This window comes from Lithobates pipiens, unplaced genomic scaffold (genome assembly GCF_037356315.1).
Source record: "Lithobates pipiens isolate NorthernLeopardFrog02 unplaced genomic scaffold, aLitPip1_a1.2 Scaffold_22, whole genome shotgun sequence".
Classification (NCBI taxonomy): domain Eukaryota; kingdom Metazoa; phylum Chordata; class Amphibia; order Anura; family Ranidae; genus Lithobates; species Lithobates pipiens.
The window spans coordinates 314,281,016-314,353,104 of record NW_027507784.1 but is presented as its reverse complement, the minus strand read 5'-3'; the positions used below and the strand labels follow the sequence as shown (position 1 = coordinate 314,353,104).

The 72,089-nt window shown below is 43.7% G+C and overlaps 1 protein-coding gene across 1 annotated transcript; it reads right to left on the bottom strand.

The window, feature by feature from the left end:
• Positions 1 to 16,732: 16,732 nt before the first annotated feature.
• Positions 16,733 to 67,736, bottom strand: SSTR5 (somatostatin receptor 5). The gene is made up of 2 exons (XM_077449407.1): positions 67,263 to 67,736; positions 16,733 to 19,002 (listed from the first exon to the last, which is right to left on the bottom strand). Exon 2 carries the CDS (start codon positions 18,936 to 18,938, stop codon positions 17,829 to 17,831), a length of 1,110 nt encoding a protein of 369 aa, XP_077305533.1. The 5' UTR covers positions 18,939 to 19,002; positions 67,263 to 67,736; the 3' UTR covers positions 16,733 to 17,828.
• Between the last annotated feature and the right edge of the window lie 4,353 nt (positions 67,737 to 72,089).

The following is a 72,089-nucleotide window of genomic DNA, read 5'->3' as shown; positions in this document are numbered from 1 at the left end:
GTCGACCAAAGAAGTTGAGTGGACGTGCTCAGCGTCATATCCAGAGGATGTTTTTGGAAAATAGACATATTAGTGCTGCCAGCATTGCAGCAGAGGTTGAAGGGGTGGAGGGGTCAGCCTGTCAGTGCTCAGCCCATATGCCGCACACTGCATCAAATTGGTCTCCGTGACTGTCATCCCAGAAGGAAGCCTTTTGTAAAGATGATGAACAAGAAAACCTGCAAACAATTATACAAGCTGTACACTCACTACTTTATATTTTAGCAAAGTGTAATTTCTTCAGTGTAGTCACATGAAAAGATAGAATAAAATATTTTAAATATTTACAAAAATGTGAGTGGTGTACTCACATTTGTTAGATACTATATATATATATATATATATATATATATATATATATATATATATATATATATATATATATATATATACACACACACATTAATATTCTAAATGAGAACCATTGTTGCACAGATATCCATGATCAGTAAAGCGATATGCAGAGCGGGGATTGTCACATGACCCGGCCGAGCACAGATTGTGTGATAAGAAGCGGTGTGTATTCCACAAAGGAAATCCCAGTGGAAGAGGAAGTATGTGGAAAGCAAAGGGCATCGTAAACCAGTCTATTATACAGGAAGATATAAAAAAAAATGAATCCCGTCTCTTTGTCATGCTTTATTACTGATCCCATCCATTAGAGGCAATGGAGCGGGACCTGTGGTGGGAAAACCACGTGAAGCATGAACAGGAACCGGTCAGGCGTTGTTCTGGTACAAGAATACAAAAAGTGAATATATTTCCATAAAACCATAAAAATGTTCTTATGGGAAAATAAACTGAACAAATGCAAAACAAAAGTTTGATGAAATTCAGTTGACATCCATTATATAACTTGTTCTTGAGGATTACAACGGGGAAGAAGTTATTAAGCTGAATGTTTTGTGACCTTAAAATGCAAATTTGACTATGTAAGAAAAGCATTTTTTATTCATTGTTAGAGTTGGAAGCTGGGAAACAAATATACAAGCACAATCCTGTTAAGATTGAAAAGAAAATATATGTAAACCCAACCACTTAGTGCCCGTTCACACAGGGGCGACGCGACTTGCAGCGCGACTCACAGACGCGACCTGCACACGACTTCAGCGGCGACTTGCAAAATGACTTCTGTATAGAAGTCAATGCAAGTCGCCTGAAGTCGCCCCGAAAATAGTACAGGAACCTTTTTCTAAGTCGGAGCGACTTGAGTCGCTCCTATTAGAACGGTTCCATAGTACAGAACGGAGCGCGACTTGTCAGGCGGCTAAGTCGCCTGACAAGTCGCGGTAGTGTGAACGGGCACTTACTGTAAATCTCAACTCCAGACAGATACAAAGACACCAATTAATGCAGCAATGTATTCATTAATACATCAGTATTGATTTTTTTTTTCTGTATGTTAGAAATGCAAGCTGTGTACATCATTGTGGCACTGGATCAGCTTCTTGGAGTTCCTTTACATTGGAGTGTGAGAGGAAGAAGAAGCACAAGGAGCAAAACAGTTTATGTGCTGACAAGAAGCATATTGATAGGAGCAGAGGGCAAAGTGACATGGAGATGAACTCATCAGTGTGCTGCTTCTCCTATCACTGTCCAGTTAGTGGTTGACGTAGGTCCAGGATGACCTAGGCTCAGAGGAACTGGGAAAAATTATGTTGACCATCAGACTTATGACATCTAGTGGTGAAAATGATGTGCTGCTGGAGACAGCTCTGAACCCTTCTGACAGCTCTTTTAACTTTTTAACTTATGGCATACGTCAGCAGCAGTGTGGGGTGGTTTACACACTTTCCAGGCTGCTAAAAATCTGACAAGTTGGTGGAAGGAATTGGGTAGCTGTACAGCATAGACATATGCACACTGAAATATTTTGTTTCGGAATTTAGTTTTCGTCCGAAAAATGAATTTATTTAGTTACTCCCGCAATTTGTTTTTATTTATTTTGTTTCGTAAAGAAAAATGCATTCGTCTGAAAATCCGAAATAATTAAGGTCTAATCTGTCATTGAAGGCTTATGGTGTCTGAATGTTCTAAGAAAATCTGATGGAGCAGCTGAACTGTACAACGCCGCGATCGTACATTTCCGGTCGAATGTTCCGCCTACAAGCTATAGTAGAATTCTAATGTTGTATGACACTAGTAATAATTATATTTATTAATTATTATTACTATACAACCAACATTAGAATTCTTCTATAGCCTATGGGTGGAGCATTTGACCATAAATATTCACTCCCAGTTACTGCTTCGTCAAATCTTCATGTCGAATCTTTTCTCTCTATGTCGAAAAATCTTGGACTAATAGAGTTAGGTTAGGCACATTCAACCTTTTTTTGCTATTGTCTCTATAATGTCGAATCTTTTCTCTCTATGTCGAATCTTTTCTCTCTATGTCGAATCTTTTCTCTCTATGTCGAATAATCTTGGACTAATAGAGCTAAGGCTAGGCACATTCGACCACAGGTTCGATGGGCACAGATCGCTATTGTCAGCATCATATCAAATCTCCTATCTATATCGAACTGTTGTCACAACGAAAACGAAAATAAAGCATTTGTTTATGTCGGATCTTTCGGTTTTCAGATGCGGACAAAAACAAATGCACATGTCTAGTACAGCATGCTTCCTTGTACCCCCGGAGAATTCACCCTACACACACCCTCACCACCTTACACATACCCTCACCACCCTACACATAGCCTCACCACCCTACACACACGCTTAGCACCCTACACATACCCTCACCACCCTACACACACCCTCACCACCCTACACATACCCTCACCACCCTACACATACCCTCACCACCCTACACACACCCTCACCACCCTACACATACCCTCACCACCCTACACACACCCTCACCACCCTACACATACCCTCACCACCCTACACACACGCTCAGCACCCTACACATACCCTCACCACCCTACACACACCCTCACCACCCTACACATACCCTCACCACCCTATACATACCCTCACCACCTTACACACACCCTCACCATGTGTTCCCACTTTAAAGTGTCGACTATGAAACATTTTAGTTCCCGAAGTTCATCATTGTTTTGCAGCGCACGCAATTTTTAAGACTTGACGTGTTTGGTATCTATTTACTCTACACAAGTTTATCCTTTATATTTTACCGAAACTACAAGTATGTATTGTGTTTGTGTGCCCTAAAATGAACTTTAACTGAAAACTTGTGTTTGATTAACCGTTACATTAATATTGTGCAACTTAAAAATCGAAAAACTACCACCAATTTATTTTTCAGGGAAAATTTACACTGTTTGGGGGTTTAGGGTCGGCTCACGCCAAAACACAGTGCAGGAAAGGTGTGCTCCATGTTTGTTTCCCGCACTGTGTTAAAAACGCACTGCCTTTGCCACCTGCTGTAGGTGCCAAAACATTGTTAATGGCATACCAACCACAGATCACAATCGCACAGTGTTTGCGGATGCCAGATCGAAAAGGTACCATGTGATTTGGTGGGTTCCAGTGCAAAGTGCAGCCCTTCCAAATGAATGGGCTGCAAATCACACTGCAGGGAAACAAATCGCACCAGAAGTAGACTGTGTTGCTGTGTGATTCTGTTGTGAACCGGCCCATAGGTTGGGTTCACACTTGTGGGTTTCCCTGCATCCAATTAGCATGACAGGAGACTGTGGCCAACTCTCAATGGAGACGGTTCACACAGCTTCGGGTGGCCGCGGTCCGCATTTGGAAAGGGTCCTGTGCATCCTTGGCTGCATTTCAGGTGCAAATTCAGGTGAAATTCAGACCTGATTCACACCTGAATCGGTGTACAGGGATGCACGGGACCTCCACTGGGACCCACAGCGGCTTCAGAATGAACCCCGCCTTAAAAAAATCTTTAGACCTACAATCAGTTTTTAATCACTTCCAAACCGGCCTATTGTAAAATGATGCTCTACTGCTCTGGTGAGAATATGTAAAAAAAAATTGTGAAAAGGACCCCAATTTTATTTAAATTCCTTTATTTTGCAAAAAAATTGTGCCAAAAAATTATAACTTCAAAATACTCACCATGCCTCTTACTAAATACCTTGGATTGTCTACTATCCAAAAAGGGGTCATTTGGGGGGTATCTGTGCTGTCCTTACATTTTTGGGTCTCAATAAATGAGAGGCGACAGTAAATCAGGATTGATCAATTTTCAAATAGATATACCGGGCTTTCGCTGCCTTTTTTTTAACCCCAGAGTAACCCTAAAATAATTTTCAGGTCTCAGAAATCTTGTACTAAATGTAATTCTTGGGTAGTTAGTGGCCAAAATGTCACTTACATTGGTGGTCAGTATGAATAATGTCCTCTGCCAGTGGTGGTCAGAAAGCCACCCTAAAGCCTTGTACACACGATCGGATTTTCCGCAGACAAAACCTCTGAGTTTTGTCCGCAGGCACGTGACTGGATTTTGTCTTGCATACAAATGGCAAGGAATTGTCAGTCAACAAATGCAAATGTAGTGACGTACTATGTGTTTTTTCAGCTCTTTAGCGCCATCCTTTGGGCTCCTCCTGCTAATTTCGTGTTAGTAGAAGTTTGGTGAGTGTTGATTCGCGCTTTTCATTTAGCATTTTTCATTTAGCACTTTTCAGTTTGTTTCTGAATGGCCGTTCGTCAACCAGACATGTTGCGGTATCGGAGGAAATAATGTGTTATTTATTATTGGCCTTGGAGTTATTGCTTTGACCCAAGTCCAGTCCAGGAACAGGAGGACGAGGAGTTCTTGGACCAAAAATTGGTTGCTTTATTAATTGTGACCAATTATGTCATATGCCTTTGCTGTGGGAGCTCCAGGAGAATAATCCAGATGATTTTCGGAATTATCTCCGGATGACGGACCCCTGCTTTCACCAACTCTTGGCATTGTTGACCCCTTATATTATGAAGCAGGACACATGCATGAGGCTTTTAATTTTTGGTTGAATAATGATTTGATTTGTTATATTTTCTATATTTTTGGATGCATAGAATATACTTTTTGGTTAAGTTCTATTTGCAGATAGCATGTCTAATTTTTTTTTTTATTTTTTTTTTTAATGCACAATAAAACAATTGTGGAGAATAATACTTGGCTATGTGTTTTACTTCAAATGACAGTTTGGGAGTAGCAGTTACATTTAAAAAAATACAATGTAAAATTGACAAGGGACACCAACATAGTTGTATCTTTGATCTTAAAAACGACGGGATAATGGTGTTGTGGTAACTTGCCCAAAAAAAAAAAAAAAAAAAAGCCTTTGAAAATTCGTTTGCAATAACTCCATCAGTATCACCAGCAAAGCAGCTTCATTATTATCCCATTAAAGAAGAAGAGAATGTGTGCTATATTTTGAGATTTCATAATTTGCCACGTCACGAATGTGAATTCTCCATTACGATCGCTAGTTTACAAGACCAACCGATTCAGGCTCATCCTTGCTTCCGAGCATGCGTGTTTGTACGTTGGAATTTTCTCCGATGGACTTGTGTACACACGCTCAGCAAATCTGACAACAGACATTTGTCTGCGTAAAATTTTAAAGCCTGCCATCCAACATTTGTCCACGGAAGATCCGACAACAATTGTCCGATGGAGCGTGCAAAAAGTCAGATTTTCCACCAACACAATTCCCGTCGGAAAATCTGAGGCTTTACAGAGAGCTAAAAAGATAATTGGTACCATATTGCTGGCATTTCCAAGTGGCTTTGTCATGGCAGACACCATTAAATGGGAGATCGATCAGCCAGAGCTTAAGGTACCCCTAGAAATCTCTGGAGAAACCCTGGTTAAGACTATCTGATATATACCATAGGTCAATTTTTTTGTTCTTTTTGATATATACCCTAATTTGTAGACTCCATAATTTTCACATAGGCTAAATAATATGCACAGATTTGGGTTATTTTTACCAAAGTAATGTTGCAAAATAGTGACTTAAATTTATGAAGATATATATATATATATATATATATATATATATATATATATATATATATATTGCAACATTTTATATCAGAAACTAAAACTAACTAACTTGTTTGTTTGCAAATTTTAACCTCTGGCCGACCGCCTACTGGCAGGCTGGCTCTATTGCGTGGAATGCAATAGACAGCCGTAACACGTGCGCCGATTAGACAGAGGGAGAGCCAATCACCCGGCCACCCTCGATCGTTCTCTAGAGAGACAGAACAGCGATCTGCCTATGTAAATAAGGCAGTTTGCTGTTCTGACAGGGGAGAAAATAGAGATCTTGCAGATCTCTGTATTCACCCACTCAGACTATCCCCCACACAGTTAGCAAGCACCCCCCTTGGGACCCACTTAAGCCTTTGATTGCCCTTGATGTTAACCCCTTCCATGCCAGTGTCATTAGTACAGTGGCAGTGCATATTTTACTGTTTACTCACTGGTTCCCAAAAAAAGTGTCAAAAGTGGCAGTTAGGTGTTCGATTTGTCCGCTGCAATGTCGCAGTCCCGCTATAAGTGGCTGATCGCTGCCATTACTAGTAAAAAAAAAAGGCAAAAAAAAAAGGCAAAAAAAAAAATCCCATAGTTTGTAGACGCTATAACTTTTGCAGAAACCAATCACTATGCGCTTATTGTGATTTTTTTATTTTTTTTTACCAAAAATATGTAGCTGAATACATATTGGCCTAAACTTATCAAGAAACTTATTTTTTTATTTTTTTTATTTTTTTTATTTTATTTCTTTTATAGCAAAATAGTTTTATTGGTGTACAACATCGCATGACCACGCAATTGTCAGTTAAAATAGCAATTCCTTACACCATAAGAACAATCATAGTGGCTGTTCCACCGCTTGATCGTTCTTATGGGCGTCGAGAGGGGATGTCCCCCTCCCCCTCCCCCCTCTGTTGCTTCTACGGACTCATCGCTTCCATCGGTGAGTTGGAGAACAGATTGCCAGCCCCGGATGCTTACCATAGAGATTTCTGCGCGGACCAGATAGTCACCGGAGTCTCTATGATCGTTCGGAAGCCGGGCACGGGCATGTTATGACATCACGCCCGGCCTCTGCATTTAAACAAATGGCACCGCCATGGGTTGTTTATTTTTATTTTTTTATTTCAAGCATCCCAGCCTAGAGGTGAGATGTGGGGTCTTATTGATCACATATCTCACTGTAAAGAGGACCGATCATGCCATATTTATAATACAAGGGATATTTACATTCCTTGTGATAGGAATAAAAGTGATCACATTTTATTTGTATTTTTTTTTAAAGTGTCAAACTAAAAAAAGAAAAGTAAAATTAACAATAAAAAAATAAAACTAAAAATTTTAAGCGCCCCTGTCCTCGTGTGTTCGCACGCAGAACCGAACACACACGTAAGTCCCTCCCACACATGAAAACAGTGTTCAAACCCCACATGTGAGGTATCGCCGCAAACGTTAGAATGAGAGCAATAATTCTAGCCCTAGACCTCCTCTGTAACTCAAAACATGTAACCATTAAAAAATTCTAAAGCGTCGCCTATGGGGATTTTTAAGTACTAATAAAACCACTGTGCAGACTCTTCAAAGTTAGAGTTAGGGTCTGCAGGATACAGGGTGCCTTGCCGTGGCCTGCAGCTTATGCATGCATTTGCAAATGTGTGCAACTAAACCCCTGTTTTTAACGCATACTGTTATGCCTTGTACACACGGTCGGAAATTCCAACGGAAAAGGACCGATCGGATTATATTGTCGGAAAATCCGATTGTGTGTGGGCTCTATCGGACTTTTTCCGTTGGAAGTTCAGACGGAAAAAATTTGAGAGCAGGATCTCAAATTTTCAGACAAAAAAATCTGATCAGACTTTTTCCGATCGTTTATTGTAGAGAATTACAATCGGACAAAGTGCCACGCATGCTCAGACCAAATTATGAGACCAAAGCTATTGGCTAGTAGCCTCTATGTAGTCCCGTCGTAATGAACGAACGTCATCACGTTCCGAACGATCAGATTTTCCAACAAATTTGTCCGACCGTGTGTATACAACACCAGTTTATGACAAAATCCGACGGATGTTGTTGTCGGAATGTCCGACCGTGTACAGGGCATTAGACAGGTTAATTCGGTTGGTCGCAGGCTGGTTGGTAAGTTGAGCTTGGAAATTCTTTGTTTTTATTTTACATGCTTTTCTTAAGCCGCGTACACACGGGCGGACTGTCTGGCCAACTAAGTCCGTCAGACAATCCGACGGACAGTCCGTCCTACTTTTGAATGAACGGACTTGACCACACACAATGAACAAACAGTCCGTTGAAAGCTTGCGCGATGACGTGTACAGCACGTACGACGGGATTAGAAATAGGACGTCCAATACACAACAATGCAACACCGTGTAAATCCTTTCTGAGCATGCGCCATACTTAGTCCGTCCAACTAGCCTACTCACGAGCGGACTGTCCGCTGAAACCAAAGTTGGACGGACAATATTACGGAAATTCCGAAATACTTAGTCCGCCAGACTGCACGCTGAAAAAGTCAGCTGAAGCCCACACACGAGGGGACTGTCCGCTGAAATGTGTTTCGGCGGACTAAGTTGGACAGACAGTCCGCCCGTGTGTACGCGGCTTTAGGTGTCTATTTACTCGGCGTAACTTCATCTTTCACATTATGCAAAAAAATTGGGCTAACTTTAAAGTTTTTTTGTTTTTTTTTAAGCATGAAAATTTTTTCAAAAAGAAAGTGTTTGAAAAATTGCTGTGCAAATACCGTGCAACGCCCGGCATTGTATTCTCTACTGTCTTTGCTAAAAAAGCATATATAATGTTTGGGGGCTCTAGGTAATTTTTTTAGCAAAAAATTATGAATTTTACACGTAGGAGAGAAATGTCAGAATTGGCCTGGGTGGCAAGTGGTTAATCATAGTCCATGATTAACCACTTAAGACCCGGACCAATTTGCAGCCAAAGGACCAAGCCCCTTTTTGCTATTCGGCACTTAACTGACAATTGCGCGTTCGTGCGACGTGGCTCCCAAACAAAATTTTTTTTTCCTACAAATAGAGCTTTCTTTTGGTGGTATTTGATCACTTCTGCGGTTTTTATTTTTTGCGCTATAAACAAAAATAGAGCGACAATTTAGAAAAAAATTCAATATTTTTTACTTTTTGCTATAATAAATATCCCCAAAACATATATAAAAAAACATTTTTTCCCTCAGTTTAGGCCAATACGTATTCTTCTACATACTTCTGGTAAAAGAAATCTTAATTAGCGATTATTGATTGGTTTGCGCAAAAGTTATAGCGTTTACAAAATAGGGGATAGTTTTATAGCATTTTTATTAATATTTTTTTTTTACTAGTAATGGCGGCGATCAGCGATTTTTATTGTGACTGCGACAATATGGCTGACACATCGGACATTTTTGACACATTTTTGGGACCATTGTAATTTATACAGCAATCAGTGCTATTTAAATGCACGGATTCCTGTGTAAAGGACACTGGCAGTGCAGGAGTTAAACACTAGGGGGCGAGGAGGGGTTATGTATGACGTTATGTGTTTTTTTATTGTAGGGGGTCGTGGCCTGGCATGTGACGTCACTGATCGTCTTTCCCTATATCAGGGAACAGACGATCGGTGACAGCCACAGTAGGAAGCACGGTGAGAGGTTTGTTTACACAGACCTCTCCTCGTTCTTCAGCTCTATGACCCCAACGCGGCACACCAGCGGCGATCGGGTCCGCGGGTCCCGCGGCCACGGTCATGGAGCTCAGGACCAGGTCGGGAGCGCACCGCCGGTGGCGTGCTCCTGACCCATGGCTGGGCACTTAAAGAGCAACGTACAGGTACATGTTTGTGCCCAGCTGTGCCATTCTGCCAACGTACATCGGCGTGAGGCGGTCCTTAAGTGGTTAAGCACCAGTAATAGTGGTGTGAAACGAGTCAGATGATTTTTATCCAATGTTTATATGTATTATGTTTTCAATAAAGGTATTTGTTTGGAGTGTGGCCAACTGGACATTTTTTGCTCTCATGTACTGATGGATTGCACATCCCAACCACGAGCAGCGGTTTTCAGCCTTGGATAGCAACACCAGCATTAGCCCACATACACACAGTCGGAGATTTCGGCAACCAAATCCGTCGGATTTTGCCCGTCGGATTTAGTCCGACGGATTGTGCCCGAAACTGTTGCATACACACGGTCGGGCCAAGTTGGCGAAAAATCCGATCTTTCAGAACGTCATGACGTAATTTCGTTACGATGGGACTACATTCAGGCTAGTAGCCAATAGCTTTGATGTAGGAATTTGATCTGAGCATGCGTGGCACTTGGTCCGATGAAAATGCTCTACACATGATCGGATTAGGTCCGTCTGGCCCAGTTGGTCGGGAAATCTTTCCAACATGTTGGAAATTTGGATCGGACGGAGATTCGGACGGAATCAGTCCGATGCATACCACACACAGTTGGATTATCTGACGACGCGGTCCGATAAGACTCATTCCGACAGATTCTCCGACCGTGTGTACAAGGGCTTAGAGCTTGGGTATTGTATTCAGTGAGCCAATACTTTTAACTGTTTCCTTTGCTAGACAGCTTGGCCTGCATGGAATTGTGCAGAGAAATAAAAAGGCATGTGATATAAAAAAAAAGGAATTAATATGCTGAAAACTATAATTTGAGCATTATCCAGAATACAATATAACGGTCCTTTAATGGATACACACAGCATGCAGTGAACACAGTACGATGATATCAGCCAGTGACTGTCCCCTTTAAGAACAGCTACACGCACAATTCAACAGCCATCATGCACTCAAAATGTGAACATAATGAACACCGCAGGGGTAATAAAATACAAAAACAACTTCAGCTTTATTGAGATGCTTGAAATTATGCATTCACGTTTGCCTTTCCACACCAATAAATAATATATACATTACGCCTCATTTCACAAGTGAAATTCTTTGTAATGGTTGCTGTATATACAGACATTCAGATCAATAGTTTCCTGTTTACTCAATACCAGACAATAAAAGTGCCCCAGTGACATTACACAGTTTAACCTTTCCTTTTTATGAGTTACTCGGATACAAAGCGCAACAGCTAACCACTTCACCACTTCGATGCCAGAGGGACAATAGCACTGTGGGGTGCTTTGTAATAATGCTGTTCTTAGATGGACCAATACATTTTTTTTTAACCATCAATTGAAAATGATAAACTTTTATCTTTACACAAACTAATTATTTTTTCATATTAAATTGTGTAGTTTTTAAAAAAAAATCACATAGCTGTTCATCTATTGAAACTGCATGTAAAACCGTTCTTTGTGGATAGGGCAAAACGGAATGTTCTCAGGCTATATGCTGTGCAATGTGAATGCAGAAAATACTATGGTATGGCCACTAGATGGTGCTGGCTGCCATAGGAAATAAGTATGCCCCTCTATGCCCCCTAGTGGCCCCAATGCACTATTTTCTGTGTTTTATCTAGTTTCATACTTCCAAGGAACTAAAGATGAAACCTGATTGGGTAATACTGGTAACAATGGTACTATTATTCCTATTTTAATTTCTTTGGTTTTAAAGATAGGCCCTTGTTAATATGGGATATAGAGATGGTCCCCTGACAGTCCGGCTCAGACATTAAGCTAAATAAATGGAAAATGGTAACATTTCAAACACAAGCCAGTACATTTCCAATAGTCAAAGATTTCACATTCTCGTATAAGCTCAACCATGGGGTGGTTCTTTTTAATGTCCTACTCTATTCTTGTGTGTATCCATAAAATTAGCATACTACACAAATTAAGCTGAGGGTTAGCTGTGATAGCAACAACTCAAATTCTGTATCCTAGATCTGTGGGCCTCCAAACTTTCTAAACAGAGGGCCAGTTTACTATCCTTCAGACTTTAGAGGGTCCAGACTGTAGCCAGTAGGAGTAGAAAATGTCCTGACGTTGGTAAGAAAGCCTCATCATTGGTGTTAGTGGGAGGAATAGTATGCTATCATTGGTGTCATTGGTGAGAGGAATAGTATCCCGTTATTGGTGTCAGTGGGATGAATAGTGTCCCATTATTGGAGTCAGTGGGAGGAATAGTGCCCTATCATTGGTATTAGTAGGAGGAATAGTGTCCCATCACTGGTGTCAGTGGGACTGGGAGGAATAGTCCCCTATCGTTTGTGTCAGTGGAAGAGATAGTGTTTTATCGCCAGTGTCAGTGGGAGGCATAGTGCCCCACTGTTGTTGTCAGTGCTAGGAATTATGCCCCATTGTTAATGTCAGTGGGAGGAATAGTGCTCCAAGGGCAGGATAAAGGCAAGCAAAGGGCCACAGTTTGGAGACCACCGTCCTAGACCATACAAATCTCAACATTTCAAAAAGAAAAAAGTTAAACCTGGCAAATGGAAGCCAATACAAACCTTCCTCATAATTAAACTGACCCAATGTCCCTTATATAAAGGGTCTAAATTGATGCCTAAGGTAAAAAAAAAAAAAAATTATGATATTATTTACAAATGAAAGAATAACTTTTAAAACATTTATGTAATTTAAAAAATATAAAAAAGTGCTTATTTATAGGTAATATTAAACAGTGAGCCCTCTGGAAAACTATTCAAAAAACTCTTATTTCTACAAGCCTGGTGACGTTTCTCAACTTTTTTCAACTAGAGGAGCTTTGGAAACTTGTTTCAGGTCTCTTGGAACCCCTGCTAAAACCAATTCATTGGGGGTCAGTGGGGAAAATGCTCTTTATATTGGTGGTCAATGGGAAGAATTCCCCCCTCTTACAATGGTCATCAGAATGTCACCCTTACAGGCATATTAAAAGATCATTGGTACTATTGGTGGCATTGAGCCTGAAATATGCAGACACCATTAAGCAAAGGTCAAGATTAAGGGATCTCCAGCAGTCTCTGGAGGAATCCTAGAGTTCCAGAGAACCCTTGTTGAGAATGATTGGTCCAATCCTAGAATGTTGTAAACTGTGGGTCACAGTTTAAGGAACCTCCTGCATCTTTTGGAGAAAGCCTAGAGTTCCAGAGAACCCTTGTTGGGAATGATTGGTCCAACCCTAGAATGTTGTAAACTGTGGGTCACAGTTTAAGGAACATCCTGTATCTTCAGGAAAAAGCCTAGAGTTCCAGAGAACCCTTGTTGAGAATGACTGGTTCAACCCTAGAATGTTTTAAACCACAGATCACAGTTTTAGGGACCTCCAGCAGCCTCTGGGGGAACCCCAGACTTCCAGAGAACCCTAGTTGAAAGTGTCTGCTCCAACCCTAGAATGTTTTGAACTGTACATCACAGTTTAAGGGACCTCCAGCAGCCTCTGGAGGTTCCCTAGAGTACCAGAGAACCTTTGTTGTGAATGACTGGTTCAACCCTAGAATATTTTAAATCGTGGCTCACAGTTTAATGAATCTCCAGCAGCCTGTGGAGGAACCCTAGAGTTCCAGAGAACCCTTGTTGAGAACTACTGGTCCAACCCTAGAATGTTTTAAACTACGGATCACAGTTTATGGGATCTCCAGAAGCCTCTGGAGGTACCTTAGAGTTCCAGAGAACTCTCATTGAGAATGACTGGTCCCACCCTAGAATGTTTTAAACCCTGAATCCTGCATACTACATGTAAGCAAAAGCAAAAATAGGATTAGGAATCTGGTTGGCTGCTATGGGCAACACCAACAGCTCTGCTTTTGAACACTTTCATTGTCAATGCATTCACCCTATCATGAACTGTAGCCTCCTCGCTTCAGGCTACAACCTTTTGTTCTGCTAAAAAAATCTACTATTGGCTGCCACTAGAGGGAGCTATCAGAAGACAGGAGGCAGGCTGGGCGTTAGGCTGAAAAAAGCCCAGTGGTGGAAAAAGGAGATGCATTGATCTCTTTAAGTAAAGTACACTTTTTTTTTTTTTTAGTTGAGTAACCTTATGCCTGCTAGGGGATGTGCACTGATGCGCTAGTAATCCTTTAAATTGGGCATTGGCTTTTCACGGTTTAGTTGTCAGGGATGTGATTTTTCTGCAAGAGGTCATAAATGGACTTCAGATTATGCTCCTGACTAGAGAAGAGGTTTGGTATATTTCTATAACCCCAGCCTTCCTTTTCTTAATTTACTGTCACATCATGTTGAGAAAAGGCCCAAAGGCCATACAAGTGGTTTTTAGAAACATCTTTTTAGAATTTTCTTACTTGGACACACTCCGTTGCTGCAGGAATAGCTTAACCTGCACATCAAGAAGTCCAGGGCTTTCATTAATTGTATAATTTTCTGGGGTCACTTGCAAATAAGTAAATCCACAAAACTTTCCAGTGCATTATGCACAATGACCAAACTTTTCTTTTTTAGAAAACTGAGACCTCTAGTGGCTCAAAAAGAGACAGCACAAACTTATTTTTTTTGCTCTTGGGCTATTTAAACAAAGGAGCGTTCCTGAGATAAAACAGTGGTCTGAGAAACACAAATTCTTTTTAACCCATGTGTTCCTAAACCACATAGATATTTAATAAGGCAAATAAAAAATGTGCAGTAGGCTATGGCAATACATGAGAGGTCATCATTAGCCAACTGCTTTTAGAAAACCTAAAGGGTAAGTTCACCTTTTCACGAAAAATGAAAAAGGTGAACTATAAATATCCTGACCAGCCCTCTGGACCCCACTGGACATAACAGACGTAATGCCTCAAGTGAATCGTACAGTGCAATAGGCAGCCCCTTAGTGGGTATCCTTGCACTGGCCATCGCTCATTGGTCAGTGCAGCCATGTGCCATGCTGATCAATGAAAAGTGCAACTGAATCATCTCCTTCCAGTAAGGTGTCCCAGAAGAAAAAAATGACTGACCAATGAGCATTTGCCATTACAAGCATTATGAGGGGCGCTACAACGGCAGCACAGGACATCACTGCCGCTATGTGCAGCGGGGTGGCCAGAATATTTGGGGTTATTTCACATTTTCATTTTTCATAAAAGGTGAACATACCCTTTAAATGTGACTGGTTCTTGTGGACTATTTCAGCAAATCATGACCATCTCAAAAGACAAGACATAGGTTCTGTGCACAGCGTAAACAATAATATTAATACAGCTATTTATATAGCGCCAAAAATGTAAGCAGCGCTTTACATACTATACATTCACATCAGTTCCCGACCTCCACATTTTTAACACACACATAGTACAAAAAAGTTCCTTTATTATTACCCACAAGACAAGAGTATAAAAATCCAGAGTTTTTATATGGAAAATACAGGACCAATAGAAAGCAAGTATATGTAATTGGAAAATATAGGCTTATATAGTTCCATAGCCGGTAAGGTTCAATAAAGACACCAGTCCATTCAGTTCAACCTATGTGAGCGTGCGCATGCATTTATGTCTCTACCACTTACCATATCCCTTGATATTGTGTTCGCTAAGATGCCCATCTAAAAGTTTTTTTAAATTATCCAGCCACTGACACCACCGATTGTGGAAGGGAGTTATACACCCTTACCATTCTAACTGTAAAGAACCCCCTATGCAGTTTACATGTCAATCAAAATTCATCATTCTTTGCGCCTTCTCTTGTGATCTCCATTATCTTACACAGTCATCTGAAAATGTTAAAAATTCCAGCAGCTAGTAATATTTTCGTTGACTGGTTAAAAATGTTTTTCTAAAATAACAGGTTTATGAGGAAGCTATGATAACAAAGAAAACTCTTTTATCGAGCAGTGAAAACCTACCTATATTACTAAGGCCCCTTTCACACTGGGGTGGTGAAGGCGTCAGCGGTAAAGCGGCGCTATTTTTAGCGCCGTTTTACCGTCGTTTTAGCAGCAGTATGCACCTGCTTGGATCGGTTTAAGAGCGGTGAATACACCACTCCTTCACCGCTCCAAAGATACCGCTAGCAGGAATTTTTTCACCATCTTGCCAGCGCACCGCTCCAGTATGAAAGCCCTCCGGCTTTCACACTGGAGTGAAAGGGGCCATTTTTTTTCAGGCGCTACCTGAAAACCACCTCTGTGTGAAAGGGGCCTAAACAGGAGTGGCCTTAGGCTGAAGAATGTGACTTTATAGGGGGTCTATTTATATAACATTTAGACAAATTTGTTGCAAGTTGAACAACATTTTACCATATGTTTTCTAATAGTTTAATTCCTACATCATCAGCTCTAACTAGTAACCAAACTGCCATATAGTTTTCTGAAATTCCACATTGAGAAAATATACCATACTTTGTCGACTAGATGGAGTTGATGATACAGGAGTTACGTTACCCCAACATTGCACATGGTTGATATGTGCCTGATTTACCATGTACTTGCATTAAAAAGTTTTCTGTTCTCTTTGTATTACTTCTTTCGTGTGAAATACTTGGTGACCCTGGCAGTGCTCCTGCTCTCCTATTTCAAACTGACCACATAAGGCATGAGAGCACATGCATCCCACTGTGGTCAGTTTGGAAAAATAGCCTGCCTGCCCTCACAGCCATTCAAAGGAAAGATCACTGTACTGCTGTCTCTCCACCTCAAGAAATCTAAGTCCCTTATGCAGCTGAGTACAGAGATTATGTGATTAAAAAAAAAAAAGAAAGAAAAAAAAAAGTATAAATACATTTTTGCAATAAATAGTACATGCAATAAATGTTAGTGCATTTACGCCACTGTGTTTGGGGGGGGGGGGATATATATATATATATATATCTATCCATATATCTCTATCTATCTATCTATCATATATATATATATATATATATATATATATATATATATATACAGTAACTCTTAGTGACTTGACTCCACAGTATCTCTTTTCAGACTTAGATAGCTCTAAAGAGAATGGCCTGCCACTTGCAAGAGGCACATGGTGGTCCACTTGGGGAGGTGGAGCTGTAAACATGAGAGACAAAATATGACCCCCGAAGCTACAAGAGGATCAGCAATCTGATACAACTAATCCATGCAATGCAGGATTTATTACCCTTGTGTATGTAACTACATTTTGTTTTGTTTTTTCACAATAAAATTGTCCATTAAGGCTTTGCAATGCCATTTTGCTCTCTTGTACTGTTTTGAAGGTTCACTAACTATCCAAAAATAGGAAAACAAGGCTACAATGAGCTTAGAATCAGTAAAATATTTAAATTTGACATAAAAATAATTTTACATTGTATTTTTTATTTAATTTTATAATCCAAAGGAAAAAATATATAAAAATTAAATTATACATATTTCAGTGGCTTATTTTTGGTAATGGTGTACCCTGGAGAAAGCTCATTTGAAAAGAGAGTAATGACAGCTTACAATATTTCACTACATAACATTCTTCATTGTGTATTACCTGTCCCTCTGGCATGAATAGTGATTTAGTACCCAACACGATATAGACATACGTAGCGCACACATTAGTATGGAAATGCAAAGTGTATTTACATCACGATGCAGCATCCACTGCACAGATGTTTAAATCTGACCATGAGCCAGATACTTTGTGTTTCAGTGGTAATTGCCCTCAGAAATAGCTAGAAGTGAATTGACTGTCAAGTGGTTCTCAATGAACCTCTGTGGGCACATTGTTCTGGGATGGGGGTGGGGTGGGATGGTTGGATAATGCATAGAACATGAGAGATGAACGTCATTATCGAATGATGGAACCAGAAGTTACATTTTTATAAATACAATATAATCCTTCAAAGGCTGCTGAGCTCATCCAGTTTTAAGCAGACCTCATCAAGAATCCAATGCCCAATCCATGAATAGGTGAACGGATTTGCCTCAAGTTCTCTGTGGCTGTTACACACCAAAAGAAGGATAACATTCAGACCTTGCTGGTTTGCATATGCCCATTGAACTCTGAGTTACGAGATGTAAGCATGGTCTCCTGTATTCTACTGCTCTTTTCTTGTCGGTTCTCTGTCTGGTCTGCATCCTTAATGCCATTGCTCTTGCGAAGGCAGAGGACCTTCTGAAAGCTCTGCTTGAAATTGTCCGAAAGAAAACCATAGAGGATTGGGTTGGCGCAGCTGTTGGCATAGGACAACACGACCACAAAGAAATACACCCCAACATACGCTGGCTCCTCCGGCACTATAAAAGTTAAGTTGACGATGTTGAGGATGTAAAATGGAAGCCAGCAAAAGACAAACACAGCCACAATTATGACCACCATTCTTGTTACTTTGCGCTCTGATCTTCTACGCCTGGTGGAGCCTACGCGAAGTCCAGTAGACTTCACCTTAATGACGATTAGAAGGTAGCAAAGGCAAATCACCAGCAGAGGTCCAAAAAAGCCCAGCACCGATGTGTAGATAATAAATGCAGTAGACCAAATGTTTACTGGTTCTGGCCAGTTTATGTTGCAGGTGTTCAAATATTGCTGGACATCCGAGAAGATGATGACTGGTAGGACCACCAAAAAGGAAACAGTCCAAACAGTGACACTAATGAGTTTCGCCACTCGTGGTCTCCTCCATTTGGTAGACCTAATGGGGTGAACTACAGCCAAGTAACGGTCAATGCTCATGACGGTTAGGCAAAAGATGCTGGTGAATTGGTTTATACCGTCCACAGTCATCACCAGTCTGCAGAGGAAAGTACCAAAGGGCCAGTAGGAGATGGCATTTTGTGTTGCGAGAAAAGGCAGTCCCAACATAAACAGGACATCAGCCACTGCCAGGTTCAAGATGTAGATGTTGGTCACAGTCTTCATCTTGGCATAACGGAGAACAACATAAATGACTAAGGTGTTACCACTGAGCCCAATGGCACAAACAAGCAAATAAATAATCGAGATAAGGACAGAGCTCATCCGTGAAACTGAAGGCTCCACCAGTGTTGCATTATCAGTGAAATTTCGATATGAAGTTAGATTGGGCTCCTGTGTCCCAGGCTCCAGGACAGAAGCAATTGGAAGAGAAATAGGGTCCATTTTCAGGCTGTAACTAGCGTTTCTCAGGACAGGAAAATGATTACATCCACTGATGTATTTTGCTCTGAAAGACAAAAACACAAGTAGTTAGTACTAAAGCCATCCACTGCTAGTACACTAACTAGTAAAGGAAATGTTAAAACATGTCAAATGAAAGTGGAACAAAACCCATCAATTTAACAATAAAAAAAAAAAATTGTTAAATTCCCGGAACATGATGAGAATAAAAACAGTCACATTGGTTGTGCTTTTTACCAAACTGTCAAACCATCAAATGGCTGGTGTCATAACTGATCACATGTGCAGCATCATGGCAGCTGAAGATCAAACAGAGGCCAAGATGGCAGCTTCCTTGGCTGAAACCAATAGGAGAATTTAGTTCCACTTTAACAGATAAAGCAAATCAAATAGGTGGACAGGTGATCTTGTTGGCCAAGTCAAAGTGTTAAAAATGTTGCTGCTCTTAACATAGATATTGAATAAATAAGTGTCCATTAAGTGGGAACAACTGGTGCTGTTCTAAATAGTGCAGGTGAATACCTTAGCGAGTGTAATTGATGTACGTTTTGATCACCCAAGTGCATCTCCACCAAAATTGATATAAAATGCCTCCTTTCCAGAGGTCTAGACTCCAAATTATAAGAGCCTAGACAGGCGTGATATGCAAGTATAGAAGATCCAATCAGCTTCCTCTATTATAGTGCAGGTGGTGGTGCTGTCATGGCTGATGGCAAAGTTTGCTCCATAGCAGGGCCAGAAATCTAATATAAAACCAAGGGGTCCATTTTCTACACCACGCGAATATATACTGTCCAAAAGTTGGCCTAATTTTGGACAGTATATATTTGCGAGGTGTAGGACATGGAGTCCATGTCCGTGAGGTACCATGCACGCCAACCCTGTATACCAGTCAATCAACTTGTAGGATGTGTTGGCTCTATTAATGCTCATTTTGTACCGGATTTCTGCCCTACTATGGAGTAAATTTTGCCATCAGCCATGACAGTACCACCACCTGCAATGTAATAGTGGAAGTTGATTGGATCTTCTATATGTGCATATCAGCATATCACGCCCGTCTAGACTCTTATAATTTGGACTCTAGACCTCTGGTAAAGAGGTGCAATTGGGAAATCAAAACGCACATCAATTACATTCGCTGTTATTGGATGTTTATCAAGGAATTCAGCTGCACTATTTATAAAAGTACTAGGTGTTCACACTTTAATTCATTTAATATCTATGGGGGTTATTTACGAAAGGCAAATCCACTTTGCACTGCAAGTGCACTTGGGAGTGCAGTCGCTCTAAATCTAAGGGGTAGATCTGAAATGAGGGGAAGCTCTGCTGATTTTATCATCCAATCACGTGGAAGCTAAAATGCTATTTTTTGTTTTCCTTGCATGTCCCCCTCGGATCTACAGTGACTTTACTCCCAAGTGCACTTTTAGTCCACTTTACAGTGCACTTGCAGTGCCAAGTGGATTTTCCTTTAGTAAATAAATAACCCCCTATGTTTAGTGCAGCAACATTTTTAATTGTTTCACGTTGGTCATGATTGATCCTGTTGTTGTTGCCAGCAGTTTGCACTTTTATTTGTCTGTAAACCTGCACAATATTTATTTACATTTTTTGAATAAAATAAGAACAAAGGTAAAATATTTATACAAATATGACATATTGCAAATCATATTATGCAACCTTTTATTCAGCCAGTAGATGGAGCATTAGTCTCCTTTTCACATATTCAGCTATTTCAGTTTCAGCTTTGCATAAAAGCTGTTGTTAATAGAACGCAAATGAGTTATGAGAGCAATGACTCCTCCTTTACCAGACATCTTAGTTCCAGATTTCAATCAGACAAAAAGCTAAAAAATTAGGTGATCTGCTGTTCCATCTCTTCGGGTGACCCAAAGTGCTCTGGGTATCCTTTGCCATTTAATAAATATTTAAATAGATAGGGATAAAGAAGATAAATAATAACAGGTTTAATATGCCATCTTTAGTTGCTTGTTAGGTTAAACATAGATGTTTTTTTCTGAATAACAATCTACCACCCTGCTTTTTTATTTCTCCATGATTATGTGTCATGGACACAGTTCTCCAATAAAATCACAAATCTCACATTACATTACAACTGCCGCCTAGTAAGAGTGACTTTAGTATTCCAGAAAAAATGGCACCAAGCTAAGAATGTCTGATTAGCTCAAATTTATTTCACTCGCATCCACTGCACAATGCACATGACGCCTGATTTTACTCCAGCCTGGCTCAATATCAATTCTGGCAAATAAATCCATACATGATCCTAGCGAGTTATATTGTTATGAGTGACATCTTGGAAAGAGGACATGCTAGAAAACATAATTACACCAATAGACTTTGATTTGTCAAGGGCACCTTGGGAGGCTCCTGCCCCGCGCCTTCAGCGAGCAAATTTCCCAATTTGTATGCGTGGTTTATTGCATAAGCCAACACCTGATTGCTGAACTCTCTATGGACAGAATAATAGCATGTGTCGTGTCTTGTATCAACTGTAAAAATGATTAGACAACTTTTCTGACTATTGTTTACTGGGAAATGTCACTTGGAGATTTTCCTTCTTTATTTTTTCTTGGCTGCCTTTATCCACAGAAAATGTGCCTATCTTCTACAGAGAGTTTGGTCTATATTGTATATTTTAAGACACATCTCACCCTGAATAATTATCAATATATAATGTTGTGCTGTGTAAAAAATAAAATTCTCCAGGTACAATTTTCCACATTTTCTGTGCATTGGCAGCCTGTTCATTATGAATGGACTGTCTTAACACAATGTTATATTAACACGTCAGATGTCTCAAGTTATCACACATGTAGTGCTGCACTCCCAGCACCGTGGGGCCAGGTCTATGACACCCTGTACTCACAGTAAGGCTTCAGGCTTCCTTGTTGAATGAAGCCCAGCACAATCACAGTGTGGAAGACTGAGGACATCTAGTGGTGGAACTGAAATAATGCATGAGCAAGTGCCAGAAAGGAGGGGACTAAAGTAGATAAAGCTGTTTTAAAAAAAAAATAATGTTGGGTATCCATTCATTAAAAAAAATAGCCCTAAATTTTAAGAAAGCGTGTAGACAGATATAACATCAGGGCCGTTTTTAAGGCAGGGCAAAAGGGGCAGCTGCCCTGGGCCCTGTCATTGTTGTGGGGCCCAAAGCAGCTGCTTCATACTTGCCAACTATGCTGGTTTAAATTCCCTCGCCCCTTGAGGTTTTAGTCCTGTGCTGTGTCCCAGATGACTCACCTGCAGACCTTGTGTTTACATGTAAATTACTGCCATTCATATGTAAATAGAGGTGGCCGGCAGCATTGATGTGTATACCCTGAGATCATATCTATTTATTGTATGTCTCAGAGCAGGTGGAGAGCGAAACTGTATGGGAAGAGGGCCCCCAAGAAACGTTTTGCCCAGGGTCCAATCAATATTAAAGACGGCCCTGTATAACATACTAGCACTCACCCCAGTTTTGAATTAAATAACAATATTCCTAAGGGCTCTTTTATACTTGCTTAGGCTTCAACACACATTAAAGCATCTAACGCTTCAACGTGCTTTTATGATGTGTTGTTGATGCTTCGGGGGTGCTTCGATGATGCTTCAGTGATGCTTTCGTAAGGGCTCATTTACACTTGCTTCGGCTTCAACACACATTAAAGTGCCTACCACTTCAACATGCTTTTTTGATGTGTTTTTGATGCTTCTGTGATGCTTTTTTAAAGCTTTAAAAAGCTTAGCAAATGCCCTGTTTGTTGATTTTCTATTTGTTTTAAAGGGGTCCAACAGATCCCCAGCTCAGTTCTGCCCCCACTCAGCAGATCCCCAGCTTATTAGTACCCCTGGTTCAGCAGAGCCCCAGCTTATTAGTACCCTCATTCAGCAGAACCCCAGCTTATTGGTACCCTCATTCTGTAGATCCCCAGCTTATTGGTACCCTCATTCAGCAAATCCCCAGCTTATTAGTACCCTCGTTCAGCAGAGCCCCAGCTTATTGGTACCCTCATTCAGCAGATCCCCAGCTTATTAGTACACTCATTCAGCAAATCCCCAGATTATTAGTACCCTCATTCAGCAGAACCCCAGCTTATGGGTACTCTCATTCAGCAGAACCCCAGCTTATTGGTACTCTCATTCAGCAGATTCTCAGCTCAGTAGTAACCTCCAGCTCTGCTGATGCCCCATTCAGTAGTAACCTTCAGCTCTGCTGATCCTCCAGCTCAATGGTAACCCCCAGCTCTGCTGACCCCCAGTTAGTAGTAGCCCCCAGCTCTGTTGATCCTCCTCTTTCTCTGGACCCAGCTCAGCTCCAGCTATATTGCTCTCACCCTGTGTACCATGTGTGACATGCTAGTTTTTGCTGCTCTGGGCCCCCAGCTCTGCTGATCCTCTGTTGCTCAGTCCTCTCTCTCTATGTTGCACACCACGTGTGCCATTTGCTAGTTGAAGTCCAGACTTTTCTGCTGCCCCAAGCTGCACACCAGATGTGACATCTGCACCAGACACTCCCAGAATATATACACATGAACCGGAAGTGACTTCTGATGATGATGCATATCCTGGTTTACTTGTTGGTTTCCCAGTGCATCCTGGGATATCTCATGCCTGCAATACCTACAAAACAAAGTGAATCTTACTCTGAATAAAAGCCTTACAAAAGCTGCAGGTGTTGTTAGGGAGCATTGAGATAGACTTCTATGGAGGTTTTGGACATGCTTTGAATCACCAAGAAAGTTACATAGGGTGCATTTTTTGAAGCGAAGCAAACATAACATGTGAACAGGACTGTACAGTAACCATTTTATTTAGTGACAGGAGCTTTGATTCAGTGCGTTTTAAAAAAGCACGTCCAATGCCACATTTTGAAGCAAGTGTAACCGGGCCCTAAATGTATTTTCAAATAGCCTCCCTTTATCTTCATCTCCTGTAAGGATTATACACAGCACTATGGGCCATTCAAAATGTATTGCTTCTGACAGTGCTGTCTGATAGGACAGAAGAGAACTCAGGGCTGACCTCATCAGTGTCTTGCTTTCCTTTCACTATCCAATCAAAGGCTGAGGCGGCCCTTGACTAAACTGCTTTACTTTAACTGCAACAGACAACTGTGAAGTCAGATCTTGGCAGTGCTGTCTGCATTAGAAAGCTGGAGTGAGACATTTCACACTCAGGGGTATATTTAAAAAATATTTCAGAGTTGTGTGTTCAATGAAGGCCTTTGTAAAAAAAAAAATTTGTGTGAATGGGGGCAAATTGAATGTCATTAGCCTATTTTCTCTCCAAGTTTATTGTGCAATTAGGAAAATACTGCTTTATGGCCAATAGATGGAGCAGACAACCATAACACATAGTACACAAGTATTTATTCCCTATTTCCTATGATCGGCTTCATCTAGTGGCCATTATGGCTACTAGATAGAGCAGACGCCCATAACACATAGTACTATAGTATTTATTCCCTAATTCCTATGATCGGCTCCATCTAGTGGCCATAATTCGGTATTTCCCTGATTTACATGTAGCACCCTGATGTTTAGGCAGGGTACTCTTAAATGTATCTGCCAATTGATAGTTGCCTTGGCCAATTGCTAGGTCAATTGATTTCACTCTAGTTCTATAATTGCTGCAATTCTCTCTTCTGTCGCTAGATGGCCGGGTATCTGATGACATTAGATAAGACAACGGCATTGTGAGGACAGATTTGGAATGAATGTGTCCCAGCCAATGGGTAGGGATTTTCTTGGGTCCCTTGGCCTGCTGGCCTTGGTTGGAGTCAGGTGATCGGGGTTCTGTGCCACCTGGATGGCTGTCTGGTGGATGTGTGTCGTATTCCCCCAGGCTACTAGGCCAGAGACCTGAGGCCTATCCTGGGGACATCTGGCTGCTAGGCTATCTGAGGGCCTATGTAGAAGCAAGAGAGCAGCGCAGGGTTGGGATTGCGGCTTGCAGTCCAATCAGAAGTGAGAGTTCTGCCAGCCGGGAAACCTGTCATGGTCGGAGGTAGTGGAGAAGCGGTTTCCACTAAGGGACCAACCACCTTAATACCAGGGACCACAGTGTGTAGCTGAAGCAAGTGCCAGGGCAGTATTCTCACCAACCGGGGATGGTGAAGAATTGGAAAACTTCAGCAGATGTCAAGCCAGGGACCCAACCATTGGAGGTGATGCTTGCAGAGCATTATTGTGTGCCAAGCCAGGGACTGAGCAGGTCAGTGGGGTGAAGCTTGAAGAGTGTCTGTGAGTGCCAAGCTAGGGACCCAGCAGGGACACGGGGGTGACGCTTGAGGAAGATACTCAGTGAGAAGATTGGAAGAGCTCAGGAGATCCATTGGCAGTGGATCAGCGGGTCTAAGTGATAGACTGGGAGCTCAGTTGAGTGAAGATCTAAGCCCTTGTACACACGGTCGGAAAATCTGTCGGAATGTGTCCTATTGGACCGTGTCGTCGGATAATCCGACTGTGTGTGTTATGCATCGGACTGATTCCGTTGGAATATCCGTCGGACCCAATTTTCCAACATGTTGACAATATTTCCCGACCAACTGGGCCGATCGGACATACTCCGATCATGTGTAGAGAATTTTGATCGGACCAAGTGCCACGCATGCTCAGATCAAATTCCTACATCAAAGCTATTGGCTACTAGCCTGAATCTAGTCCCGTCGTAACGAAATTACGTCATCACGTTCTGAAAGATCGGATTTTTTCGCCAACTTTGTCCGACCGTGTGTATGCAACAGTTTCGGACAAGATCCGACGGACAAAATCCGACGGACAAAATCCGACGGGCAAAATCCGACAGATTTGGTTGTGGAAATCTCCGACCGTGTGTACAGGGGCTAAAAAGGAGGTTGTGGAGGAAGTGAAAGAGTTCATTACAACTTTTGTTACAAACTGTTCAAGATTGTTTCCATAGGAGACAGTGTGTCTACACATGCAGATGTGATATCCGGCTGGGTGCCTTTCCCTGCATTGCTGTCTACCTGTAGAAGTCTTGGAGTCTGCTAATTAACATTGCAACTACTAAAGGGTGTCCTGGCCCCAACCCTCTCTCCCACTGTTCTGTTTAAGAGAAATTAAATCTCTTTGCATTTGACAAGTGTCTGGCGCCCATTGAGTGCTATGAACAAGGCTTATCACCGAAACTAGTCTGCTGCTGACTGTACTCACTGTGAAGGCTTGAAAATAAATACTCTTGATGTTATGGCGTTGCCGGCTGCTTCTCTTATTCGATGACCGCTTGTCTGGCGCCCATTAATCTACCTTGCATTACACCCACCATGCCTTGTAACCCACTCTACACAGAAGGATGTCAGCTGTCCCTAACTCTGGCGGTCACCATTAGGCCTGGAGAGGCCCGTGACTTGGCTACATACACATTTGACCTGGAGAAACAATAGCCTAATAACATTTGATTTTGTCCATATTTGCACAGAACATGCAGTTTCACAGGTCAAATAGCTAAGTGTTTGTTTTTTTAAATAGACCCCTAACATATTTCAGCTGTAAATTTAGCTTTTTGCCTTCACTTTTATTTTTATATCTTTTTAGTATCCTTCATATTGATTAGCACTATGTAAAGATGTCATGGCTACAGTGACCGTTTCTTTCTTACACGTTAAACTTCTCCATTATCCCACAAGGGAAAAGTTGGTCTCAATTACACCGCGCCGACATCAGTTACATAACAACATTTGCGAGCGGCCAGGGAGAATCTTCTCGCCTCATTCTGTGCGGCTCTGTTACAGTCTACGCTAATTGCTGCTACCAGGCTCATCGGTGACCCACAGCTTACGGCATGCCCTGCCAAGTCATCCTATATGTTCTTGTGACTCATCAGGATTCCTGGAGATAATCCTGTCGAATTCTGAGCGGCGGGAAGCATCTGTCCGCTGGTTCGGTCAATAGAGTGCCTAGGATTGGGATCCAGACGTACAGATTAGCTCCGTGTAGAGGACATCGCCCCATACAAAACAGAAATCTGGGACTTTGTGAGATGAGACATGGAATGCCTACTGTGAAAATCGTTACAGATCTTCGCAGACGATGTTGATTATGGCACCAAAATTAACAGCTTAGAATGATATTGTTGTTTAAAGTCCAGCCACACACGTGTTTAAAGTATATAAATCCAACAGAACAGGAATGCAATATATTGCAGCTTGCAAGTCCTTAGATGTGGCGGCTGTATTAGTTTTCTTCTTTTTTCTTTTAGGCTTTTTTTTTGTCCTTTGTTTTCAACTATGATCCAGTAACACTGGATCCTAAGGCATAGCTCCCAACTGCCCCTGATTTCAAGGGACTGTCCCTGATTTCAAGGGAATGTCCCTGATTTCAAGGGACTGTCCCTGATTTGGAGCAATGCCCCTCTGTCCCTCATTCCTCCTCATTTTGGTCTGATCTATATAGATGCATATAAAACACATTTTTTGTCTATCAAAAAGGGTTTTCCAGCACTAAACTTTTCATCTGATTTCTAAATTGCTGCATTTGTAAGTTCCAAAAGCCAGTATAAAGGAATAGTAGTGGTAAAAAAAAGCACTTGTGGGGTTTAACCAATCTTGTTTTTTTTGTACAATTCTCCTTTAAAGGGGTGTGTCCTATGCCTACATACTTTTTCTGATAGGTGTCCCTCATTCCCATGACAAAAAGTTTGGAGGTATGTCCTAAGGTGACAACGCTCACTCACTGTACAGTATCTTTGCAGCGTTGTCACCATAGGACAGGAAGTGCATTAGGTCATCAACAGAACACCTCCCCCTCTCCTACTCTGCATAATATGGTGGCTGGTTGTTCTGTAATTCATGGAAGAGAACTTGGAAAGGCTGATAACTTTGTCTGAGATTGTAGCTCGGTGCACAGGATGTTGCAAGGACAATGGATTTATATTACATTTTCTGTTATTGGCTTTAAATACACGTTAACAAAAAATCTTTTATTTATATTTAGATTCTATTCTTAAAGTGGTTGTAAACCTCAGATGTCAAATATGAACAAAGCATATCCCTCTATAGTGTTTACTTGTCTCAAACCAGAGCACTAAGTGTCATTTCGGTCGGCTGAGTCACTTCTGACAGGTTTTCCTGACACCAAGAGACAAATGGTGACAGAGGACGGAGCTCCAGCACACAGTCAGTGATTGACAGTCTCAGATCTGTTCCTGTGTGCTGTGTGAAGGGGGTGTGTCCCTTTCCTCCAATCAGCTCTCAGAGCTCTCCTCGCAAAGCTCTACAGAGTGTAACAGCTCCCTGCTCCCTTTTTTATGACAGCTCAAACAAGCGTTATATGTTCTGGACTTTTTTTTACTAGTAATGGCGGCGATCAGCGATTTTTGTTGTGACTGCAACATAATGGCGGACACATCAGACATTTTTGACACATTTTTGGGACCTTTGTAATTTATACAGCAATCAGTGCTATATAAATGCAGTGATTCCTGTGTAAATGACACTGGCAGTGAAGAGGTTAACCAGTGGGTGGCAGTGTAGGGGTTAAGTGTTCCTAGGGGTGTGTTACTAACTGTGGGGGGCTGGGCTTTCATTTAGTGAACACTGATCTCTGCTCCTATCACATGGAGCAGAGATCAGCATCACTAGTTGCTAGGCAGAATGGGGAAATGCTGTTCACAATGGCATTTCTCAGTTCAGCCGCCCCATGAGACAATCGCGGGTATGCCCGCGGCGATCGAGTCCATGGGACCCGCGACCGGACTCACGGGGGTCCCGACCGGCACGTGAGCGCACCACCGGCGGCACGCTCGTGATGGCAGGGAGGCATTAAAGATTGGACATACCTGTACGCCAATATGCCTGCCCGTGCCATTCTGCTGACGTACATCGTCGTGCGCTGGTCGGGAATCGGTTAATTCACATACTAATATATGGTATCTATTGAGCACAAAGTTATATATATATTTTTAAACATTTCAATCGGCTGCCCTACCCATGAGAAAAGTGGGGAATGTTCCCAACCTTTTTGTAAAATAGCGCTACATCCCATCACATGGTGCTGTCACATTATAAACGCTCACGTGGGAGTGCCATTAACAATAAATGGCACCCTTGCATATCTCCTAAAAAGAAGACCATGTAACTATGTAAGATGTAGAAGGAAACAATTAGAACAGCTTTCATGTTGCTTTTTCAGCCTGTGTCCCCTCCACAGAGATGTCCCTTCACTTCCTATTCTGGTGGCATGTGTGGAATTTCTCATCAGGCCACCAGGACAAATACAGAGGTTAAATCTGACCTGTGAGGATACAGACTGCAACAAAATCATGACTTCTAACCCAACCCTACTCTGTTCAAACCTGTCCAAACCTGGAACCCTTTAAAGCAGCTAGGGCTGCAACTAACAATTATTTTCATAATCGATTAGTTGACCGATTATTGTTTCGATTAGTCGATTAATCGGTTAATAACCTTAAAAAAAAAGTGTGGTGTATAATTTAGTTAATATGTAAAGTTTTTAAAAAAAAGGCAATTTATTCTTAAATATCTCTATATGCAGTGGTAAATATAAATAACTATATGGTTAGGGAGCAAAATATCTAATCCACTCTGAGAATAACACACAGAAGAGATATACTGTATATATTAGAGGGGATATATACTGTATATACTATTAGAGGAGAGAGATACTGTATATACTATTAGAGGAGAGAGATACTGTATATACTATTATAGGCTATATAATGTATTTACTATTAGAGGAGAAATACTGTATATACCATTAGGATAGATATACTGTATATACCATTAGAAGATATATACTGTATATACCATTAGAAGAGATATACTTTATATAATATTAGAGGAGAGATATATTGTTTATACTATTAGAGTGTATATAGTGTATATACTATTAGAGGAGATATATACGGTACTTTTAAAGGGTCAATCTGGTAAATATCATTAGACTCATTAACTTTAACCCCATTTTGTTACTGGCCGATTAATCGATTATGAAAATAGTAATCGATTAATTTCATAATTGATTAGTTGTCGATTAATCGATTAGTTGTTTCAGCCCTAAAAGCAGCGTTCTCCAAACTGAGAACTGGGGGCTGCATTCGACTTTTTGCTTGCCCTTATCTGGGGGTGTCATGGTCAGGGGTAAGGTTTGTAAACCAATAGCTATAACAGTAGAGAGGCTCCCACTGACCAGCTGGATAAGTACACCAGCAGGTCGACCTGGCTGATGTCACCTGAGGTGCAAAGTCTGAGCACTAAACAGTGTTAACCAGAACTCCTGATAGTGGAGATAGTGTTTGCTGCGTGTTAGTACCAGTTTGCAGTCCTCAGGATCACCCCACCAGGAGGGGAGCAAGCTGGGGTCCAGTAGCAGTTACAGCAGGTGAGGATCAAGCAGAAGCTATGTCGAGGAAAAAGCCAAAGATTGGTAGTGAGTGTTTACAGCTTGGGAACAAGCAGAAGTATAGTTGAAGAACAAGCCAAAGGCCAGTAACAAGTAGAAGTGATGACACAGACAGCAGCAGGAGTGACAAGAGCAAGATATTGGCTGGACAGAGCATAATGATCTTGCAAACAGGAAGTACAAAGGAATGGCTTAAATAGGAAGTTCATGGGAGGAGCAAAGGGTTCAAGAGAAACAAGACACAGAGCCAGATTGTATAAGGAATCAGGCAAGGAACTATCCAGCATCTCAGGTGGCTCAGCAAGAGGAGATATTGGCAGACACAGCAGAGGTTGCAGGTTCAGATCCGGGATCCTGACACTAGTTGTAAGGTCAGTCGGCACCCCTCCTTCCTTCACAACCATGCGACAATACAGCTAGAAATGAGATGGCTGTTTTACACATGGCACTTTTCTCCATCTTCAAGCACTTTCCCACAACAAGCCTCTCATAAGGAATCATAAGCGAAGAGGGACTTGTCAGCTATAATGTTCAAGGCACGCAGGCAAGTGCCATCTAACAAAGCAGCCATCTCCTTGCTAGCTTGCCTTAGACAGCACATAGAAGGATGGGGCAAAACTAGGCTGACAACCCACCTATTTGATAGTAATCGCTTGGTGACAGGTCATCATCAGGGTTCTGTTAGACCTGCACTGAGCCTGAGTAGATCTGGGGCTGAAAGTCCCAATATGCTGCCAACCCTGCCAAAGCCAGAAAGAATCTCAGTTGCGAACCCAGAAGTGTTTAGAATTGGGCACTCCGGGATTCACTGCACACAAAGAGGAGCATGGAATGGATGCTCATGCTCAAAATCCTAAAACGATTTCCAGCCCTCCCTGCTGCCCATCCCAAAACTTCTGAGACACCAGTCGGAACCTTCATCTTCATACCCCCAAGCTTCATCTTGCAGCGCCCAGTGTGCTCTCCAAACAGGGGGCATCTTAGACTCAACTCAATCCTCTGTAGACTTCTCTGCTTCTATAACAGCCAGGCAACAAGCATTGTCATATGGAGGTCAGAAAAAAGGGACCCCTGTACTTCTCACGTGTATGAATCAGTAAACATGCCACACCAATGATCATAGAGCCCAAAAAGCTTTTTAATAAATAACAGCATACGAGAGCCAACATGTTTCAGGAGACACTCCTCCTTCATCAGTGACTAAAACCTGTAAATGTCTTGACTCTTATACTGTATTCTATTATTTAAAAAAACAAAAACATATTCTGGGCTTTATTACCATTGCTGCTTTTTTCTTACATATTCAGACTTATCCTTTCTTGGGGGTTCTCTGGTATATATATGTGGGCAGACTCAATGAGGGAGTCTGTCTTATCAATGAGCTAGTCATTCACAGCATTGGATATCATTAAAAGGAGGTCTGTTCTAATCTGGTGCCTCTTATTTGTGTACCCCATAATTCTCACCATAGGTTGACTTTAATTGGGTTTTTTAAACGTGTTGAGGAGGCTCTAGTAATTGAACTGCCTGTGCCGTGGTTTGTCCATGTACTCATGATGAAGTAATTATGGGATCTGTAATAGAAACTATAAATATCTTTAGGAAAAGCTTTCAAATGGAATAATTGCGATGTATGAATAGTCCGTACTGTAAAAGTACGCTTCATTGCACTTCGCCAGCCAGAGTTCAAAGATGAGCAACCCGAGACCAGGAAGATAGGACGGAAGGAAAACTTTACTGAAGCAGAGACAGAGAGCAAAGTGCAAATAAAGCACGACCAGGGACGCTCAGCTAATTTTACCTTTGAAAGGCATGGTGCACTGCATGGCAGACTAGAATACGTGACTAACATGGAATTCAAAGCTAATGTGATTAAACTTATCATAATTACACGTGTTTATGCTATTAAAATGCACGTGTGGTTTATGCAGGTTCCCATGCATCACATGTAGGGTGGCCCACTCATTTCAATTCCCTGAGCACATGAATCACGGAAAAGGAGTCCTTGACACATGTTTGCAGATGCGTGGGGGTACCATTAACTGGCAACTTTGCTAAAGTGCAGTGCATTATTCTGCCTGTGACCCTAGCCTTAGGCTACATTCACATGGACACCTCTTGATGCAGCAACTGGTGGCGCTATGGCTGGCGATTGGCCACGGACAGCCACCTCCTCTCACCCTGAGTTTCTCCACTGTGCAACTTCAGCAGCAGCTCTGTATGAAGATCTCTCCATCCCCCCTCCCTCCTGGCATGCAGCAGCGGTGGACCAATTGGGGGGGGGGGGGGGGCTGGAGGAGCATCATGGGACATGTAGTCACCTTGGAAGTACTGCCCACTGAAAGTAATAGGGTCTAAACTACAGCCCTCATCAGACCTGATGGACAAAGGAAAACAGAGGATTTTATTCCCAAGCAAATTCTGCTATGGGGAGCATTGCATTGTGGAACAAGAGAGTGAGAGAAACTTCGACTCTGTGTTGTGGGACCATCCTAGAGGGCAGAGAGAAAGAGATAGAAAGAGAGGGACTGAGCCATCACTGCATCTATATCCGAGGAGCACCTAGTGCACTGAGGGACTATGCTTCTTTTTTTTTTTCTCTTTTATTGGTTGACCTAGATGGACTTGCGTCTTCTTTCAACCTGACTAACTATGTAACTATGTAGGTGCCAGGATACAGTCCCTGTTGTGCTGAGGACCGCAGTCCATCAGGCAACCAAGATGTGAGCAGACAACCAGAGGGACCACTGCTGCTGTGCCACTGGCTCTACTAAGAGGGCCTTGTGGCCATGATCTGTTGCCACGAAGTCCCGGTACAAGTCCTGCTACAAATCAAACAGAGAATGAAGATTCGCAGTCCAAGGACCACGGCTATGGAACGCTCTACCCACTAACATCCGCATGGAAGAAAACAATTGGGCCTTCAGGAAAAAACTCAAGACCCACCTCTTCTAAGCCCCCGTACACACGGTCGGACATTCTGCCAACCAAATCCGTTGGATTTTGTCCGACGGATTGTGTCCGAAACTGTTGCATACACACGGTCGGACAAAGTTGTCGGAAAATCCGATCGTTCAGAACGTGATGACGTTATTTCGTTACGACGGGACTACGTTCACGGTAGTAGCCAATAGCTTTGATGTAGGAATTTGATCTGAGCATGCGTGGCACTTGGTCCGATCAAAATTCCGATCGGACCAGTTTGTCGGAAAATATTTCCAACATGTTGGAAAATTTGGTCCAACGGATATTCCGACGGAATCAGTCCGATGCATATCACACACAGTCGGATTATCCGACAACACGGTCCGATAGGACACATTCATGTGTACGGGGTCTAAGAAGCAGGACAACACAGTATTGATAAAGCGCCTTGAGGCGATTCAGTTCACATTTGCAGAGCTATACAAGGTATTCATTCATTCATTCACTAAAGAGTGAGGCCTTAGAAACCCACTACACAGCTGCCTTACAGCCCAATTACTACCTGCAGACCTTATTGTGACTGTCCTCATGCACCCTAACGGTATCTAGCACTAGCTGGCTTAAGAGTAAGGACTACAGATGGCCCCTTTACAGTTGCTAGACAGAGACCTTTGCCCCTTTTCTTAGTTTCGAAGGTACCACTCAGTGGACGCTGCACCATACCCTTGCCATTCCCTTACAGTACACTCTAACCCAGTTGCAGTATTATTATTCACTTTGCTGTTTATGTTTATATGCACTCTTTATGATGATTTTGCTGATTCAAGCGTTGATTCCAATCTAGTGCTACAGAACTCTATTCTAAGTTACTTTGGCATAGCTATTATAGCTATTATACTGTTCAAATCTACCTTCTGTGTGTTCATAAATGAACATTTATGCTCAACTCACCATTTATTCTAATGCATTCCAATACACTGAGTTAATTTACTACTGAACAGTCTTGTGTCTATTTCCTCGCACTAACTCACAACCAAATTAAAGGTATCTATTGTGCCTTGAAAAAGTATTCATACTCCTGGAAATTTTCCACATTTTGTCACGTTACAACCAAAAACATAAATGTATTTTATTGGGATTTTATATGATAGACCAACACAAAGTGGCACATAACTGTCAATTGGAATGAAAATGATAAATGGTTTTCAAAACTTTTTACAAATAAATATCTGAAAAGTGTGGGGGGCATTTGTATTCGGCCCCCTGAGGCAATACTTTGTAGAATTACCTTTCGCTGCAATTACAGCTGCAAGTCTATTTGGGGATGTCTCTTCCAGCTTTGCACATCTAGAGAGGGACATTTTTGCCCATTCTTCTTTGCAAAATAGTTCTGTCAGATTGAATGAAGAGTGTCTGTGAACAGCAATCTTCAAGTCTTGTCACAGATTCTTAATTGGATTTAGGTCTGGACTTTGACTAGGCTATTCTAACACATGAATATGCTTTGATCTAAACCATTCTATTGTAGCCCTGGCTGTATGTTTAGGGCCATTGTTCTCTGCCCCAGTCTCAAGTCTTTTGCAGACTCTAACAGGTTTTCTGCTAAAATTGCCCCTTATTGGGCTCCATCCATCTTCCCATCGACTCTGACCAGCTCCCTTTGCTGTCACCTCAAAATAACTCAACACACAGCCATTAATATCTAAATCACTGACAACAAAAGTGAGTACACCCCTAAGTGAAAATGTCCAAACTGGGCCCAAAGTGTCAATATTTTGCGTGGCCACCATTATTTTGCAGCACTGCCTTAACTCTCTTGGGCATGGAATTCACCAGAGCGTCACAGGTTGCCACTGGAGTCCTCTTCCACTTCTCCATGACGGCATCACAGAGCTGGTGGATGTTAGAGACCTTGCGCTCCTCCACCTTCCATTTGGGGATGCCCCACAGATGCCCAATAGGGTTTAGGTCTGGAGACATACTTGGCCAGTCCATCACCTTTACCCTTTGCTTTTGCAAGGCAGTGGTCGTCCTGGAGGTGTGTTTGGGGTTGTTATTGTTATCATTGGAATACTGCCCTGTGGACCAGTCTCTGAAGGGAGGGGATCATGCTCGGCTTCAGTATGTCACAGTACATGTTGGCATTCATGGTTCCCTCAATGAACTGTAGATCCCCAGTGCTGACAGCACTCATGCAGCATCAGACCATGACATTCCCACCACCATGCTTGACTGTAGGCAAGACACACTTGTCTTTGTACGCCTCAACTTTCTGCCGCCACACACGCTTGACACCATCTGAACCAAATACGTTTATCTTGGTCTCATCAGACCACAGGACATGGTTCCAGTAATTTATGTCCTTAGTCCGCTTGTCTTCAGCAAACTGTTTGCAGGCTTTCTTTTGCATTATCTTTAGAAGAGGCTTCCTTCTGGGATGAGAGCCATGCAGACCAATTTGATGCAGTGTGCGGCGTATGGTATGAGCACCGACAGGCTGACCTCCAACCCCTTCAACCTTTGCAGCAATGCTGGCAGCACTCAAACGTCTATTTCCCAAAGACAACCTCTGGATATGATGCTGAGCATGTGCACTCAACTTCTTTGGTTGACCATGGCGAGGCCTGTTCTGAGCGGAACCTGTCCTTTTAAACCCCTGTATGGATTTGGCCACCGTGCTGCAGCTCAGTTTCAGGGTCTTGGTAATCTTCTTATACCCTAGGCCATCTTTATGTAGAGCAACAATTCTTTTTTTCAGATCCTCAGAGAGGAGGTGCCATGTTGAACTTCAAGTGATCAGTATGAGAGAGTGAGAGCGGCAACACCAAATTTAACACACCTGCTCCCCATTCACACCTGAGACCTTGTAACACTAATGAGTCACATGACATCGGGGAGGGAAAATGGCTAATTGGGCCCAATGTGGACATTTTCACTTAGGGGTGTACTCACTTTTGTTGCCAGCGGTTTACACATTAATGGCTGTGTGTTGAGTTATTTTGAGGCGACAGCAAATTTACACTGTTATACAAGCTGTACACTCACTACTTTACATTACAACAAAGTGTCATTTCTTCAGTGTTGTCACATGAAAAGATGTAATAAAATATTTACGAAAATGTGTACTAACTTTTGTGAAATACTGTATATTTTTATTATGACCACCCAACTAATATTCAGTAGGTCCCCCTTTTGCTGCCAAAACAGCCCTGACCCATCCAAGCATGGACTCCACTAGACCTCTGAAGGTATGCTGTGGTATCTGGCACCAAGCTGTCAGTGGCACATCCTTTAGGTTCTGTAAAGTGTTAGGTGGGGTCTCCATGAATTGGACTTGTTTTTCTAGCACACCCAAGAAATTCTCGATTGGACTGAGATCTTGAGAATGTGGAGGCCAATTCAAGAACTCAAAGCACCTTCTTCTATTCCAGTTCTGATGCTCACATGCCCTTTGTGGGCCCTTTTGGCTGTTGACACAGGTCAGCATGGGGACCCTGGGTTTAGTAACACTAAGGCATGGCCATTCATGACAGTGTCGCTTTTCTGCCAGTTTTCCTTTCCTTGGACCATAATTGGTTGGTCCTGACCACTACAGGAGCAACATCCCAATTCCAGAGTTGTTCTGACCCAGTCTCCTAGCCATTACACCTTGGCCCTTGGCAAAGCCGCTTAAATCCTTATGCTTGCCTATTTTTTCTGCTATCAACACATCAACGTCAAGGACAACATGTTTACTGGCTACCCAATATATCTCAACCACTTTCAGGTGCTTCTGTAATTAGATAATCAATGTTATTTCTTTACCTGTCATGGTCATAATGTCATTGCTGATCAGTGTATATCTCAGCTGTACATTTAGTTGTTTGCTTGCTCCATTGAAGCTTCAATAAATGCTGAGAGTAAATATGGACTTAAACAGAAAAGGCAAACAAATATGACTATGTAAACTGTGGAAGATTGTAATAGTTAGATTTCCATTTAAATGACGCAAATCCACCGATTATTTGTCTGTGATCTTCTAAGCTCCATGGTATGAAGATTCACATCTGTTTGCCTTGAATGGCATTCTGTAAAAGGCACATCAGAGGGTACGTTTTAAAGATTAACTCAGGGCACAAAAACCTTCATTTAAATATACAGTATATTTTAGTAGCCACAAAGAATATAAATCCACTTTGTGAGCACCAAATGCGTTTGCAAACCCAGATATTACCTTGTGACATCATCACTGTGCTGTACATAGCCTGTGCAGACAGCAGACTTGTGGGAGGGATGCAGGAGGCTCCACCCACTACAGGCTGCCTGCAGAAAACTACAGGAGGGGCCGGAGACAAGACCAGTCATCCTGCACAAAGAGAGACAGCAGAGCTGTGGGAGGAACTCAGCAGGCTCCACCCACTACAGGCTGCCTGTAGAAGACTACAGGAGGGGGCGGAGACAAGACCAGTCATCTTGCACAAGGAGAGAGAGAGAGAGCAGAGCTGTGGGAGGGACTATGCAGGCACCACCCACTACAGGCTTCCTGCAGAAAACTACAGAGGGGGGCGAAGACAAGACCAGTCATCCTGCACAAGGAGAGAGCGCAGAACTGTGGGAGGGACTATGCAGGCTCCACCCACTACAGGCTTCCAGTCATCCTGCACAAGGAGAGAGATCAGAGCTGTGGGAGGAACTCAGCAGGCTCCACCCACTACAGGTTGCCTGCAGAAAACTACAGGAGGGGCCGGAGACAAGACCAGTCATCCTGTAGTAGGAGAGAGAGCAGAGCTGTGGGAGGGACTATGCAAGCTCCACCCACTACAGGCTTCCTGCAGAAAACTACAGAGGGGGCGGAGACAAGACTCTGCCCAGAGTCTTGTCTCTTCCCAATGACCACAAGTGTAAGGAGGTAATTCTTCCCAATGACAACAAGTGTAAGGAGGTAATTCTTCCCAATGACAACAAGTGTAAGGAGGTAATTCTTCCCAATGACCACAAGTGTAAGGAGCATTCTTCCCAATGACCATCATACTAATGTATCATGAGTTGTAGATTTCAAATTTTTAGCAGGGGTTCCCCCGAGACCGGATAACTATTTCAAGGGTTCCTCTGTGATGAAAAGTTTGAGAAAGGCTGCTGTAATCATTAATAGATCATTAAATATATATATTTTTAAAACCCAAGCAGTGTAAGTACCTGAATGTGACCTGATTTCAGCCCCTTGCAGTTACTGTACTGCAGGGCATGAGAGGAAGAAACAATTAATCAGTTCAAATGTCAGCAAGAAGCTGATAGGAGGAGAGAGCAATGTGACAGAGAGATGAGCTCATCACTGTGCTGCTTCTCCTTTCACTGTCCAGTCACAGGCTGGACGACCTGGGACTCAGAGGAAGTGGGCTGAATGATGGTAGCCATCAGACTGAGGACATCTAGTAACAATAAAGTACTACAGTGGAACCTCAGTTAGCAAGCGTTTTGAAAGACGAGCAACTTTTTTTATTCTGACCCAGGTTTACTAGTGTTGTCATGCAAAACGAGTAGAATTCAAGCTAATGAAGTATGCAGTACTGCATTTGGCCAGAGGTACGGGGGAGCCGGCGGCACTCGGAACGGTTTGGAGCCGTTCGGAAATACTCTGAATACAAAGACTACAGGTAGCCCGTTTCTTTACCCTCATCTCACACTGATGGAGAACAATGACAATTACTGTCATATTATTCACGTATTGGATTCATGTCATGGAATTGGGAAATTCATCTCTTCCCCCAGCAGGACAAGAAACTCTGATCTTTATTCATGGTTGTGGATTTGGCTCCATACGATCGCACCATCCCCACAAAACTACAGGACATAAACATAATACAGTTTGGCTTAGCTTTACAGGTTGTTTTTATATGTTTAAAGCTGAACTCCAGGCAGATAAAAATGCACAGATTAATGCAGCTCTGGACTTATGAATTCATCATAAAAAACAGAACTCTAAACAAAAGTTACAAGATAAAAAGGAATAGCCCATTAAAAGATAAATTAGCTCATCTCTCTGCCACTCTGCTTTCTCCTCCTATCAGCATGCTTCTTGTTAGCACATAAGCACAGCAGTACATTGAATTGCAAGGGGCTGATATCAGGGTACTTACCCTAGTTTACTTACACTGCTTGCATTAAAAGTATTTTTTCCTTGTCAGCACATGAACTGATTGTCTTCTTGTGCTGCTACTTTCTCTTAATCTACGGTGCCTAATTATTTATATAATTTTTGCTATTTATTTTATTTTATTTGTATTGGCCGCTACATAAACCAATAATACTAATAGAGTAGAAAACACTTTAAGCACTTCAGCCCCGGAAGATTTGGCTGCTCAATGACCAGAGCACTTTTTGCGATTCGGCACTGCGACACTTCAACTGACAATTGCGCGGTCATGTGACACTTCACCCAAACAAAATTGACGTCCTTTTTTTACCACAAATAGAGCTTTCTTTTGGTGGTATTTGATCACCTCTGCGGTTTTCGTTTTTTGCGCTATAAACAAAAAAAGAGCGACAATTTTGAAAAGAAAAACACAATATTTTGTACTTTTTGCTATAATAAATATCCCCTGTTTATAAAAAAAAAAAAAGCATTTTTTTTTTCAGTTTAGGCCGATATGTATTCTTCTATATATTTTTGGTAATAAAAATTGCAATAAGCTTATATTGATTGGTTTGCGCAAAAGTTATAGCATCTACAAAATAGGGGATAGATCTATAGCATTTTTTTTATTATTATTTTTTTTTACTAGTAATGACGGCGATCTGCGATTTTTATTGTGACTGCGACATTATGGCGTACACATCGGACACTTTTCACACATTTTTGGGACGATTGACAATTAAACAGCGATCAGAGCTATAAAAATGCACTAATTACTGTATAAATGCCACTGTCAGGGAATGGTTTAACACTAAGGGGCGATCAAGGGGTTAACTGTGTTCCCTGACTGTGTGTTCTAACTGTAAGGGGGAGGGGACTGACTATAGGAGATGACCGATTGTGATTCCTAGCTATTAGGAACTCATGATCTGCATCTCCTCTCAGTACAGGACAAGGATTTTTGGGATACACACACACGTCCGTGTTCTGCCTCTCCTGCCCGCGTTCGGTCGTAGCCGGCAGTCATAAGCATGGGCACCCCCGTGCACCTTCTATCCCGATTAAAGGAGCCGACTTATAGCTACGACGGCTCGCGGGATTGCGCCGACCTGCTGCAGTATAATGACGGCAGCTGATCGGCAACTGGTTAAAAATTAAAAAAGAAAATTAAAAATCAGCAGAGCTAAAACTGCAGCATGCTACATTTAGAAAAGGGAGGGGCCAGTAAATGACATTTTGATTAGTCCCTTTTGCCACTCTCCATCCTGAAACATCCCCTACAGCAGCCAGGGGGGGGAGAGGAGAGGACGGAAGCCAGCAGCACTGCGGTGGGGGGCACAACATGGGGGGAAGCCCGGGCAGTAGGGGGAATCGGCACCGCACAGAGTGATTAGGGTGTGCATACCTCCCAACATTTTGAGATGGGAATGAGGGACACCTACTAACAAAGTATGTAGGCATAGAAAACGCCTCCTGCCACACCCCCTTAAAGGAGAATAAACCAAAAAAAGGATAATTAAATCCACAAGGACTTTTTTTTACCACTACTATTCCTTTATATTGGCTTTTAAAATGTACAAATGCAGCACTTTAGAAATTAGATGAAAGGTTTAGCCCTGAGAAAAAACTTTTTGAAAGATAAAAAGTACATTTTATATACATCTATATAGGGACAGAGGGACATTGCTCCAAATCAGGGACAGTCCCTCAAAATCAGGGACAGTTTGGAGGTATGGGTGTGCCCAGGCATACCTGGCACACCCCCCGCGCATGCCTAGGCTGTTCCTGGTTTTCTGTTTCAGGGTGGCTCCTTTGTCGCGCAGCACCCCATGGAGCCACCCTTGCATGCAGTGACTAGAGTTGTATCGCCCTACATTGTGTGCATCAATAGATACACACAACCCCATAACCTAGGATGGCAAGGCACGCCGCTGCTCCTCCCTCCCCCCCCCTTCTCCAAACTAACAGACTGGCTGGGGACTGCACTGTCCACTGTTATCTCTTTTCCTTAAAGACCTAAAAGCAGCACTGAGAGACAGTGGCGTCTGCTCCATTGGGGGCGCAGGGGCGCTGCCCCCCTAATCCATGTGCCTGGCCCCTAACCTATATGCAGAGCGCCAGATGCATGGATTTCAATGGGGTTTTTGTTTTTTGTTTTGAAGTACATGATTTAAGCTTAAAGCGGTGTTCCGCCCAGAAATGGAACTTCTGCTTTAAGGGAGGTTACCCCCTGACATGCCGCATTTGGCATGTCATTTTTTTTGGGGGGGGGGGGGGGGTGAGCGGGTACCCTCTCTTCAGAGGGTCCCCACTCCCACTTCCTCCTGGTGCACTGCAACACCAGAATGGAGATCTCCTCTCCTCCCTCCCTCTCGGCAATCATCTGGGATACGTCACAGGTCCCAGATGATTGCCCAGCCAGTCACAGTCACGCGCAGTGGGTGTGGGCACCCACAGTTACAATTCCGGCGCGCAGAGATGAGAGGGAGACCAGCGGGGCTTCATTCCCCCGCATCGCTGGACCCTGGACAGGTAAGTGTCCGATTATTAAAAGTCAGCAGCTGCAGTATTTGTAGATTTTTTTTTTAAGCAGAACTCCGCTTTAAAGCTCTGATTGGCTTCAAAATAGGGTGGGCTTGGGGCCTTTGTCTCACTAATGCTGAGAACAACTGATTTAGGGCATTTTAGTACCTAAACGTTGCAGGAAATCTGTCTCCCTATTAGAATTTTTACAGATCATTTCATTTTTACTTTGTATAAGCAAGATAGTTTGTTTGCACGGACTGATTGCAGGCGTCTTCAGTGTGCAAAGCACTGCCATCTACTGGTTGTTGATAGAATTACAGTCATGTATTTTTAGTGCGTTTCACACACTGTAGGTGTAGAAAGTAAATCAATTGCCAAGCAACCCCAACCGCCAAACAACTGATAGTACACTTCAATTGGCATTATGCAAATAATGCGCTGGTTCGAATGCACGCAACATTTGGGCGAAACACCTTTCACATCAATAGCCTATGGGGAGACTAATGCAGAAGGAACCAGGAGCTGTTAAAAAGTATTAGGGTACATACATATTTAAAGCGGTATTAAACCTAAAAAAGAAAACGTTTATTATATTGCAGCTGACCAATTCTTAGATGTGATGGCTGCATTCATCTTTTTTTTAGGCTTTCTTTCTTCTATTTTCATCTGGAGATCCAGCCAGTAAGTCTGTTGATTTTAAACAGAAGGAGCTTTTCTGCATAGTAGCAGTTTAGAGTGTTGAGACAAATCATTTACCAGTGACAGGGGAGCTCGCAATGATCAGCTTTTATTTTTTCATGTAAAATCTTTATCCCAAAAGAAAAAAATGTAGCTGTAACTGCAGCTAGAATTTGGCTTCAATTTGTTAGCGTATCTAAATCTGCTAGTATATCTAACACCCCCCCCCCCAGGCTGACAATGCTGCTGTCAAATGTGCCCCCTGTGCTTGTTCATCCAGAGTGGGGTTACTGGCCAAATCACCAGAATAAATAAATGAAAAAAGCTTAAAACAAGAAAATGAATGCAGCCACCACATCTAAGGATTGGTAAGCTGTAATATATTATGTTTTTGGTTTAATACCACTTTAAGTGTTCCATTGCAGTGTGGTTAACGTACTTCACAACATTATGTTAAGTCAGCCTGTTCATTAGGAATAGAATTCAAAGCCACAGCTAAAAACAAAACAAACAACCCCCTTTTTTTTTATATATCAATGCAACACACTATAGTGCTGCAACAGAGGCTGATCTGTCAGACTTTTGTGAACACCGACAAGAACCGCACAGGCACCAGGATTCACATGCCATGGGTCACCTCTCAGTTGGCATCTCAGTCCAGGAACTGGATGGTGACCCTGGATGATGCCTAAACAAAGATGGCTCTGTCCTTCTGGAGAGAAAAGCAAATGAAGGCATTGTCAGGGGAAATACTGTGATGTTTATGAGAGATACAAGGAAATGTTACAGATTATCTGATGCCAGGTTCACTTTTATGTCTGCCTTTAGTTACTTAGAGAGATGAAATATAAACAGAAATCTTAATGGAAATCACTGGAACCGCATGCCAGCCGGGGATCAGTCGCCATCATTCTCTGTGACTCAGCCAGTGTAAAGCACAGGGAAATGTTTGTTCCCTTTTCTATGCATAAAGAGAAGGATCAGCAGTCGGTCACATTGATTTTCCAACCTGTCAGGAAACAAAAATCTATATACATGTGACAGCATTTGTATCATATGGTCCGAAGAGGTTTGTGATTGGTCCAGAGTTAAACTGCAATTGTCGGAGGAAATACTTAAATCAAACGCATCGGTTTCTTTTATCTGATTACATCAAAAGGAGGAGAAAGGCCGGGCACACGCTTGGTCCCACTACAAACTTTAGCCCTTTTCTGCCACTTTAAAGTCTATAGAAAACACGGTATTGATGTGATACATTTGTCGAGCCATTTCCAGACTCATGAATAGAGTGATAAGCAGGGGATGCATTAGTCATTTTCCTCACACAGATTTGTATCTTTTGCTCCTATTAAAAGACATTACAAACAGTTTTCAATTAGTCGTTCTTTTTGTATGATATTGCTGATAACATTGGGCAAGAACCTGGACTCACAGCAAATGTAGAGGGGAGTTCCCAGATAACCATCAGCATTAACCTCCTGCAAAGGTCAGGGCAAGCAATAACTCCCAGCACTGCACAATAATAACCTCCAGCACGGCACAATAATAACCCCCAGCACTACACAATAGTAACCCCCAGCACTACACAATAGTAACCCCCACCCCCTACACAATACTAACCCCCAGCACTGCACAATAATAACCTCCAGCAGCAGACAATAAAAAAACAGCACTGCACAATAATAACCTCCAGCAGCAGACATTAATAAGCTCCAGCACTGTACAATAATAACCTCCAGCAGCAAAGAATAATAACCCCCAGCACTACACAATAATAACCTCCAGCAGCAGCAGCAGTGAATAATAAGCTCAGCACTACACAATAATAACCCTCAGCACTACACAATAATGACCATCAGCAGCAAAGAATAATAACCCCCAGCACTACACAATAATAACCCTCAGCACTGCACAATAATAACCTCAAGCGGCAAAGAATAATAACCCCAAGCACTGCACAATAATAACCTCCAGCAGCAGACAATTTTAAAAAAAGCAACACTACACAAAAATAACTTCCAGCAGCAGACAATAATAATCCCAAACACTACACATTAATATTCTCCAGCAGAAGACAAAAATAACCCCCAGCACTACACAAGAATAATCCCCAGCAGCAGACAATAACAACCCCTAGGACCAGACAATAATGACCCCCAAACATGTCTCTCTGTGAAACAAAACCACTGCAAAAGCACTGCTCTGTGCAGTGGTTTTGCACAGGACAGCCCGGATCCTCCTCCAGCTTACTATGGGGCACCCGAGCTGAGCTGCAGCTCTGTGTCCATTCAGACACAGAGCTGCCATTCGGGTACGCCCCCTCTCTCTCCCAATTGGCTAACTGACTTTGATTTACAGCCGTGGGAGCCAATGGTGCTGCTGCTGTATCTCAGCCAATCAGGAGGGAGAATCAGGGATGGCCGAGGGGCTCGTGAACATCGCTGGACAGAGAGAGGGCTCAGGTAAGTATTAGGCCTCATACACAGGGACGTTTTACAGAGGAGTTTTTCAGCTTTTTTTGCAGCTTAAAAACCCCACTCTATGTAAGTTAATGGCATCATACACACCATGGAGTTTTTGAGCTGTAACAGGCATTGGCGTTTTTAAGCTCCAAAAAAACCCAGGACCAGTGCGTTCTGAGGCTCCAGCACTAGAGCTGTAAAAACGCCAGATGCCGGTAAAGGGTGTTAAGCATGGTTTAACGAGGCTTAACGCTGTATACACAGTAGAGCTGCAACTAACGATTAATTTGTCTGTCGACTAATCTATCGATTATTTTTTCAATTAGTCAACGACTATCCGATAATTTTTTTTATTTTTATTTTTTTAATGAATCTAGTGGTTTTTTTTTTGATTAGCTAATTAATCCTTTGGATAACCTTGAGAGTATTGTATGGGCAGAGTATTATATGGGCAGAGTATTGTCGGGGCAGAGTATTGCATTGGCGGGGCAGAGTATTGCATTGGCGGGGCAGAGTATTGCATTGGCGGGGCAGAGTATGGCATTGGCTGGCAGAGTATGGCATTGGCTGGCAGAGTATGGCATTGGCTGGCAGAGTATTGGCATTGCAGAGTATTGCATTGGCATTGCAGAGTATTGGCATTGCAGAGTATTGCATTGGCTGGCAGAGTATTGGCATTGCAGAGTATTGCATTGGCTGGCAGAGCATTGGCATTGCAGAGTATTGCATTGGCTGGCAGAGTATTAACATTGCAGAGTATTGTATCGGGCTGGGTATGGAGGGATGGCTGCTTCCATCCGACCTCTTCCCTCCACTGCACAGATCAGTACAGAGAGGGGAGAGAAGCCGGTTTGTTTACAAGTGATCGCTCCGTCGGAGCGATCACATTGTAAACGCCTGGGTGTAGAAAGATGGCCGCCGCTTCGGAGCTAGGCGAAAGCCGCGGGCTCTCCTAAGGCCGAGACCGTGGAGCGCTCGGATCACGGATCGGTGGCGATCCGTTGCACCCCTAGGGACAGCGGCACGGAGGGGGGGAAGAGAGGGGGGATGGCGGCACGGAGGGGGAGAAGAGAGGGGGGACGGTGGCACGGAGGGGGAGAAGAGAGGGGGACGGCGGCATGGAGGGCAGCGGTATATACTAAGCACTGCCACCACTGTGACGCATCGACGCCCTGCACGCACGTCAACATATTTTCCTAGTCGACATAGTCGATTACGGCGACGCGTCGTGGCAGCTCTAATACACAGCGTTAAGCCTCACCCGGCATTTCTCTGCCTCTATTCAAAATCAATGGTTCCCTATGGGAGTCCATTGATTTGAATAGAATTCGCACCAGAAGTCGAATCAAGATGATCCGAATGTGCTGAGAATCTTGAAGGGGAACCCCGCCCAAAAATGTAAAAATAATTAGCGTGAGGTTCCCTATTTTTTGCAAAATACACCAAATCCTCAATAGAAAGCACGGCCCCATTTTCTATACCTTACATGTGTGAAACTGTACCTGCCCGCCCCCACCAGATTTAAATATGAATCTGAAAGTGAAGCTCCACTCTAAAATATTTGAGTTCAACGCAAGGCCTCAATGTGTTTTGAGGGCCACTAATCAAACCCCTTTATCAGGGCTTGTGAAATTTAGAGATCTGTATGTGCAGACTCTAGGAATGATCTTGCTCTGGTCATGGCATGTTTGTCCCGATAAATTCAGTACCGGTTGAATTTAGCAACTAGTTGGATCATCAACCTCAACAGCGCGCCGCCACAGTGATGAGGTCATCTTTTGATCCATCTGAGAATGCCTTCTTTACAAAGCAGTGACATTCCTCTGGAAGGAAGCACAAATTGTATTGTATTCCCCTATTATGTGAGTAGATGTTCAAGCTAAGCTACCAGACTGGACCACGCCGAAGACAGAAGTCAATCAAGAAGCGTGTAATGAGACACGTTCTTCTACCGGGAAGGGGAGCGGCAGTTGACGCTTGGTTGCTGGAGAGATTGACTTCATTCCCTGCAGGTTTCCATTGACAGAGATTCTGTGTTACCAGGCTACTGTCCAAGTGCTGAAATAATACAAGAGACCCCCCTCCCCCCCACCACCACCACCACCACCACCACATGCACCGCCTGCCTCTTCTCCTGCGTCTACTGACCCAGCTCCAGCAATCCCCCAATATTTGCTTTGCTCTCAGCCACAGAAAGTTCATCTCATTATTCAAGGCAGCATGAATTATTAACCCAGATAAGAGGTTTGTCCTGTACAGATGCTGGCACAGATTCAGAGGGAGATGAAGCTGCTGATTGGCTCAGGGTTACCTCTTGGTGCTTCAACTTCAAACATTTTAAGAACATTCCAGTGCTCGGATGGGTCGATTGTATATGAAGGCATTAAATAACATCCAAGCTTTTCAATAGTTTAATTCTGGATTGAGTGGGCAAAGGTTGAGCTGGGTATACACTAGTAAAATTGTGAACGAAAATTTGTGCCATAATTATTTTTTTTTTTTTTTAAAACAAAGTTTATTGTTTAAAGAAGAAACTAACAAATTAGTTAAACCACGCTCTCTTACAAAGTGCAAGTGCATAAACAACAAAATGGTTAAAACAAAAAAAAAACTAGGAAAAAATGCCAACAATTTCTGACACCATAAGCCAGGGGTGACCAACCTTTTGAAGAGCGAGGGCCACTTAAGCGACTTGTGCAATGCAGTGTACCTTTGGCTTTCCTGCAGTTTGCAATAGACTTCTATTATATTCTGCAGGCTTGCTGCACTTTCAGAAAGCTCACCAAACTCGCAGGTAATAATAGAAGTCTATGGCTCAGTGCAGGTAACCCGCAGGTAAACTGCTCTGCACCTGCGGATCAGTTTGAAAGCCTCCCGTGGGAGTCTATGCCCAGAAGTGGGTGTAAATACCTGTCTTTGACAGGTATCTGCACCCCCCTGAAAGGTGCCAATTGTGACAACGGAGGTGGGGGAGGGTTTCCGATGAGCGGAAGTTCCACTTTAGGGTGGAACACCGCTTTAATACCGTCCTATTGGACAAAAGGCATTGGGGAGGAGACATTAGTGCTGACGTTAGGCCACTGTCCGATACCAGATCAGCAGTGGCACCCATTGTCATATGTTTTTATGATTCGTTTTATTTTGGCTTTTAAAGCGGTAGTAAACACGCACATTTTTTTTTTTTTTTAAACCTGCAAAGCAAAAGGCATAATGAGCTAGTATGCACCGCATACTAGCTCAATATGAAATACTTACCTTAGAACGAGGCCCCGACATCTGGCCCGATCCACGCCGAGGGAGCTGACATGCTCCCTCGGCGTTTCTTCCGGGTATCGCGGCTCCGGCGCTGTGAGTGGCCGGAGCCGCGATATCGTCACTCCCGCGCATGCGCGCGGGAGATTTCAGTCCGGCCGCTCGGCTGCTGCCGGATTTTGACAGCGAGAAACCCCTTGTGCGCATGCGCCGCTGCAGTCAGCGGCGCATACCGAGGGGAATATCTCCTAAACCGTACAGGTTTAGGAGATATTTTTTTTACCTACAGGTAAGCCTTATTATAGGCTTTCCTGTAGGTAAAAGTTAAAAATGTGGGTATACAACCACTTTAACATACAAATTCAATAAATACTACACTATGGAGACTTCATTTGGCTCCCGGTGAGCTTTATATACCACAGCTACATCTGGATGGTGCGAGTTGCTGAATAGCCTTCCTCACAACAGATGGCGGAACTACACTGATTGTGTTTTTGCTGCTGTAATGGCAGCCGACTTTTCCGGTGAGTGTCCATTTCACAAGGGTGCGGTGGATGATTCTGGAACACTGTACTGGATCACTTCTTCACTTTTCAAGTCACCACCAATTTTTTATGCACATCTTTTCCCTGAACTTTGTGCTTTCACCAATAACTTTATATTTCTGATCCTATCATGGGACTGTGCATTTCAATCTAGATTTTTTGCAATATTGATTTTTTTATTGTTGATTTTCATTCAAGATTGGACTTATATATTTATATATATTTTTTCACTTTAGTATTTGGACTTTATTTCAATGCGCTGTCCATTTTTACACATTATTTGTATTTCATTGCTGTTCAATTACGTTTGGCGCTACACACTTTTTCTTATGAAAATTCTCAGAACATTCCCATTTGGGTGATTGGAGAGGAGCGCCCGGGACACGGGGCACTCCTCTCTAATCACCCAAGTGTTCTCTGCGGTAACTGTCCCATTGTCGATATCAAAAAGGTAGGAGCTCTAGACCCCAACAGAGTCTATCGCCTACCACCTATAATTGGGATGCAACCCATTGGAAACAATTCCCATTAAACCGTCCATATAGAAACCTCCCATTAGGCAGCCTCCAGTGGCACCAGACCAGCTCTGTCTTTCACCCAAACTTGAGAACATTCGCATGCCCTTCGGAAGTAGATTTTTTTTTACTTTTAACATTTCATTTTGGAATCAATGGACTTTACCAAACTAAATTACATACACTGTTAGAAACTCGTACGTTCCAAAAAAACTTTCCATCCTGCTCATCTGAATTTTCTCATCATTGGGGTCAAAAACTACTGTCGATTTGACCCCAATAATGATCAGCAAAACAATTGAAAATTTTTACAACATTCTTTATTCAAAGAAAAATATTGAATGACATTCTACTAGTGTATACCCAGCCTTATGCCTCGTACACACGAGATTGGACTTCCCGCCAACAAAACCGTGGAATTTTTTCTAAACGGCCTTGGCTCAAACTTGTCTTCCATACACACGGTCACACACATGTTGGCCAACAATTACGAACGTAGTGATGTACTACGTGTTTTTTCAGCTCTTTAGTGCCACCCTCTGGGCTCGTTCTGATAATTTTGTGTTAGAAGAAGTTTGAGTGTTGATTTGCTCTTTTCTTTTCGCGCTTTTCATTTAGCGCTTTTCAGTTTGCACTTTTCAGTTTGTTTCTGAATGGCGATTCGTCAACCAGGCATGTTGCAGAATCAGAGGAGATAATGTGATATTTATTATTGGCCTTGGCGTTATTGCTTTGACATTATTTTTTTGGGTTGAATAATGATTTGATTTGGTATATTTTCTATATTTTTGAATGCATAGAATTTTTGGTCAAGTTCTATTGACAGATAGCGTGTCTAATTTTATTTGTTTTCTTTTTTTTTATGCACAATAACACAATTGTGGAGAATAATACTTGGCTATGTGTTTTACTTCAAATGACAGTTTGGGAATAGACAGTTACATTTAAAAATAAAAAAATGTAAAATTGACAAGAGACACCAACATAGTTGTATCTTAGATCTTAAAAACGACGGGATAATCCATAGGGCATAGAGAGGGTGGCTGAAGGGGGGGCAGTGCCCGTGTGCTCTTGTGGATGCACCGCCACTGTGTGATAGTGAGGGCGCACTACATGTGGGTGGCCACTGGTGTGGTGACAGCTCTCAATGGTGTTCACGTGTCTCCATGTCTCAAGCTGTTTCGCCGAATGACAGCGGCGGAGCTGCGAGACCCCACCGACAACATGGATGCGCTGGACTACAGGGGACAGCAGTGACTTCGCTGGCTCCTATGTCAGGTAAGTGACATATAATGGACTACTATGCGATGCATAGTAGTCCATTATGCTTTGCCTTTGCAGGGAATGAAAGAGGAAGTAAACTCATCAGGGTTTACTTCCTCTTTAAAGCGGGAGTAAACCCGCTGACATTTATTTTTTTTTCAGACCTGCAAGGGAAAAGGCATAATGAGCTAGTATGCACCGCATACTAGCTCATTAGGAAATACTTACCTTAGAACGAGGCCCCGACATCTCACCCGATACACGCAGAGGGAGCTGACATGTTCCCTCTGTGTGTCTTCTGGGTATTGCAGCTCCGGCGCTGTGAGTGGCCTGAGCAGCGATGTTGTCACTCCCATGCATGCGCGCGGGAGATTTCTTTCCAGCAGGGTCCGGCACCTGCCGGGCTTTCAGCTGAGAATCCCCTGTGCACATGCACTGCTGCAGTCAGCGGCTCATTGCAGGGGGAATATCTCCTAAACCATACAGGTTTAGGAGATTTTTTTTTTTTTTTTACCTACAGGTAAGCCTTATTATAGGCTTACCTGTAGGTAAAAATAAAAAAAAAGACTATACAACCGCTTTAAGGTTATATATATCACCTTATTGACAGCAGCTGTAGGATAGGCGTTTAGCACTGACTATTTTTGTTGCACATTGTTTTTGTTTTTCTTGAACATTCCAGCTTAGAACTCCAGAACCCAATGGTTAAGACTACACTGGTCATTGGGGTTTGGAGAGACTGAAGGACCTTTTAGCTTCCAGTACTTCTCCTTTAGTTAGGACCCCCTAGGTTCAGGGTTCAGGTGCAGAGACACTTAGGTACTCTCATTGTTTGTGGTGGTGTACAAATGTGTCTAGTGCCGCGTACACAAGACCGGACTAGGTCCGGGCGGTCTTTCCGACGGAGTTTCGGCGGAGTTCTGACGGACTTTCCAAATGAACGGACTTGGCCACACACAATCACACCAAAGTCCGACGGATTCGAACGTGATGACGTACGACCGGACTAGAATAAGGAAGTTCATAGCCAGTAGCCAATAGCTGCCCTAGCGTCGGTTTTTATCCGTCGGACTAGCACACACACAAACTGATTTCTCGGTCCGGCGGAGTTCCGGTGGAAAAATTTAAAACATGTTCTATTTCTAAAGTCCGCCGGATTTTTGGCAAGCAAAGGTCCGATGGAGCCCACACAAGATCAAATTGTCCGACGGACTCGTTCCGTCGGACCTTTGCTATCAAAAAGTCCGGTCATGTGTACGCGGCATAACTGTTGTTGTTTATTACTATTGGCATTCTGTTACTGCTCCTTGTTGGGGGAAAGGAAAGACTTCTCGGAGCTGCTTGGAACTATGGGAGATATAGTCCCAAAAGACACCTTCTATCAAGCCAAGCATTGTATGGGCCTACAAGTCACAGAACAGTAGAATACGGCAGAAGGAGGAAAAGTAAAGAAGCCTGGGCTTGGGGCAGTAAGAGGGATGTGAAGGGAAATTGGGTATATTTTCTAAATCAGCCTTGGTGTTATTAAAGCAGCCTTTTTCAACCAGGGTGCCTTGAGATTTCTTCAGAGTTGCCTTGGTAAAATGCCTAAAAATTGATAAAAAATTGTATACAAGCCAGCAGGTGGATCAAGCCTGCCTTTTGTTTACACAAAGCCACAGCTTTACATCATGCAATCTAATCTAATCTCCATGTGCTGCCCCCTAATCTCCATGCAGGGTGCCAGACGCTTAGATTTCGACTAGTTTTTTTTTTTTTTAAGCACATGATTAGAGCCTGAGGCTCTAATTGGCTTCAAAAATGTTGGGCTTGTTTCATAGTTTGTAAGGTTGAATAAAGACACCAGTCCATCCAGTTCAACCTGAGTGAGTGTCTACCCCTATCCCTGTACATTGCACACTCACGTTGGTCCCTACCCTCAAGGAGCCCACAATCCAAAGTCCCCATTCATATACTAGAACCAATTTTGGACAGAAGCCAATTAACCTACCTGCATGTCTTTAGAGTGTGGGAGGAAACCAGAGTACACAGAGGAAACCCACGCAGGCAAAGGAAGAACATGCAAACTCCAGCATATCTTAAGACCGGATTGGCCGGGAGGAGAAGCCAGGGAAGCTGGCTATGACTTTGTAGACACTGGCATCCTAACAAACAATGACGTCATCAGTTAATAAGGAGGATGTCTGTTGCCTCCACAGCATCCTTGTTTGACCCTCCTCTGCCCCTCTCCCTTTAGAACTGGGGTCACATTAGCTGACTGATGGAGAGAAATTAAGGGAGAAGAGAAAGATTGGAATACTGGTCAGTACCACTGTGTAAAGGTAGATTAGCTTTGGAAGAATAAATCACCTCTAACATTGGGTGTCGTAGTGGATATTGCTGCATTATGTAAAGCTGTTAGAATATTTCTTTACATTTGAGAATGGGGTGCCATGAGACTGTCCATAATTTGCCCTGACTGAAAAAAAGATTGAGGAACACTGCATTAGAGGAAGGATAGCTGTCATCCGGAAACAGGGGACCAATACACCAGTAGCTGCTACAGGGGTAAGTGCTACACAGGAAATAAAAAAATCTCTTCACTTCCTGCTTATATAACAAGAACAGTCACTGATAGAAAATCGCCCATTCCCTGCTTATTTAGGCTCGGTTCACACTGCTACGATGCCAGAACCTAAATCCAGTACGGGTTCCCGCATCGCATACAACTCACAGGCAGTCAGGGGCGGACTGACCATTCGGCATATTGGGCGCTGCCCGAGGGCCCGGGGCCAGCAGGCTGCCCACTTCTGACTGTTGCCAAACATCCAGAGTGGGCAGAGAGAGAGAGAGAGAGCTCTGCTGTCTTTCGGCATATACCCCGATGTGCAGGTTCCCCGGATAGTGCATGCACACTGCAGTGCTGACTCTTCTCTCCCTCCAGCACTACTTTGGGCATAACTACAAGAGCCATGAGTACCCCGCTCTCACACCAATCCAGCCTGTTACTGTCTCTTGTAGCCCTGCAGCCACAGTACAGATGACTCTGTGATCTTTCCTGCGCACTCCCCCGTGATAAACGAAGGAGGTGAAGTCTGTTCCGGCCACCTACTGTCTCTTCTGGTCTCCTGGGAGTCCCAACCACTGCACATCTCTCTGTGTTCCTTCCTGTGCTCTCCCACTACTCTTCTTGGGCTTGATAAGAGGTCACTGCACTGGTTCCTTCTCAGCATTCCAGCAAGCACATCTCCGATTAAGAGCACCTGTCTTTGCTCAGCAGTAGCTTGGTCTGTCATTACAAATTCTGTCCCTGCTACCTGCACTCTGCTACAGGTGAGCAACAAGTACATCGGCTCCCTTGCTGGCCTGGCCACAAGAGGAAAGGAGAGGAGAGCTGATAACCAGGTTCTGTAAAAGGGACATCTACTGTACACTGATATGTGCAGTCCCAACAGTGCCCACCAGTGCTTCCAATCAGTGCCCTCCAGTGCTGTCAATCAGTGCCACCTACCAGTTTTTCCTTGTCAATGCTGCCTCATCAGTGGAGCCTATCAGTGCCACCTATACATTTTTCAAGTGCCCATGAGTGCTGCCTAGCAGTGCTTCCTTATCAGTGCCACTCATCAGTACCACCTATAATTGCCCATCAGTGCTGCCTATTAGAATTACCCATCAGTGCCACCTATCAGTGCCCATCTGTGCAGCCCATCACTGCCACCCATCAGTGCCACCCATCAGTGCCCATCTGTGCAGCCCATCAATGCCACCCATCAGTGCTCATCAGTGCCGCCCATCAGTGCCACCCATCAGTGCAGCCTATCAGTACCGCCTATCAGTTCCCATCAGTGCCTCCTATTAGTGCCACCTCATCAGTACCACCAATCAGTGCCTCCTAATCAGTGCAGGCTATCAGTGCTGCCTCAGCATATCAGAGCAGCCTATCTGTGCTGCCTATCAGTGCAGCCTATCAGTGACGCCTATCAGTGCCACCTAATCAGTGCCGCCTCATCAATGCCTATCAGTGCAGCCTATCAGTGCCCATCAGTGCAGTCTATCAGTGCAGCCTATCAGTGACGCCTGATCAGTACCACCTATCAGTGCCTCTTAATCAGTGCCGCCTCATCAATGTCCCTCAGTGCAGCCTATCAGTGCAGCCTATCAGTGACGCCTATCAGTGCCTCCTAATCAGTGCAGGCTATCAGTGCTGCCTCATCAATGCCCATCAGTGCAGCCTATCAGTGCAGCTTCATCAGCAAACATCAGTGAAAAAGAAAAATTACCTGTTTGCTAAATTTTATAGAAAACTATGAAAAAAGTATTTTTTCTTTTCATTTTTGGTCTTTTTTCCTTTAGCAAAAAATAAAAACACAGCAGTAGTTAAATACCACCAAAAGAAAGCTATATTTGTGTGAAAAAAATGATAGAAATTTCATATGGGTACAGTGTTACGTGACCACGCAATTGTCATTCAAAGTGTGACAGCACTAAGAACTGAAAAATGACCTGGGCAAGAAGTGGGTAAAAGTGCCCAGTAGGCAATCGGTTAAATAGGGGCACCCTGAAGGAGCGGAACATAAGGGGGCACTCTACAGGAGGATGTAAGGGGTCACTTTGAAGGTACAAACTCCTCCAGAGTGCCTCTTAGCGCTTCTAAAGTGCCCACTTATTTCCTCCAGAGTGCCCCCTCCTTTCCTGTACCGCTGGCAGAAGCTGCAGGTAATTGTGTTTCCTATGCTTCAGTTCATGAATGGGCAGGAGCCACTTCTGTTAATTAATTTGCAGTGCAGACAAGGCTACAGAGGAAGGGACAGGGGACGTGTCCTCGGTCCTCTTCTCTGTCTCAAAAATGAGACTTCAGGGTTCTACTTAGACCCCTGATACTTCATCAAAGAACAGGACGTGAGAGAAAATCTCCCTGACTCCTATCTATTTGCTGGGTGTTGGACAATATAGGCAATGAGAGAACACCGTGGTGTCTTCTGTTACTACGCTTAGACCTTTTCAAACACATTTAGGCCCTTTTAGATGCGTTCAGGTGCGTGAAGTATTTGGATGTTCTCTCGGTCTATGTGCTGCTGAACCCCATATTGTCTCTGCTTATCCCAAGAATATTGAAAACGAGTCAATTACCAGCACAGGGGTTCAGGGGGGGTCACCAGTCATGTAGACTAGAAAGTCAATATAATTAAACAATAAAGCCATTAAAGCAGCAGGGCAGCCAGGCAAACAGCATTGTCAGAAGAAGTCTGCTCCTGAATCCTCTACGTCTATTCAAATCTGACATGGAATTTAATGCGAAGCGAGGATTGGGAGATGGTAGAAGGTGCATACACATCCAGTTCTAGGATACGGCTTCATCAAAGAGCTCCAGGTTACCGGCACAACCATTTACTGGTCCACCTTTGTACCCACCACTGGGCAGACGCAGCACAGTGATCACATATATACATATCCATAATGCACTAATCAACCACACACATACTTAATGCACTAATCACCAACACACACACACACACACACACACACACATATACAGTAGTGTATATATATATATATATATATATATACACATGACACAGATCACAAATACACACACAGTACAAAATTCACACATATACAAAGTATACACTACAAATCAGCAGTACAGTCATAACATCAACTTACACACATATCACAAACCACATACATATACAAAGTATACACAATATATCAGCAGCACTGTCATTATAACACAATACAACTTACACACATAGCATAAACCACAACTACAGTATACACTACGTATCAGCAGCACAGTAATTATAACATAGCATAATTCACACACATGACACAAATCGCACATCACACACATATACACACAAAGCACCAATCACACACACATATACAAACACGCATAGCACAAATCACACACATATACACACACAGAACAAATCACACACATATACACACATAGCACAAATCACACACATGTACACACACAGTACAAATCACACACATATACACACATAGCACAAATCACACATAGCACAAATCACACATATATACACACATAGCACAAATCACACACACCTATACACACACAGCACAAATCACACACACATATACACACACACACAACACAAATCACACACACATACACACACAACACAAATCACACACATATACACACATAGCATCAATCACACACATAACACCAATCACACATATATACATGGTCAACATATAGTCAACACAATATAAACATATACACTACATATAAGCAGCACAGTCATTATAACACAGCACAAATCACACACATATACACACATGACACAAATCACACACAGTACAAATTCCACACAGCACACATTTTGGATTGGAATTTGTGCGCTGCGGACACCTCCCTATTCCTATCCATGTCTAACCATTGCAATATCAACCCCCCACTCCCATCCACAGCTTCCCCATCAGACAGATCATAATTAACATGATAAAAGACTCCCAGGGGCAGCCAATGAGAAAAAAAAATAGAAGGAGAGATTAAAAAAGCTGATACATGAGCCCCAACGACAGGCGATATAAATAAAGTATAATCATCCAATCGCCAATTTGTCTTCATGATGTGGGAACAATAAAAGGCTTACCATCATCAACTTCCCTGACAAATATAGTTCTCTGAATACCGATAACGGCTGAATTAATTCCCTAACGCACGCATCGATCAGAGCGATAAAACTAAATTAGGGCTCAGCCACATGTGAGATTCCACGCCATTTAACCCCTCGCTGCCAGCTTCCTCCTACAGAAATCAGACAGGTGGCAGAGGAGGTACTTTTCAATGAGGGGGTTTTATCTCACCAGGGTTTAATATCATGATGACTGGAAAATAAGGGTCTCCCCTACAATGTACTGAGGAGTCCTAGGCGACTGTCGGAGATTATGAGGTATAGAAAGGTGCAGGTCCACCATGAAGTAGTTGGTCACTTTTACCTGAACTTGCTCTGTAATGCTGAGACTGTGTAAGTTTACATTGTACAACTACAATTGTCAGCATGCCCTGAAGATGCCCATACACCTTACGATCCAACTGGACAATCTTTTTGAGATGTACCAACAATTATGTCCTACTAGATTCTACCTGGTTAGTAGGGATGAGCCGAACACCCCCCGGGTTCGGTTCGCACCAGAACTTTCGAACGGACCCCACGTTCGTTACGAACGTTAGAACCCCATTGAAGTCTATGGGACTCGAACGTTCGAAATGGAAAGTGCTAATTTTAACGGCTAATATGCAAGATACTGTCCTAAAAAGGGTTTGGGGACCTGACTCCTGCCTCAGGGGACATGGGTCAATGCAAAAAAAAGTTTTAAAAACGGCCGTTTTGGCGGGAGCACTGATTTTAATGACAAATAAAGTGAAAAAAAAAAGTGAAATATTCCTTTAAATATGGTGCCTGGGGGGTGTCTGTAGTATGCCTGTGAAGTGCCACGTGTTTCCCGTGTTTAGAACAGTCCCTGCACAAAATGACATTAAACGGAAATAACACCATTTAAAACTGCTTGCGGTTTTAATGTTATATCTGGTTCCTGCAATATGGTTGAAAATCATTGAGAAAAATGGCATGGGTAGCCCTCCCTGCCCATTACCAGCCTATTTGGGTCTTGTACGCATATTAAGGGGAACCCTGTACCCATATTAAAAAAAGGAAATGCGTGTGGCCCCCAGGCCCTATATACTCAGAACAGCAGTATACAGGCGGTGCAAACAAGACAGGGACTGTGTAGGTTTGTTGTGTTAAGTTGAATCTGTTTGTAATTTTCAACTGGTACATTTTTAAAGTGTAGCTCCAGTCAAAAAAACTATTTTTAAGCTTTTTGGAAAACATAGGGAAGGGTTATCACCCCTGTATAATTTGTTTTGTCGTCCATCTTTTTTCATCTCACTTGCTGTTGTCTCCTTCCGTTTGCAAGTAGGAGATGTTTGTAAGTTGGATGTTTGAAAGTAGGGGCCTGCCCTATATGCTCTGCAGAAATGGCGGAACAAGGTGTTGGTTTTGCCACAACATTGTAAGCCCTCAAAGTGACTCTTGGTGGGTGCTGGAGCGCCCTGCTGTGAACGATTATATCAAGAATTGTAATTACATGCCATTGTTGAACAGTGGTAGAAAAATTGACCTTTGGTGGTTGTGGTGCTGGTGCCACAACACTATAAGTCCTCACCGTTACTCTGGGTGGGCACAGGAAGGGGCCCTCCTGTGAAATATTATATCAAGAATTGTAATTACATGTCCCTGTTAAACAGGGGCAGAAAATTTTTGCCTTAGGCACTGCTGCTGGTGCCACCACACTGCAACCTCTGCCATATATTCTAGTTTTTTTGCTGGAATTAGCCCTGCTGCATCAAAAATTGTACTTAAACGCCCCTGTTAAACAGGGGCAGAAAAATTGGGCCTTAGGCTGAGGTGAATATCGCGGTGTATACTGCGGTCAGGGCACGCAGACAATAACCAGAAAACAGCAGAGATAAAGGGGTATATACAGATGTATACTGTGCTGTGCTGGAGGCACACACAACTTCCAATAACTCCTGCAGATGGCAATTGGGCTCAAATAGAGAACAGCTATGTAGGTGGATATAGCGGTATGTACTGGGTACAGAGCACGCAGACAGCACGCACTATCTCCTAACACTACTGACTGCAAGCTCTATTATTAAAGATAGATCACTAGCTATATAGGTGAGGTGAATATAGTGGTGTATACTGCGGTCAGGGCACAGACAATAACCACTACACAAGAGCAAGATAGGAAATCAGCCAAAAACGATCGGTGTGTAACTGTGTTGAAGGTACACAGAACACCCACTGCTTCAGATGCCAACACACTACACGAGGCCGCCTCAAAGGCGGCCTTATATAGTGTGGGGCGTGCACTACACAGCCTGAGCTATGATTGGCCACAGGCATCCTGCCTGTGGCCAATCATGGCTCTCCTCGCTGCTGACGCTGCGATTGGCCAAGCATGCGGGGTCACAGTGCATGCTTGGCCAATCATGAGCCAGCAATGCACTGCGCCATCGCAGTGCATTGTGGGCCGTGCGCGCCACACGAATTTTGACGCGAACGGACCAAGAGTTCGGATTTCGCCGAACGGACGAACAGCCAATGTTCGAGTCGAAACGTACGTTCGACTCGAACACGAAGCTCATCCCTACTGGTTAGATACAAGAGTGGATTGTTTAGGTGTGACGCCTTCTACTACGTCGTTTTGGTAGATCTAGATCAGACTTTCTCATCCTTTTCAACACGGAGGAACCCTTGAAATAACCGTTCGGGCTCAGGGAACCCCTGTTAAAAACGGCTATATCTACAACTCATGATACATCGGTGGGATGGTCAATGGAAGAGTGCTCCTTACATTTGTGATCTTGGCGAAGAATTTACCCCTACAGATAGCTAAAAAGATCATTGGTGTCACTGGGAACCTATCTGAGAGGCAAAAATTGGTCAGTGTTTAAGGAACCCTGGTTGAGAAACCCTGATCTAGATTGAGGCTGGATTCACACCTTTGTGTTTTTACTTGGTGAGTTTCCAATATAGTCAAGGCAAAACTTTAAGGCTGGATGCACACCATTGCGAATTGGATGTGGTCACCGCATCCAATTCGCAATAGCAGGAGATTTTGACTGTCTATGGAGCCGGTTCACATATCTCCTCAGGTGCGTTTTGTACAAAAACGCTGTGCATCTTTTGGTCCGTTTCAGGTCCGAATTCAGCCCAAAATTCGGGCTCACATCAAACCTGAAATGGTGAACCAGCACACACCTGACCCCTGCTGGCAGCCGCATGCGGCTCATATGTGAACCGAGCCTTAAGCACATATCAATGTATGCGTTAAGATGTTTGTCAATAAGTTTCAATAAGTCAATAAGTCATGACACACATCAACGTTATGATACATGTTGGAATTAGGGGACAAAATAGATTTCCGTGTTCGTTACTGCAGTGCCATTACCTACATTAGTACGTTGTGCTGCCATTCATTTTGAACGCACTAACGCAATACAGCTCCAATGTACATGAGTTGCAGCGCACCACAATGCTTGGTAGGGTAGCTAATGGCTAATCACCCCACTGACCAATTGCTCACTCATTGTAACCAAAGCCACACCCTTCCTTATATAAGAAATACACAACACATGGGGTGGGTATAAATGGCCGAAAATCAACCTTTTAATAAAAATAGTTCACACCAGTGCTTGCAGTTCCAGTGAGTTCCAGTTCCAGAAAAAAATAGAACATGCTGCATTTTTCCTGCACTGGACTGTACTGGAACTCTGTAAAAAGCATCAAAAACTCACGAGAATGCACCGGAACGCACCTAAACGCACCAAAAATGCACTAGAACACTCATGTTATTATTTAAGGCTAAGGAAAAATGCACTGGACTGCATGAAAAACGCACTGGAACACATCAAAAACGCGCATTCAAAAAAGCATCTGGAGCGCATCTGGACTGCGTTTCTATGGTGTGAACTGGCCCTTAATTCAGAGATCTTTGACAGTCAGAGCTGGTGGGTGCAAGGATTTATGACACCCTAAGCGAAACCTCATTTTGCTGCCCCCTGGCTCCACCCCCTTCCCCCTGCCCATGTAAACCCAATTTTTTAATGAAGCGCCCATCAAATACAGCTTCACCAGCGCCTATCAATGCATCTTCACCAGCACCTATCAAAGCAACCTCACCAGCGTCCCTCAATGCAACCTCACCAGCGCCCATCAATGCAACCTCACCAGCGCCCATAAATGCAACCTCACCAGGGCCCATCAGTGCAGCCTCACCAGGGCCCATCAGTGCAGCCTCACCAGTGCCCATCAATGCAACCTCACCAGCGCCCATCAATGCAGTCTCACCAGCGCCCATCAAATTAAGCCTCACCAGCACCCAACAAATTCAGCCTCACCAGCGGCCATCAATTGCAGCCTCACCAGCGCCCATCAATGCAGCCTCACCAGCGCTCATCAATGCAGCCTCACCAGCGCCCATCAAATGCAGCCTCACCAGCACCCATCAAATGCAGCCTCACCAGCGCTCATCAAATTCAGCCTCACCAGCGCCCATCAAATTCAGCCTCACCAGCGCCCAACAAATGCAGCCTCACCAGCGCCCATCAAATGCAACCTCACCAGCGCCCATCAAATGCAGCCTGCCAGCACCCATCAATGAATGTTTTCTTGCTTCCATTCATTCGGGAGTCGGGGCACAGACACAGTTCCCTGATGCAGAGACTTAATTGCTTGCTGCAGAGAGAAGAGAGTAGTAACACCAGTGGCTGGGTGCCCTAGGCAGCAGGGTGTCCTAGGTGGCTGCCTAGTTTGCCTAGTGGTAGCATTGGCTCTGTTGACGGTACCATATATACTAACATTTTTGTGTCTGAGGCATCAGCTAAGCTGAATTGCAACCCCAGCCGCAACCTATTGACTCAGGGCCTAAACCCAACTGACCTTAGCTACCCAGGGTTCTTAAAAATACCCGGTCACTACGCAGTGAGCCATTCCCACTCGAGGATACCATACCTCAGATGGTTCCCCACCGTTTACCCAATGACCAGACTTAGACCTCCGTCAAGGACCCCAAAACGCCAACACTGAAAGTGAAACAGCTATAACTAGCATAACCACATGAAGGGCGGGAGGGAGGGATTTTCTTCCACCGATTACTACTCTGCAACTGCTGAAGCCCCACCTAGCCAGCCACTAATACCACCTAAGCCCCCCCCAGCCCCCCTTCTCCTCAGCCAATAGGTAAGAGCCTACGTTTAAATAAAAATGCTCTATGTTAACCCCCCCCCCCCCCCCTCATTGACTGGATACCCTTACCACCCTGTCATGTATCCCCTCTGCTGAATGCGTGCCTACTCTGCTCCGTTTCTGTCGCTTGTTTCTGTCGCTTAACGCTTGTTAATCTTTTTTCATCTCCACTGGCATCCCTTTTAAAAAGTATTAAATGCCGGAGAGCAGGAAAGATTGTCCAGTCATCTGTCACTGTGACTGGCTGTCTCATTGGTCACATGATCCGGGGCCGGTCCTGCCAGCTACCGATCATTATCTGGAACAAGAGCTGTCTTTCACAGCTCGGTCTCTGTGCTGGGAGTGCGCAGTGGGTGCCCAGTGACGCATGTGTGGGCGTTGAAGCCCACCCCAACATATGTGTTATGTGGGCGGCAAGGGGTTAATGCATGAAAACAATGCATGATAATGAGCGTGCAGTAACGCACATGAGTTTGTTTAATGCACAAGGACACTAATAAAGGGGTCCGCAATACAAAGTGTATTGCAACATGTGTTGAAAACTCATGTTAACCTTCCTTGATGTGCGTTTTTATTGCATTTCCAATGATTTCAGATGAAAATACATCGGAGGAAAGGCGCATTGATGTGAGACCAGCCTTTTAGCACAGCTGGGAGGTCTACTCATTGGCTTCGCTAGCTGTTGTGGAACTACAAGTCCCAGTGGATTTTGCTAGTGTAGTCACATTCCATATCTGTTGATAATCTGCTCAAGCCTGCATTCAGATTCCCCCATCCAATGTCATTGGGCTTCTTTTCTGAGATTTGTAGTTCCACAGCAACTGAAGGGACACTTTAATCCACAACAGACTCATTTCAGAAAATACATTTCAGAACATCTTTCATATTTTTCCCCTTTATTTTTAATGGAAGACTACAAGTCCCAGAATCAGGTGCCCGCTAACTCGCAGGTATGCTGGGACTTGTAGTCTCCAACCCTCTAATCTTATATTTGTTACCATATCAGTTATGTAGAATTCAGCCTCAGCAAAGCCTGCTCACCTGCCTTCCACTTGGAGAACTACAAGTATCTGCATGTACTGACACCCTATGGCTCTGCGTGGCTTGCACAATAACCTACTTTTGGGATTACTGCACTTTGGAAATAGACATTGCATGGCTTTCTAACACCAGCCCATTGTCATGCTGGGTGTTGTAGTTCCACCGAAGCCTGAGCTGCACACCTATTCACTACATGTTTTGCAGAATCCACATAGAAAAAATGCTAAAATCATAATTCCTTCATCCTAGTTCTGTGTTCTCGTTCCTAACTGTTGACTCATAATACAGCAACCCGCAGCAATCAAGCAGAATTCCCCCTGATTGGTTGCTGTGTGTGTGTTGGTACTTATGGGGATAAGATATAGGCTGCGCAAAGAGCGGTGATGATGTTCCAAGCATCCAGCCAGATCACTGTCATTCATGCTCATGCATTGTGGTGCACCCTAAAATTGAATGAATGTCAATAAGCCCTAGAAGCCATTCCTTTCCAGAAGTGCAACGAGGTTCCACAATAACATTTCCATTTGTTTTTGCTATGGGGCTCCTTCACATCTGAGCAATATGCTGTCACTGATCATGCCATAGAACTACGGGCACTTCTTTGGGGCAGGATCTAGTATTTTTAGTCCTGTGGATTTCAAGTGGAGCACCTGAAAAAAAAAGCTTTACGTGTGTTTATTGCACATTTTTTGCTCCTAACAGACCATCTACTTCTTCTAGTAACCTGCTCCACATTGGTCTAAACTGAAATGCTTATGCCTGAAAATGCTTGTAAAAGCACACTTTAAAAAAAATGCTTGAAGAAGCCAATACTCAAGTGTGAACCTAGCCAATGAGAGACCTCTGCTAAGTTGCTATGTGTCCCTACCTTTTGCACACCATCCCTGCCCTTTGCATACCCTCCTTTCCCTTCGCACACCCTCCCTGCCCTTTGTAAAACATTCCTTCCCTTTACTTACCCTCCCTGCCCTTTGCATACCCTTCCTACTCTTTGCACACCCTCCCTACCCTTTGAACACCCTCCCTGCCCTTTACATACACCCCCTACCCTTTGCACACTCTCTCTACCCTTTGCATACCCTTCCTGCCCTTTGCATACCCATCCTGCCCTTTGCACACCCTCTCTACCCTTAGCATACCCTCCCTGCCCTTTGCATACCCTTCCTGCCCTTTGCACACCCTCTCTACCCCATTCTTGCCATCCCTGCCCTTTGCACACCCTTCCTGCCCTTTGCACACCCTTCTTGACAATTGCATACCCTCTCTGCCCTTTGCATACCCTTCCTGCCCTTTGCACACCCTCTCTACCCCATTCATACCATCCCTGCCCTTTTACACCCTTCTTGCCCTTTGCACACCCTTCCTGGCAATTGCATACCCCCCCCCCCCGCCCTTTGCACTGCCATAACAAAAAAGTCAAACACACACAATGAACTATTATGCCAGCTCACTTCTGAAAACTATAACCTGACGGACCTAGCCTATGAGAGACCTCTGCTATGGGTCCCTACCCTTTGCACACCCTCCCTGACCTTTGCATACCCTCCCTGCACTTTGCACACACTCCCTGCCATTAGCATACCATCCCTGCCATTTGCACACCGTCACTTTCTTTTGTACACCCTCCCTTCCCTTTGTATAACCTACCTTCCTTTTACATACCCTCCCTTCTCTTTGCACACCTTCCCTACCCTTTGTACCCCATTTCTTCCCTTTACATACCCTTCCTGCCCTTTGCATACCTTCCCTTCCCTTTACATACCCTTCCCACCATTTGCACACCCTCCCTGTCCCTTCCATACCCTCCCTGCCCTTTACATACCCTCTCTTCCCTTTGCATACCCTTCCTACCATTTTCATGCCTTTCCTACCCTTTGTATACCCTCCCTACCCTTTCCATACCCTCCTTGCCCTTTACATACCCTCTCTTCCATTTGCATACCCTTCCTACCATTTGCATGCCATTCCTACCCTTTGCATACCCTCCCTACCCTTTTCATACCCTTCTTGCCCTTTACATACCCTCTCTACCCTTTACATACCCTCTCTTCCCTTTGCATACCCTTCCTACCATTTGCACACCCATCCTACCCTTTTCATACCCTCTTTGCCCTTTGCACACCCTCCCTGCCCTCTGCATTCCATCCCTGCCCTTTGCACTGCCATGCCAAATAAGCCAAACACACTTAATGAACTATTATGCTAGCTGACTGCTGAAAACCTGACCCTGAACTTACCTGAGGGTGTTATCAGCCCCCTCTTTGCATTGAGCATTTTTGTTTCCTATAATTTTTGTTGGATTCAAATCCATCTGTAAGAAACACCAACACTTGCACCCACCTTTCATTTCCCCTGAAAAAATCAGTATTTATTTCCCTAAGCAGTGATCAGAACTTGTAGCTTAGTAACATTAAAAGCAAATACATAATAAAGCAGCTACAGGATCAAAAATAAACTCTCAGAGTTTGAGAGATTTGGAGGGGGGGGGAGTTGCCTGTGATTTTTATTATTATATTATTTTTATATCAATTTAAAAAAAAAAAAAAATATTAGAAAATTTACTATATAAATTTCTTATAAAATCTCTTATGTAAAATTCCTATAAAAAGTCATATATAAATTTCGAAAAAAAAAATCTTAGAAAATTTCTTATATATATTTCTTATAAAATCTCTTATGCCCCATACACACGGTCGGAAATTCCAACGGGAAAGGCGGAAAATTTGAGATTCTGCTCTCAATTTTTTTCCGTCGGAATTTCCAACGGAAAAAGTCCGATAGAGCCCACACACGATCGGATTTTCCGACAATATAATCCGATCGTGTGTGGGCTCTATCGGACTTTTTCCGTCGGAAATTCCTACGGAAAAAAATTGAAAGCAGGATCTCAAATTTTCCGCCAAACAAAATCCGATTGGACTTTTCCCGATCGTTTGTAGAGAATTCCGATCGGACAAAGTGCCACGCATGCTCAGATCAAAGTATGAGAGCAAAGCTACTGGCTACTAGCCTCAACGTAGTCCCGTTGGAACGAACGAACGTCATCACGTTCCGAACGATCAGATTTTCCGACAACTTTGTCTGACCGTGTGTATGCAAACACCAGTTTAGGATAAAATCCGTTGGGAAAAAATCAGACGGATTTTGTGGTCGGAATTTCTGACCGTGTGTAGGGGGGCTTAGATACATTTCTTCTAAAATCTCTTAGATAAATTTCTTCTAAAATCTCTTATATTTATTTATTTTATTTATTTCAGGTACTTATATAGCGCTGTCAATTTTCACAGCGTTTTACATATACATTGTACATTCACATCAGTCCCTACCCTCAAGGAGCTTACAATCTAAGGTCCCTAACTCACATTCATACATACTAGGGACAATTTAGACAGGATCCGATTACCCTACCAGCATGTCTTTGGAGTGTGGGAGGAAACCGGAGTACCCGGAGGAAACCCACACAGGGCACAGGGAGAACATGCAAACTCCAGGCAGGTAGTGTCTTTAAAAAAAATCTTATAAAATGTCTTGTATAAATTTCTTATAAATCTCTTACATACATTTCTTATATAAATTTCTTTAAAAAAAACTTATAAACTTTCTTATAAAATCTCTTAGATACATGTCTTATAAAATCTCTTAGATACATGTCTTATAAAATCTCTTAGATACATGTCTTATAAAATCTCTTAGATACATGTCTTATAAAATCTCTTAGATACATGTCTTATAAAATCTCTTAGATACATTTCTTATAAAATCTCTTAGATACATTTCTTATAAAAGAATCCCCTCTGTGATCCTACAGATGATCCTGGCTTACCTGACTGCGTTCCTTCCTCCGTGGCTTCCAGTAACTTTCCCATAGCTGTTCCATTAATCTGTAGATAGAACGGTGAGCGCCCGAGCTGCGCTCAGTCGGCGTATTGCTGCCAAGCACCTGTTATCGCCGAGCTCGACAGCGACAGACTGATCCCTTTTCAAGTCTTTGAGGCTGCTTTATAATCCAGTCCCATAGTCTGAAGTTATTGTCATTGCCTCTCTGGAAACAAAGCAGCCTTCACATTGTCCGTGACCACAGGAGTGTGGCGGAGGGCAACCAGCTCGCCGCTTTCTTTTTTTGTTTGTTTTATAGACCTCTAACAGCTCCGATAGGATTTCACGCACCTCCCGGCAGCAGTCCAGGTGCGCTGCTCCTCTGCTGACATCCCAACGCTGGCTGCTTCCTTAGCAGTGGCTGATATAGGTGTCAGTTTCTTGTGTGATGTGAATATGAAATGTTTCATGTCCCCCCCCCCCCCTCTCTCTCTCCCCTCCCTTCACGGTGAAGCTGCACATACATGCACAGCAGTAGCGCCTGGCTCAGCCCCGTCCGTCCTGTGTCAAGCCAAGAATGAGACTGATCTGGCCACAGAGCAGGGAAGGTGGATTATGGATTTCCATTATCAGGTCCCTGCTAATCCAAACAGTGAAGGGTTGAGATTAGAGGAACGTTGGGTGGCCATACTGGACGGACCTGGAGAGGAACAGTCCCAATATCTGCTCAGCTTCAAGGTTCTCCATCATTTTCCATAAAAAAAACGGAACGCTGGAGGACTTTTTGGGGTGTGTGCCAGTCTTCGCCAAGGTTAAAGTCAACTTGGATGTGACTTTCAGATTCAGAATACTTTATTAATCCCAAAGGGAAAGTATTGTGATACAAAGACAACACAAGATCAGAATAAGTCCATTCACACAGGGGCAACTTTGGATCCGACCTCAAGTCGCCCCTAGTTGCCTCAAGTCGCGCTACATGAAAAAATCAATGTAAGCGAATTGATCCATCTCAATGCACACTACTGCAGTCGCTCTGACTTCAGAAAAGGTTCCTGTACTACTTCAATCCGACTTCTAGGTGACCTGTGCCTATAGAATTCAATGGAAGTCGCCCCCGAGTCAGATCTCCATCTATATTGCAGCAACTTTACAGGAAAAGTCGCCTCTCTAATAATAAAAACCGGCATGGGTTCCCCTCCAGGGGTAAACCAGGCCCTTAGGTCTGGTATGGATTTTAAGGGGAACCCCCTACACCGAAAAAAATGGCGTGGGGTTTTCCTCCAAAATCCATACCAGACCCCTATCCAAGCATGCAGCCTAGTCAGGAACGGGGGTGGGGACGAGCATGCACCCCCCCCCTCTCCTGAACCGTACCAGGCTGCATGCCCTCGACTTGGGTGCTCTGGGGAAGGGGGGCCGCAGGGGGGGGCGTAGGGGGGTTCCCCTTAAAATCCATACCAGACCTAAAGGCCTGGTATGCTCTTGGAGGGGAACCCATGCCATTTTTTAATTAAACATTTGCCATGGAGTTCCCCCTCGAGAGCTGATTATTCTGTGATTGGCCACGGCCAAAGTCGCCTGGCCTGGGGGCGACTTGGAGTCGTGTTGAAGTCGCCCCAAGTCGCGCTGTGATTCATACTCAAGTCGTGTCCAAGTTGCTGCAAGTCGTGTTGCCTCTGTGTGAATGGACTCTGATGAACAGAACAAGACACAAGAAAAATACCAATAACAGCAATCAGTGCCAAATAAAGCAAAATTCTTAGGTTTAATGTTCACCGGACGTTTTGAGACCTCTCCTGAACGACTTATAGTGATTGTAAAGGATCGTTTTTCATTTTTACATTTTTATGCCTCCAAACGCCTCTGAAAGTTTATGTGTGTATGGACACACAGGGGGTTATTTACAAAAGGCAAATCCACTTTGCACTGAAAGTGCACTTGGAAGTGCAGTCGCTGGAAATCTAAGGGGTAGATCTGAAATGAGGGGAAGCTCTGCTGATTTTATCATCCAATCGTGTGCAAGCTAAAATGCTGTTTTTTATTTTCGTGGCATGTCCCCCTCGGATTTACAGCGACTTTACTTCTAAGTGCACTTGTTGTGTGAAGTGGGTTTTCCTTTAGTAAATAACCCCCATAGGCTAACATTAAGGGGCATTTAGAGGCAGTAAAAAAATAATGTCAGATGCCCCTAACAGTAGCTGTAAAAACGTCCTTTGTGCGTGAGCCTTACTTGCTCTTCAACGTTGTACTGACGTAGACCTGCGCTCTCCTTTATCATAGTGTTCCTCACCCCTATCTTTACCACACATGCAAATCTTTTTTTTTGTTTTGTTTTTTTTTTTAACATTTTTTTTGTACAAAATAGATTTCACCTTTCCCTCCTGGGTGAGGATAATGTAGCCCCAGCTACCTGCAGCCCCCTGAGATACTAATGACATACAAGCCTGTAGGCTTCAGGGCAATTTGCACCACACTATGCATGTCCCGGACAATCTGCACCACATTCTGAATGTCCCGGGCAATCTGGACCACACTGCATGTCCCGGGCAATCTGGACCACACTGCATGTCCCGGGCAATCTGGACCACACTGCATGTCCCGGGCAATCTGGACCACACTGCATGTCCCGGGCAATCTGGACCACTCTGCATGTCCCGGGCAATCTGGACCACACTGCATGTCCCGGGTAATCTGCACCACACTCTGCATGTCCCGGTCAATCTACACCACACTCTCTATGTCCCGGGCAATCTACACCACACTCTGCATGTCCCGGGCAATCTACACCACACTCTGCATGTCCCGGGTAATCTACACCACACTCTGCATGTCCCGACAATCTGCACCACACTCTGCATGTCCCGGGTAATCTACACCACACTCTGCATGTCCCGACAATCTACACCACACTCTGCATGTCCCTGGTAATCTACACCACACTCTGCATGTCCCGGGCAATCTACACCACACTCTGCATGTTCCGGGCAATCTACACCACACTCTGCATGTCCCGGGCAATCTGCACCACACTCTGCATGTCCTGGGTAATCTACACCACACTCTGCATGTCCCGACAATCTGCACCACACTCTGCATGTCACGGGCAATCTACACTACACTCTGCATGTTCCGGGCAATCTACACCAAACTCTGCATGTCCCGGGCAATCTACACTACACTCTGCATGTCCGGGCAATCTACACCACACTCTGCATGTCCTGGGAAATCTACACCACACTCTGCATGTCCCGGGCAATCTACACCACACTCTGCATGTCCCGGGCAATCTACACCACACTCTGCATGTCCGGGCAATCTACACCACACTCTGCATGTCCCGGGCAATCTACACTACACTCTGCATGTCCCGGGAAATCTACACCACACTCTGCATGTCCGGGCAATCTACACCACACTCTGCATGTCCCGGGCAATCTACACTACACTCTGCATGTCCCGGGCAATCTACACCGCACTCTGCATGTCCGGGCAATCTACACCAAACTCTGCATTTTCCGGGCAATCTACACTACACTCTGCATGTCCGGGCAATCTACACCACACTCTGCATGTCCTGGGAAATCTACACCACACTCTGCATGTCACGGGCAATCTACACCACACTCTGCATGTCCCGGGTAATCTACACCACACTCTGCATGTCCCGACAATCTGCACCACACTCTGCATGTCCCGGGTAATCTACACCACACTCTGCATGTCCCGACAATCTGCACCACACTCTGCATGTCCCGGGTAATCTACACCACACTCTGCATGTCCCGACAATCTGCACCACACTCTGCATGTCCCGGGTAATCTACACCACACTCTGCATGTCCCGACAATCTACACCACACTCTGCATGTCCCTGGTAATCTACACCACACTCTGCATGTCCCGGGCAATCTACACCACACTCTGCATGTCCCGGGCAATCTACACCACACTCTGCATGTCCCGGGCAATCTGCACCACACTCTGCATGTCCTGGGTAATCTACACCACACTCTGCATGTCCCGACAATCTGCACCACACTCTGCATGTCACGGGCAATCTACACTACACTCTGCATGTTCCGGGCAATCTACACCAAACTCTGCATGTCCCGGGCAATCTACACTACACTCTGCATGTCCGGGCAATCTACACCACACTCTGCATGTCCTGGGAAATCTACACCACACTCTGCATGTCCCGGGCAATCTACACCACACTCTGCATGTCCCGGGCAATCTACACTACACTCTGCATGTCCCAGGAAATCTACACCACACTCTGCATGTCCGGGCAATCTACACCACACTCTGCATGTCCCGGGCAATCTACACTACACTCTGCATGTCCCGGGCAATCTACACCGCACTCTGCATGTCCGGGCAATCTACACCAAACTCTGCATTTTCCGGGCAATCTACACTACACTCTGCATGTCCGGGCAATCTACACCACACTCTGCATGTCCCGGGCAATCTACACCACACTCTCCATGTCCCGGGCAATCTACACCACACTCTGCATGTCCGGGCAATCTACACCACACTCTGCATGTCCCGGGCAATCTAAACCACACTCTGCATGTCCCAGGTAATCTACACCACACTCTGCATGTCCCGACAATCTGCACCACACTCTGCATGTCACGGGCAATCTACACTACACTCTGCATGTTCGGGCAATCTACACCACACTCTGCATGTCCCGGGCAATCTACACCACACTCTGCATGTCCTGGGCAATCTACACCACACTCTGCATGTCCGGGCAATCTACACCGCACTGTTCATGTCCGGACAATCTACACCACACTCTGCATGTCCGGGCAGTCTACAC

What these genes read in the sequence shown, in the direction of transcription:
- SSTR5 (XM_077449407.1), bottom strand. Translation starts at nt 18,938, where the DNA reads ATGGACCCTATTTCTCTTCCAATTGCTTCTGTCCTGGAGCCTGGGACA.